This window comes from Amblyomma maculatum, chromosome 11 (assembly GCF_055883805.1).
Source record: "Amblyomma maculatum isolate TAMU_Amacu chromosome 11, ASM5588380v1, whole genome shotgun sequence".
In the NCBI taxonomy this organism is placed as follows: domain Eukaryota; kingdom Metazoa; phylum Arthropoda; class Arachnida; order Ixodida; family Ixodidae; genus Amblyomma; species Amblyomma maculatum.
In genome coordinates, this window is record NC_139354.1 from 15,296,265 (window position 1) to 15,368,353 (window position 72,089).

The window sequence follows — 72,089 nt, forward strand, 5'->3', positions numbered from 1 at the left end:
CAGACGAGAAGAAAGAACCTTCGCAAATATCTTAAACTAACTTGAAAACGCTGTTACCAAAACTAGCAAGTGTCTCAGCGAGTTTCTAGTAGTTTGTTTTAAAAGAAAATGAGAGCAGGCGCGATCCCGGCCAGGCCTTCCTCGAAAGCCAAGAAACATTCGGCTAAAGATCCCAACTTTCAAACTAGCTGTATATACGCAAACTACATCAAAATATGCTTTTCTCTGTGAGTGGGTGCATTCTCCGTTACAGCACATGCTACCTTGCAGTTCGGTGTGGGCGCTCGCATTATTCATGAAAAATCTTCTCAGTGTATACCATGTGAGGTCACATCTTCCACTTCAGCTCTGAAGCGTGCCTTTCATAATTGGTTCACAGGAATGGAAAGGCGCAGTATCTGTCACACTTGTTTATGTTGACACCTGAATTGAGCCGTAAGGGAAGGAAGGAACGCGTGAGGTAAAGTGGAGCTGGTTACGAGACAACGGTGACGGCGACCACGACGCGAAACCGAGGAATATGCGCCAGATTTGCTGTTTAAAATTTGCAGGGTCTCTTAGATGTCTAAGAAGAGAGATGAAAACAATTACGAGGGACTTTAGCGACTAAAGTAGTAAAAGGCGAAAGCCTGAGAAGTCTCATCTTGTCTATAGTGTTCCTGCAATCTCACAATTCAACGCAGGCCAAGAAACGCCACGAACAGCCGCCGCAAAAGCGGGACACACTTTGCCCACGACAGTACGAGCCATTAAAGGCTTTCGCCTCAATATTGTAGCAGGCTAGCCCCCGCCGTAAGTGGCCGTAATTGCACCCGCTACCGTTTCGATGGTGGACAACGGCTGTTGCGATGAGCGTCTCTCTCTCCCTCTTCTTTTTCGTTCTTCTCTGTTTCTCGTTTATCCACTCCCCGCCCGGGTGGTGCAGTGTTAAGACTCCCGACTACTTTCCGGAGTGCCCGGGTTCGAACCCGACCTCGGCGGCTGCGTTTCGATGGAGGCGAAACAAAGAGGTGCCCGTGTGCTGTGCGACGTTAGCGCCCGTTAAAGATCCCCAGGTGGTCGAAATTACTCCGTAGCCCTCCACTATGGCTCTTCTTTCTCTTTGCACTTTCACTCCCAAAGTCCTCCCTTCCCCTACGGCACGGGTCAGGTGTCCACAGAAACAAGTGTGACAGATACTGCGCCTTTCCCTTCCTGTGAACTGGTTGATTGGTTTGTGGGGTTTAACGCCCCAGCGCGACTAAGGCTATGAGAGACGCCGTAGTGGAGGACTCCGGAAATTTCGACCACCTGGGGCTCTTTAAATGCATTGACATCGCACAGCACACGGACGCCACTCCGTTTCGCCTCCATCGAAACGCAGCCACCGAGGTTGGGTTCGAACCCGGGTACTCCCGCACAGTAGTCGGGCGTCTTACCACTGCACCACCCCGGCGGGGTAAGTTGGGGACAGCAAGGAAATACGGCGCTCAGCGTTTTCTTCACCGCGAAAACGCATAAAGATGATGTAGCGCTGAGGACAATTGTAACAGGAAGGGGGTCATAGCAAGGCGTTCTTTCTAGATTCTTGCAAGCGAAATTAAGTCTCCTGAAAGTGAAGGACCCTTTTTTGATTTCTAACTCAAATGAGCTAGTAAATTATCTTAAGACTCACAAAGAATCTTTGCAGTTCATTTTTGCCTTTTCCATCTATATAAAAGACATTTTTTATTGAATACCACAAAGGGATAGCATGACTTCTTTGCGCGACTGCACTGAAAATGGCACTCCAGTTGCGTTGCAGAATGATATTGGGATGTCAATCGATAGCTTTTTAAACCTTGTATCGTTTTAACTTTCATCGACTCTTGCTAAGCATGGAGGTGCAAAATATGTTCAGAAGGACGACATATGCATTAGTGCCTGCATCGTCCCAGCACTTAATGATTGATATATATTTAGCCTATTGTGACCAACGTATTATTGCGCGGATAAACACTGACAAAGTAAAACGCATTTTTAGATATGTTGACGACTACCTTGTGGTAATGAATCTTGAAATGTTTGACAATAGGGAAGAGATGGTGGGAAATGTGCTTGATGTGTTCAACTCCAGTAGCCAAGGTCTTCTCAACAGAAATGCCAAGTGACGATAGGTTGCAGTTCCCTGACATATGCATAAGATTTGAAAGGGCACGTGCTTGCTGGTTGTATCAGCTGAGGACAAAAAAAAAACAAATTCTTAACTACCAGTCAGCGCATTCTAAGCTGATTAAGAGAGGTATCGCCATGAATGCCATCCGCACTGCTCTCATCAAGTCTTGTCAACATTGCATCCCTGAAAGCGTGGCTTTGCAAAACCTTCGCCTAAAAAACGCTGGGTTGCCTGAAGAAACCATTACATTTGTGGCTGAAAAGCTACTGAAAGAAGTGAGAATTGGACGGCGACAAAACAGTGAAGATCCCCATCGGCGAACTCGACTTGTGGCTATGCCCTATGTGCACAACGTGTTGGTTGGTTGGTTGGTTCATAGGAAGGGAAAGGCGCAGTATCTGTCACACTTGCTCTGTGGACACCTGAACCGCGCCGTAAGGGAAGGGATGAAGGTGGGAGTGAAAGTCGTTTAAAATAGTCGGCAAAAAAGTGTGGCGTCGATCTTGTATTGACTGCCCCAAGAAAGCTTGTGCGGCTGTGCCCTCTTGTGAACGGTGCGGCAAAACAGCCGATTTGTGCAAAAAAGCACCAAACGCAGTTCGTCCCGTGCAAAGTCTGTGTCGTGTACGAAATCCCGCTCACGTGCGGCAAAGTATATATTGGACAGTCAGGTCGATGCCTAAATGAAAGACTGAGAGAGCATCGTTTGGCTGCAGGATCTATATCAGGTGGGGGGAATCTCGCTGATCACTGCAAGCGGTGCCTCATCAAAAAACACCCCGGCGACCCAAACCCCGTACCCTGCACACCGATCCTTTTGAACACGCGCGTACTGGCAACAAATAAGGCTCAATCAGAAAGCGAGATTGTCGAAGCCCTGTGTATAAATAAGGAAGGCCGAAACTGTGTCAGCATTCCATCTGTGTATCTATCTTATAAAGAGCTATCGTACCTTAAGCGGGGCACCCTCACTACGCATGTGTGATGTTCATTTTCGAGATCGTATATATGACATGTTGCTTCAATAAACGACAGTTGAAGACTAGCATCCGTCCTGTTCTTATGTGTTCCTCCATCTAATGTCCCTTGTGTGTTGAAGAAGCGCTAGAACAGATTATTTCAAATGCTTTTCAACTCGCCCAAGTTTCCGCCTTAATAACTCTCTTGAGCTGCCCGAGCATGCGAATCTGACAGAGTTTTATCAAGTTGTAAACGAGAGCTTTGTAATCGGAGGGAATAACGATGCTAGGAATGTGCTTTGACATGATATTTGTTATAATCGCGATCACTTAACACCGTTTTCTAATTGCCGCTACGGAAAAACACTTGCTCTTTTTAATTTTCGTTTGTTTTAGCCTTATAATAATGAAGAGAATATCTAACTTTAATTTCTCTTTTATTCGAATTCCTGAGTACGCAGTGCTCTAGAACTGTTGTCGTCACGATGTGCCCTAGAGCTCGTCCACTTTTTTTATTTGCAGTTTTCGGCCTTCAGGAAACCAGATGAGGGCAGGTAAAATGGAGCAGTGATGTATCGCTTCCACGCCAAGAATATGTCATTGCAGTGATGTCATATTCTACAGATTCAAGTTTTTACAATAGGCAAAGTGTGCACAGCTCTCGAGTGCACTCGGAGCGTTTTGCGAGAAAGTGTATTTTACAAAAGGGCACATGCTTTTATTTTGTCTTGTTCAAGATTGGGAATAACTTGCGCATTTCATTTAAAAAGGTTACAATGGTTCAACGCTGCTGAACCAAATATTGAGCAAAAGCATTAGCTGCGGCTGACCGAGCGTTCTTTTTCTTCTCTTTTTGTTTTTCCTTAGCCCACATATAAAGCCCCACATATAAAGCCAATGGCACATGCACGATCGAGGCTCGTCACAAGTCGATTGCCACTATTTGCTCCTAACGACTTCAATTTGTCATATGTTTTATGTAATTCGCCCGTCGGCCTTCGCTTTGTCACTTCAGAATAGTTGCCATTGGAGAGGACTCAGATACAAACGTCACACTTATGAACGTTTGAGCTTTCATTGTGATTAATGCGTTAGCTACGCTGCAGTAGGTGTTCAAACCATCGGCGTGGCATTGTGTTACCATGGCACCGTGGAAGACGAAGAAGAAAAAGAAGAAGAGAGAGAAGAAAAGAAGAAGAAAGAGACTTAAAAGAAGAAAAAAGCAGAGGAAGAAGGAGAAGAAAAAAGAAGGAAAAATTTACAATAAGGAAAAGAAAAAAAGAAGTGAAAGACCAAGAAGAAATAAAAAAGAGGAAGAAGAAGAAGAAGACAGGTAACTTGGTAGTTGGTGAAGGCAAAGAACAGAAGCGAGTTGATAGGACAGAAGGTTCGTTCGAACGTTGTGACGGCGGTGTGCCCCGGAGTTCGACATAGAGATGATGTCATACCACTAGAAGTCTTCTACATCCGAATGAGAATGGGCAACGACGAGAGGCAAGGGGTGCTCATAGGTGAAGTGATTCCTCTATGGAATAAATAAATCTTAAACCATAGAGTAAACTACTATGCGCAAAAGTGATATCTTTACTTCGTGGGCGAACCTAATTTTAGCAATGCAGATTGCTTTCGCGTATCTCCAGGTTTAACCACAAGCTAAACCAAAGCCAATTTTGTTTTTCACGCTCATCTTGGGCTTGGTGGGTTTCCAAAGCTTCTCTTTTTCATATGCTTACACTGTTCCTCTCCTTCAAAGTTTGAGGTTGCCAGTACGAGGGCTATGCAGTGAACATAGAAGAAGAACACCTTCCTTCTTCAGAAGGCGTCTTTTATCTTTCGCCAAAGTTTCTGAAATATTTGCTTCGTACCCTTGAATAATTTGAGGGGCGATTTGGAACCTAGTCGCCTGCTCGTATTCCTGTTAGGCGCTGCTCACAAAACGCAGCTTTGGTGGAGATGTTATGTAGGGAATTGCCGGGCTCTCTTCCTTTTGCTGTGTAACCGGTACAGTGGCACAAGGTGATATCCCTTTGAGACATGTAAAGAAAACAAACTCGGGATCAGCTACTCCTTTCAATCATTCATGGCTTCGTGCAAGAAAAATATATATTCTTTGAAACTTGGGAACAAGGGGAACTAATTTACGGGTTTGCATCGTTTGGTTTAACTCGCTACAATGTAGCCATTGTGAGATTAGGTGAAACTTATGTTTTCATTTCATCAAAAAATGGCGCCATTAATCTATCCACTGCAGAAACAAATCAAAATCTGCTCACTGGAGCACATGCAACTTACTAAACAGTCTAGCTAGGCCGGAGAAATATTAGTGCCGAAGTCCAGAGAATACACGTGCGCATGTAATATTATTATTTCAGTACTGACGCGTAATAAACACACAGTTAGATGCAGTCGTTATTACGCACAGGTCTCGATCAATACTGCTGAATACGATTTCTGTAGTTTCCGATGCACGAGATGCACACAAGGACGGGGGGAAGGATAAACAAATCAGGCCCTTACCAGCTGACGCAGTTCTGTAATCCTGCAGCATCCGAAGGCAGAAAAAATATGGAGGTAAGACATTACTAACTGCACAACGGTGCACAAAACAACGAAAGCGCGATAAGAAAACGTGTGTGGCTGAATTGCTTCAGAACTGCCTCACCCGGCATTCTCCAGTGACAGTCGCTCAAACGTCGCTGTCATATCTCGTGGCAGCCAGAGACGTAAAGTCTCAACAGAAGCTTTACGGTAGAAGGCCACTTTTCAGGATAAAATTTTAATATCAAACACAAAGAAGAGATTAGGGGTCTGTATTAAAAATGGTCTTTTCGACTCTTTATCATGTTGAAATACACGAATTTGTGTTTCTTTTAGTCTAAACAATATACTAAATACGAATCCCACGCCAACAATCATAACTATTAGTTACCTCACAAAAACAAAAATTCCGTTAGCAGGTACATGCCTAAAGGTTGCCGCTGTGAAATGAACCGAAATATTTCGTGTCATAAAAAAAGCTTGCTTTAATCACACAATTGCCAAAGTTATTGAATATTATACAGGCATCATTTTAAAGCAAATGCAGCTATTATAAAAGGTACAGGACAATTTAATTCCCCGATGTTTATTGCACGGCCCAATAAATAAAGAATGCGCGTGCGACGAATATTTAAATTATCTTTTCGGGGAAAAACGCCACGAATATTCGCGAAAGCCGAAATGGCAGAAAGCTGAATTTCGAGAAAAAAAAAATAGATGAAATTCTTATATCTACATATTTAAAGTAGCGTTGAACAAGAGGGTCAAAATGTCTACTTTTATATTAAGAGCCTCCTTGTCTTCTGTTTTGTTATTTTTTCTGCGCATCTGCTCGCTTTTGTTCCTCTCGTTTCATGCGGCATCGATAGAGTGACGGTAGGATATCTTGATGCGCAGTTGGTCGCTTGTGAAGCAAGCTTTCAAAGAAACTTTCATCATTCTGATGTAGTTAAAGCGCGTAAACAACGAGATGAAGACCTAGAAGTACACGAGGCTACGAACAGGTAATCTGGTGGTTAAGTTGGTGCGGGAAAGCTCCAGTGCATACCACATACAGGGTATAAACGTCAGGCATTCCTCATTGGAATGCTTTTTGCAAACAAAAATAGATACTCGTGCATGGACACATGGAAGTGTGATTAGAAAACAAAAATTAGGAAGAGAAACGCAAGACCACTAAAGAAAAACTAATCTTTTTGATATGCAAAAACCGACACTAACAGTTTCGGTTTACCAGAATGCTCAGACGTTCACAAAATTGGCTGTACTTGAAATGGTTTTATTGAAATGTATAATGATTTGCCAATGGTTTAAAAAGGAGTATTTAAATCGATGGAATAAAATTTAAAAAAATAAGCTGAGTCCGCGGGTTCATCAGCTTGCAACCCACGTGGTCAAAAAAAAAAAAAATAGGAAGAGAAACGCAAGACCACTAAAGAAAAACTAATCTTTTTAATATGCAAAAACCGACACTAACAGTTTCGGTTTACCAGAATGCTCAGACGTTCACAAAATTGGCTGTACTTGAAATGGTTTTATTGAAATGTATAATGATTTGCCAATGGTTTAAAAAGGAGTATATAAATCGATGGAATAAAATTTAAAAAAACAAACTGAGTCCGCGGGTTCATCAGCTTGCAACCCACGTGGTCAAAAATTTATGCGTCACTTTTGTGAGAATTCTTTGTTGAATGCAAGCAAAAAAAAGGCATACATGCTAATAAACAATTGTACAATTGAAATTGGAAATATAAGGAAAATGCAAGGCTATGAAAACATCGAACGATATTTCGGGTAAGGAAACCGATATGGTTATTTTCGGTTTTGCAAAATGCACAGAAAGTTACAAAATGAGTTGTTTCTCTGGAACGAATTTATTTAGAAGCAATATTTTTGCTAATCATTCTGAAATTATTATGCAATGTAATGAAATAAATTTTGTAAAATCACAGAGTAGAACGGAGGCTATGCTAGTGTACAGTCGATCACACTTGCTTAGAAGGCTCGAGCTTTTTGCCGCTAAGCCAATTCAGATAAATGTTACCCAGCTGCCTTTTTAAAAACACAGCGTTTATGGTTCTGCGGTTAGCGCGACTATGCGGCTACGCCAGAGAGCAAGTAACACAAACGAAAACTAGTACATCGTTTGAGATTTTAATTTACAACCACCGCATATCACGAATCGAACACTCTAGAGAAGCGCAATTGAGTCTCTACATAGAGCACAGAAAACACGTAATGAGTGTTATATAGAGAGTTGCTTTCTTGCCAGGAAATACTAAGCATGAAAAGTAAGGAATATGTTTGTTTTGTATAATAAACAAAACAGCGGAAAAACATTAAGGACAATCGCATTTAAACTCTTCTTCGACATCAGGCAAGAAAATAAATGGAAACATTGATGGTGCTTGCTGCAAACCGTTTATTCAATCTTAACAGCGAACGCTCAAGACGTGTAGATTATCTACGTTGTTGTGACATAATCAAGTGTCTGTATTGTGGGCTGTAGACGCTAGGGGGCACTGGCACTCCTCGTATCGCGCAGAAATGCACTGCCGTATGGTAGGGATGTGTCCGGCAGACACAACCTGGTGGGCACCCGGTTCGCTTCCTCGATGGGTCGCACTGAAATTAAATAGACGCCCTCGTCATTCAGATTATATAAGAGCCCCATAGCAAGTGTGCGAAACCGGACGCACAGCTTTATCGACTTTGGAAAAGGGAATAAAGATGAAAGGTGCGTTTCATATGGCAATGCTAGCCAGGTATTAGGTGAGTCTTTCTTGGCTTATAGGCTGCAGAAATGTTCGCGCGAACTAAACAAAACATTCTGAAGTCACTGGAAATCGACCCACTATCCTGAATTCTCCAGCCGAACACAAACCACCTAGCCGGGGTCGTGAGAAAATGATTCTAATTCTCCTTGTCTGATGTGAGAATGATAGTAGCGCCGCCAATAACGATGCAGTCAGTGATAAATATAAGGATGATAGTAGCAATGGTAATGTGTTGCAGCTAGTGATAATGATGGTGATAGCGGTGCATTTGATGATATTAGCGATGATGATGATTGGATTGGTTGTGAGACTTACGTACCCCTTTATAACCGGTGGACAGTAGAAGACCCAGCCAAGTGCTGATGATGATAGTGCGGATGACGATGACGAAGCAGTTGGTAAAAATAGTCCTGAAAAGTGATTATCGCCCTTTCCACTACTAAACAGACTTATGCGCAGTTTGCACACGTTATGGTATAATCGGTACTCCGTTCAGACGTCTGCCGCAGGCGAGGGCAGCTCAGGAAGAATGTGGATGATGGCTGAGTGGCCGCCACTGCCTTTTGGTGATCATGGTCTGTGATAGCTTAATCTGATATATATGGGTGTGCAAACTTATTTATACATCATTACACCTCTCTTGTATTGAATTCGGTAAAATGGGGAAGTGTGATTTTCCTGCTGAACGGTGAACTGTTAGTTCACCATGGACACTGTCAACTTCAGTGGCCTCAACTACGCATTACTTTATAATTTCACCCACAACAGTAGGCAAATACGTCCGACATATATGTGTGAAAGCATTCGGTCATCGGGGGAAGTGTCTACTGAATGTATATTGGTAGTGTGCAGCCGACACCCGCCCACAATCCCTGCAAGTGTGAGAGGATGCGACGTGTTGAACAGCTATGCACGTCTGCGACGCTCAGGTCAACTGCAGCGTGTTCGCAGGTGCTTAGTAGGGTGTTTTTATCGGAAAGGCGCTGTACTGCTTTACTATCGCAGTGCCGCCTACATCGCTGCCCACGGCTAGTATAAAAAGGCCTGCCAATAAACCATTCGTGTTCTTCTTGTTCCTGTCACTATGTAGACACCTCGGTCTCTTGATAGCTTCACGTCACGATACATTACAATGTTCTTGATACATGATGTCAGAGGTGTGGCCATTTCGTGCTGAAGAAGTCATTTTGAGCGACGTACCGACACCGATAAAACTTGTAAGAGCGCCGCCACCATTGAAAATGACAGGGAGCATCTCGAAAAACTGGAGATGCTTCAAGCAGAAAGTTGACCTCTACCTGCAGGCAACCACGACGGAGGAACACCACGCAGTAAAGCTGCAAAAGCAGCTATACTGCTGAGCATAGCCGGCGATGAAGCGCTGGACTTGTTCAACACTTTCAAGATCGAGGCTGCAGGAAGCAAGGATGACTACGAAACGCTGGTTGGGAAGTTTTAATCTTACTGCGCCGAGGTGAGCAATGCAGTTCACGAACCCTACGTATTTTGCACGCGTATGCAGGTCGAGGGAGAGCGGTTCGAGAAGTTTGTTCGGGACCTAAAGAAACGGGTTCAGTAGTGCAATTTCGGTGACCAACGTGATACCTTGATCAGAGATCAGATCGTGTTCGGCAGAAATGACTCAAAACTGTGCAATAAAATGCTACAAGAGAAATCTAAGGTTGTTGAAAGCTGAAGGATTGGGCAAGGTCGCAGCACCTTTAGCACAGCACAAGGAAGTCTGGAACGCCGATCGCGGATGCGGAACGCGAATGCCTCAATGCTGTTTCAAGGCACGGGCCTGAGAGTAGAAGCAAACGTTTCGACTACAGTTGCTTTGTTTTACCATGTCTTGTCCCTAGGCCTCACAATTGACCCTTCAGGTACTACGGCATTCAATTTTATCCAAGGATAAAATTGAATGCGGAAATGCCTGAGGCTATTAAGAACTGCGCGTTTGACAAACTTGTCAGGTGCTCCGTCTTCTTCTGCGAATGTGATCGAAGCATTCGTCGAAGTTTTTTTTGTTCTCGCGCTGGTGGATACAGTTGCTGGCACGTCCGTCATTATTTATTCCTTTCGCAGTAAAATTCGCAAGGTCACGACGCCGCTTTTTTCCTTCTAGCTGCGTACAGCCAGCTCACAGTGCGTCAACCCCATGGCAGTGTGCACGGCACGAGTTTCTATACCAGAGATTGCGCATATCGTTGAGATGGTGGGGCTGTATGACTGCTCTCATGATATCATCCTCCGCTACGACTTCCTCTCCACCTACAATGCTAGATTTATTGTGCCCGTGATGAAGTTGCGCTTTCCCCGTGTGAAATGTTTCCCTCTGCGACCTGCCTGTGAGTCTTGTTAAATTCCTTGTAGCTGAAAACACCGACATCTTATAGTTTTCCTTATTCGACCTCTGCCCTCCCTAGTCCTTACAGCACGTTAGTACCTGTCCTCTGTACGCCCAGAGACACTCCACCTTCTATCACCGCCTTCTTTCTTTCGTCGTTCTCACGATTTCCGATGGCAGCAGTGCCATCTATGCCTCCAACCTGTTTCCCTGCCCGACGGCTGTGCTTAGAGGCGAGTGCCTCGGCTACATTGAGGAGCTGGACCCTGATCTCGCTTACGTGTTCTCTGAACCTCATGCTTTTCCTCACGTTGCTGCCCTGATATCTTGTGCGACTGCGATCAATAAGATTTCTCATCATCAGCTTGACTATACCCACTGCAGGGCGAAAGCCTCACCCATATTCTCCACTTAACCCGGTTCTGTGCTAGTTGCATCCACTTGACCCCTGCGAACTTCCTAATCTCATCCGCCCACCTAACTTTCTGCCGCCCCCTGCTACGCTTTCCTTCCCTTGGAATTCAGTTTGTTACCCTAAGCGACCATCGGTTATCCTCTCTTCGCACTACATGTCCTGCCCATGTCCATTTCTTCTTCTTACTTTCCACTAGAATGTCGGTAACTTGAGTTATTTCTCTGACCCACTGTGCACGCTTCCTATCTTTTAATGTTAACCCTACCAGTTTTCGTTCCATAGCCCTCTGGGTTGTCCTCAACTTAAGCAGAACTCTCTTGGTTAGCCTCAACGTTTCAGCCCCATAGGTGAGTACAGTAAGATTCAACTGTTGTATACTTTCCTCTTGAGCGATACCGGTAAGCGGCTAGTCATAATCTGCGAGTGCTTGCAAGATGCGCTCCATGCCAATCTTATTCTTCTTGTTATTTCCTTTTTATGGTCCGGTCTGCGGTTACTACCTGTCCTAAGTAGACATATTCGCTTACTACTTCCAGTACTTCGCTACCTAATGTAAACTGCTGTTCCTTCCCGAGGCTGTTGAACATTACCTTAGTCTTCTGCATATTGATTTCCAAGCCTATCTTTCTACTTTTCTTGTCTAGGTCATCAATCATTATTTGCAGTTCATCCCCCGAGTTGCTTAGCAAGGCAACTCGGCAACAAGCAGATTTTCATTTATCTGTTTGTAGCCTACGGGGGTCTCGGTTCTTGCAGTATTGAAGCCATAGGTAGCGTAAGAGGGTTCTAGCACAGCTTTCGCCCTCGCTCTTGATCACGTTCTACGTGACGCTGGCGGTAACAGAAGGACTTTCCACGTCCACCGCTATGGTTTAGAGAGGCACTGGTGAACACTCTCAAGGCTCGTATACAGACAACATTAATACCCAAGAAAGTAGCAGGTGCGACAGCAGCCGATGTAGCCCAGTTGGAAGAGCACCGGACGCGATATTCGGAGGTCGTGAGTTCGGTTCCCACCATTGGCACGTTTGTTTTTCCTTCGACTTTGTGTTTATCTTTCCCCTAAACAGATTACATTACTAGTTTATGTGATTACCGAAGTAAAAATAAAAAAAAAAGACAAAGTACAATCCCCAATGCTTTCCTTTTCCTCGCCGACTGTTGGCTTCTTTCCTTCATGTATTATATCGAGTACCCTCATTTGCCCTTCATTTATTGCTTGTAGCCTACGGGGGTCTCGGTTCTGGCAGTCTTGAAGCCATAGGTAGCGTAAGAGGGTTTTAGCACAGCTTTCGCCCTCGCTCTTGATCACGTTCTACGTGACGCTGGCTTTAACAAAGGACGTTCCACGTCCACCGCTATGGTTTAGGGCGGCGCTGGTGAGCACTCTCAACGTTCGTATACAGACAACATTAATACCCAAGAAAGTAGCAGGTGGGACAGTGGCCAATGTAGCTGAGTTGGAAGAGCGCCGGACGCGATATTCGGAGGTCGTGGGTTCGGTTCCCACCATTGTCATGTTTGTTTTTCCTTCTACTTTGTGTTTATCTTTCCCTAAACATATTACATTACTTGTTTATGTGATTACCGAAGTAAAAATAAAAAAAAGACAAAGTACAATCCCAAAAGCTTTCCTTGGCCTCACCGACTGTTGGCTTCTTTGCTTCGATTTCGAAAAGGCATACGACACAACTTCGAGGTTCGGAATATTGCGTGACGTTGCAGACTTGGGCATCCGTGGAAGGATGCTAAACATTTTGAGTGACTTCCTCTCTAACCGCTCATTTATTTGTTCGTCTAGGTACAACTATGTCAAAAACATTTATCCAAGAGAATGGCGTACCACAGGGATGTTTTTAAGCACTACATTGCTTGTTGTGTCTACCATGCCTGTCCATCATCCAGCATATCATCCTACAAGGGCAGACAGAAATGGGTTTAAATTCTCCCCTCAAAAAACAGTAGCTGTTCTTTTTTCACTTAAGAGAGGCCTACAGACGGATCCAACTTTATACTTAAATGGAGCTGGACTGCCAGTAAAACAAGGGCATAAATTTCTTGGTATAACATTTGACAGATTACGTTCCTGCCACAAAATAAACAAGCTAAAGAAAAAGGCCTCCCAAGCCCTTAACATTCTAAAGAGACTCTTAAGAAAACGCTGGGGCTCGATAGGACTTGCCTTTTGCATATATACCGCTCTGTAGTGCGCTCCTGGTTAGATTATGGATGCATTGTCTATGGCTCCCCTAGACCATCATATTTAAAACAAAGACTGGGCCCAGTATATAACTTAGGCCTTCGACTGTCAGCCGGGGCATACAGAACGTCCCCCGTAAGTAGTCTGTATGTAGAAACTGATGAACCGCCCCTTGAAGATAGAAGAAGGAAGCTTACCTGCGCGTACCTATTAAAAATAAGTTCCCTCCCGAAACACCTCTGTTACACTGTCGTTATAACAGCAGCATCCAGAACACTATTCAGCAACAAACGTCAAGCTATCAGACCACTAATCCTTCGCTTTGAAGAAATATGCAGAGATTTGAACATACTGAATACTCTTCCGTATGTTGCACACACACCTAACCTACTTCTGCCATGGTACAGCTTTCCCGATATATGCAACTTCACGCTCACACGGTTTCCTAGAAAGCAAACCCCTTGTGAACACATATTACCGGAGTTTATCGCAGTAGACTGAACATACAAGCAATATACAGCATTTTATACTGATGGTTCTAAAACAAAAAAAAGTCTTTTGGAAGTGCAGTATTTCACGACAAATGGGAACAACAGTGCGACTACCTGAATGTTCATCAATTTTCACTGCGGAATGTTATGCAGTCTGTATAGCGGTTGAAAACATTATGCAAGAAAATATAAAAACAGTGTTATTTACTCTGACTCTTTAAGTGTAACTGCAGGACTGCACCACAAAAAGGCAACAGAGCCCTTAACTGGAGATATGATCCACAATGTCGTAAAAGCCAATAAAAAAGGACAGATTATAAAAATGTGCTGGGTCCCCAGCCACGTGGGGATCAGGGGGAATGAAAAAGCGGATGAATCTGCATCACGAGCACATTACACTGAAATCAATCATGTCAACATACCCCGTAAAGACTGCACAACATTTATAATGACTAAACTAAGAGCTAAATGACAGGCTTCATGGGATAATGAAACAAATAACAAGCTACACTTAGTAAAACCTATAGTTCAAGAATGGAGGTCATCGAGTCATAAAGAGCGCTTTTTTTGAAGGGATCCTGTGTCGCCCCCGCATTGGAGATACACATCTCACACACAACTTCATACTCCTCTGACAAGAAAAACCTGCATGTGAGATATGCAATGAACAACTGACAGTAAACCACATTTTAATATCATGCACAAAATATGAGAAAATCAGGAGGAAACATTTTATGTGTTTCTATAATAAACACATTCCATTTGATCCAAGTCTTTTGCTAGGAGAGAATGTCATTGTCGAAATTTCGTCTATTTTTTATTTTTTTTTAAAGCAGTAAAGCTAATAAACAAACTCTGAGTTATTTTAACAAGTGCTTTACCTTGAGTTTGGCGCATGATGGCCTTAGTTGACTATGTGCAAAAAATCTCAACACAACCGAAAAAAGAGCTACACAGGCCCCTACCGTACCTTGCACCGAGTCACCGACGTCACATACGAAATCGAACCTCTGAACATGAAATCGTCTGCACAACGAGCTTTCGACATTGTCTATGTGGCACGACTCGAGCCATATTATTCACGCCCTGCTTCATTTACTTCGAACGCACCGGGACTATGCTTCTGCGGCGGGCGTAATGTTATCTGGTGTCCCATGCTCGCATTTAGCAAGTAAAGAACGAAGTGTCTCGGTGTGTGAACAAAAATGATGTTGAGGGTAGAGTGTAGCCATTAAGCAGTGGCCATCGATTTCGATGTCGTGTTGCCCCTGGTGCGTGGTTTCCACTCGTCAAAAAAAAAAAAAGAAATATATATATATATATATATATATATAGTGGCTGCACACCAATCATAGTTCTCCATAAAGAAAGTAACAAAATTCCAATGAAGAAAGCTGTTAGGCAAGGAGACACAATCTTCCCAGTACTACTAACAGCTTGCTTAGAGGAAGTATTCAGAGACTTGGAATGGGAGCAGTTAGGGATAAGGGTAGATGGAGAATACCTCAGTAATCTGCGATTTGCTGATGACATTGGCTTGCTAAGCAACTCGGGGGATGAACTGCAAATAATGATTGATGACCTAGACAGAAAAAGTAGAAAGGTAGGCTTGAAAATCAATATGCAGAAGACTAAGGTAATGTTCAACAGCCTCTGGAAGGAATAGCAGTTTACGTTAGGTGGCCAAGCGGTGGGAGTAGTCGGCGAATATATCTACTTAGGACAGGTAGTAACCACAGATCGGGACCATGAAATGGAAATAACAAAGAGAATATAATTAGGGATATATATCGTTTTGCTTATCTGTTTTTAATACTACCGATGAACCTCATAGAGCGCATTGATTTCTTGATACAAAACATATAATCTGAGATGGAAAACCAAGAATGCGAGTGCAAAGAATATATTTCTTCCTTACCGGCTTGAAGCGACACTGTACTAGGTGATTGTTAATGGCTGCAGGGTAAGTAACATGATGTACTCTGAAAAAGTTGAAAGCACATTATGGATCATTTAAATATTTTAGCTCTGTTCTTAATGCAGCTTTTGGACGTTATCAGCAAAACCAAGTAAGCAGATTGTATCTTATAACCAGTTTTATTTCGTCGGAGCTTGATGGGGGCCTAATAGAGCATCAATGGGAGAATAAACCGCCTTTGGTTGTACGACGGGGTATCTTCAAAACGGCAGTGTACGTCTCGCCTTACGGGTCTTCGTAAGTTTACATGAACTTCACAGCGAACGCAATGACTCATCCATTAATTTTAGCTTCTAATATTTCAATGATATTCATTGGCGTACAGTCGTCCGCTACCTAATTATTTGAAAGGCCACATGACAAATATAGAGCTACATAACTATGGCTATATATAGAGCTATATAAATATAGAGCTTATATATAAATATAGAGCTTATATATAAATAAATATACTAAAAATCAGTACAAACATACTTGTACGGTTTAAGAATACCGTGTGTAACCATCATCAACAAGTATTTAACAAGGCGGGTGAATTACCTTCCTTCACAGCAGTGAACATCACGACTACAGAATGGGCGACACATTGTCAGCAAATCAATCTGCGCATATGAGTCTATGTAACGCGGCGAAGGCGTACCAGGTAACTAGTCTGAGGTCTGCGCTCGCTGCTTCATTTGCTGGCACTTTATCGTCAATTCTCAGTCCTGTCGTTCGATGATGGGCTGCGCAGGCCTTGTCAAGACCTCAATGGCGGCGGTCTAACACCTAATCGAAGGGCAGCAGTGGGTGCCATTCATATCACCGTTACATCTGATGAGTGTGATAGCACATGCGTGCCACTGAAAAATAGCAGAACTGCAAAGTATCTGCGTGCTATCTTGGATCACAAATTTTCAGCGCCATACCAACTTTCCATGAAGTAGCGTGCTATAGCTTCGCAGCTGCATATATGAAATTTTTTACACTTCTCGAGTACAGAAAACTAACTTATCAGCCACTTAGAGAGTCATTGATACGGTACAGAATAACATTGTACGGCTTCTGTTCAAACATATTCGTAAATAACGTGCATATATATATATATATATATATATATATATATATATATATATATATATATATATATATATATATATATATATATATATATATATATATATATATATATATATATAATATATATATATATATACAGTATGTTGAAAGAGTCACATTGAAAAACTTAAAACATGTTTATTTCGACGTTTCAATCGTAGCACGGCTGAAGAGAAAGGTCGTGCTACGACCGAAACGTCGAAATAAACATGTTTTGGTTTGGTTTGGGGTTTGGTTTGTGGGGTTTAACGTCCCAAAGCGACTCAGGCTATTAGAGACGCCGTAGTGGAGGACTCCGGAAATTTCGACCACCTGGGGTTCTTTAACGTGCACTGGCATCGCACAGCACACGGACGACTCTTCGTTTCGCCTGCACCGAAACGCAGCCGCCGAGGTCGGGTACGAACCCGGGTATTCCGGACTGTGGTCGAGCGTCTTACTACTGCACCAAACATGTTTTAAGTTTTTCTATGTGACTCTTTGAACGTACTACTTTTAATCAGTTGCCTTGAAAATGTTTGATATCGCTAATATATATATATATATATATATATATATATATATATATATATATATATATATATATATATATATATATAACTTTGAGTAATGTGGGTTTTTGTATGTATGTACACAATAAATTCTCTTTTTGACTCCACAAGGTGACACAAGGAGTTGACCATTTACTATTCGTTGCAGTTATGCCAGGTCTCAGGTATAAGCTCAATTTGTGAAGCGCATTTGACATATATGTGTGCTTCCATGATTGAGCGATAGCCGGCAGAATCCACCAGGCTAACCCCACCTGCAGCCAGCAACAGCAACCTTAACTGCATCCTCTCCTGTTGCCCACAAACGGTGCCTTCATGACAAGCTGTCTTTACTCTCGCCGGTAGAAACAGACAGGCTTACTTAGCCGTCGAGGTTTTCGCTTCTTTCACCTCTCACGCAGCAAACTACACTCGGATATTCTCTCCAGGCTTCATGTCTCACACAGCGCACAGCATGGCTTTGTAGAAAGTGTACGTCTAATGGCAGTGCACAAAAAAAGGATGAAAACCTCCCGGTCAGAACATGAACACGTATAAACATATAAGCCACCTATGAAGCAGGATCCTTTAATCTACCTCATTTCAGTCACAAAAGCTTAGGGGTCACCGTGCTTACGTAAAAGTGAAATCAAGAAACTACTCCCGCTATACTATTTTCCTGTTTCCGCATTCAGCGTTGACGACCCGTTTGCTGAAATACCATAAGAGATCGTCGCACATCTGCCTACATATCGCTTATGAATTATTTTTGCGGGAATCTAATTGTCCTAAATGTCGAACCAATTTGTCAGCCTTCGTTAAGCAGATGCTGTAGTTACACAGGTATGTATACACACACTTGACATTAACTGCACATTTGAATAAAATCAGCAGTAAAGATGATAAGGGTAAGGAAGAAAATGCGGAAGGCAAGATAATTGTACGGGCAAGATAAGAAAGTTGGCTCGATTCTTACCTGGGTGGCTTCGCTTCACCAAAAGCGAAAAGAAAAATGGCAACGATAAAGCAAACTGTCTTCATATTCGAACACTCGGCTCCACAAAAATGACTCTGCTACAGTCTACACTACACATAGCTTAAATGCATTCTGATGTTGACAATTTCCATTATTCGTGACGTATGCTCCCTAATGACTATATTAATAGAAAGAAGCATTTTCAACATATGGGGGGGGGGGGGGATGAAGAATAATACGCAATTAGCGTTGCGTACAGAAGAAACGCTTTTAATGGTCATTTATTGCGCCTGGCCGGAAAGCCTATGTCCAAACCAGGAAGGCGAATTCGCCTTACATAGCCCATTTATTTCGTACTGTTTATTTCAGAAATATGATGAATATGAAACAGATTGTCTTTACAAAACCCTTATTGCAGAAACACTGTGCCTCGATCTAAACCTAAAATGCTGATGTATTGATAATAGCCAGGCTCTTCACATTCGTCGTTTTCCCCATTCTTTAGGGAAATTTGCGTCAGAGAAATCACCTGTGGTTACGGGAAATATCGAGATTGTTTTTTTTTTTATATACAGATCACATTATATTGAAACTTTAAAATATTATGTACAATGCAGCAAAAGAAGTGCCTGTGAGGAGCTTATACCTCTTCAGACTATGATGGGAGAACACCCTTTGTATTTTATCCAAGTATTTAGGGTTGATAGCTATGTGCTCTCTGTAGAGGGCGGCTGATTTTCTTTCGTTTTATGCAAGTGTCACTCTTTGCATCTAAAGCAATGGTTTTTCTCAATAACGTTGTGACATTCGATGTGGTTAGAGAAGAAAGTTTTATTTTTTACAGTTTACATAAATCTTGCAATTTGAAACTGCCTCAAGGCGCTTTTAGCGCCATGGCCCATACTTTGGCAAATAGCGAAATGTTTCAAAGAGGCTGTGAACAGCTTGGGGAATCAGCTTGACAACGGCACCTCTCTGTTACATGAAGGCCAGGACAGGCTGTTGGGTGACATTTAATATTATAAGCACCTTTAGGAGAATGTCAAATGTGCCTGCGAAGAAGGAATACCGCACCGTAATAAAGAAGATGTCACTTTCACGACAAACGTTGCTTTATTAGGCAAAGATATTTCTACAAATAAAAAAGGCAGCGCCTTGGCCTGTCATTTACGCAACGAAATGTCAATGCAGATTTTATTCAATGTAAATCCCTTAGCAGAGGCTGCACTGAATTTCACAACTCATTTGTCGAATACGGGGCCATCGTTCAAATAAAAATCTCGTTTGATGCGTGCGGGCAAAAAAACAAAACATTGTTTCAAAATTTTATTTGAGCTTCCATATTTGGATGTGCTTGTTTTCTGAAGAGGAAAACAAAAAATACAACAAATGGTCATGCATTAATTTTTATCGGCACGAAGTTCGCTATACAATCTTCCACATTTTTCCTCTCAACCTGTTCTCCCCTGAAGCTGCGTTCTTGTTTCGCCACAATTATCAACCTTATTAGGCTAACTGTATGCCAGAAGCGTTTGCAATAGCCCTTAAGAAACTCTGCGCGTCCTTTGATTCATTCTTCCACTTATGCGCGCAAATTTCATTTATTCCGGCCAAATAACATGCGTTCCCCCCCCCCCCCCCCCTCTTTGCTTCTTTTCCTGGAGATGTTCGCTATATTGCCTTTGCTTTATATGTCTTATCCATATCCATTTCTTCTTAATTTTGACGAGAATATTGTCATAGCATTGCAGATTAGTGCAAAATTAGTGCAGCCATGCGACGATCAGAAAAATGTTCGTTTATAGTGCATGAAACGTGGCAGCTGGACCTCTACTCTAGATCTACCCTGCCCGTCTTCCGGATTGCGTAGTGAATGCCGCGGCTGTTGAATACATTGGCACTACTACTGCGCACGCAGGTTTCTATGACACTCTTCCCCTCCAAGTCAACGCCATTACCTATCTTGCTGAAAAAACACCTTCCCTTCATTTCAGTTGCATGATAAGTTCCAGCCATTGCCAGAAGCCTTTCGCTCACCCATCATGATCAGCTCATCGCACTGTTTCGTTGTTTTCGTGCGTTGACTTCCCGAAAGCACTGTTCGGCCGATTAACCATTGTCGTTCAACACATCGTTACCGTTACGCATGCCCCCTTACACCAGCGCCTGTACTGCGTATCACCCGCGAACCTTGATGGAATAAATAATCATATCGCCTACATACATGAGCTCGGCGTAATTGAACCAATTCCTATTGCCCGTGTACCTCTTCAGTAGTTCTCGTCAAGAAAAAAAAATTGAATCATAAAGTTTTGCGTAGACAACCGGCTGCTTAACAAGACAGCTCAAAAAGATTTGTACCCGCTTCCGCGTATCGATGACGCATTGCACTCGGTGGGGAGCAGAGTTCTTTTCCTCGTTGGAATATCCATCACATGCGCTCTCTTTTTGGCTGCACGTTCCTGTACATGTACTACTCGCCTGAACAGCAGATGAGGATGTTTGTGATTCATTATAGGTTAAAAGCCCAAACAACCTGAAGTGAACATAGGAGAATAAAATTACACAATGTGCGCTTGTTGTGTTGTCCTCTTCTGTGTTCCCGTCAAGTTGGTTGCGCATTAGCATCCCTTGTGAGAGCACTCGTCATTACCCACATGCCACTGTCATGTACGGAGCTTATTAGTTATCACCCAAGGCAGCTGGAAATTTGGATTATCACCTCACCCTCCCACCTCAAGAGTGTCAGCCCCCCCTCCCCCCTTCTGCCACTCTAACAACCCTTGAATTTGCATTTCTTCATGACAACTTAGTCTGCCGCGTGCTTGTTCTTATCGGTACGTGTTCTTTGCTTTACTTCACACTTTATTACGAGCGTGTTTTCACGCCTAGAGTAGGATCCCTGATGCGGCATCGGGAATTGTTTGTATTTTACCCCTCCCTTGTGCTCCTAAGCTATTTTTCCCGAATAAATAATTCAGTTTCGAGTGAGCGCTTGTGTCGTGTTGTCTTCGTTTTCGTCTTTGTCCTTTCGCGTTCACCCCGCCGGAGTGGCGCAGTGGTTACGGCGCTCGACTACTGTTCCCAAGGACGCAGGATCGAATCCCGGCCTCGGCGGCCGCATTTCGGTGGAGGCGAAAAGCAAGGCGCCCGTGTGCTGTGCGATGTCAGTGCACGTTAAAGAACCCCAGGTGGTCGAAATTTCCAGAGTCCTCCACTACGGCGTCTCTCATAGCCTGAGTTGCTTTGGGACGTTAAACCCCACAAACCAACCAACCAACCTTTCGCGTTCGTTTACCATGAGTTCTTGAAGGAAGCGAGCATGGCACACCTTTTCGCGTTGTACACTGTATAGCACATAATATAAAGTTCTGTATCACCGCCCACAAAACATAGAACATAGCTGTGCTTTTAGCAGCGCTCTGTGAGATGGACACACGATAAAAGAGGAACCTAAGAAAGCACGTGGGCTCTACTGCCCGCCGTTTCGTTTTTTTTTTTTAAAGAGAGCAGATATTGTTGCAGGGGTTGCGCCATCGTGACTGGAAAAGCGTCACAGGCGACACTCCAACTTCACGCACGTGCGTCACCTCTCGCTGTGTTGCACGCTTATCGTCGTTATAACACGCTGACCGGCAGTTTGGTCTACGCTCGCGCTATATTATTAAAACTTGAGACTGCTCTATTTTCTATCTTTACTTGTTGTCAAGGTTTTATTCGAAATATATTTGTAAAACGTACAACCAAAGATACTGAAACCAAATCGCACACTTCTTCTTAGACTATGGCGATTGCTAGAATCTACAAGGAATGCGTTACGGGCCGTAGCAAATATTTTTAAGTTTGTATGCTCCTCTGTAACACAGGACAGATGCGGGAAGGCAGGCTGTTGCAAAACAATGCATAAAAAGCACACTAAAAAGTCATCCTGTCATTCAATTAAACGGTAACGTTTAGTGTTATAGCATGGAATACACAAATCAAGTTTCCGCTGCAATATGAAGGTATGCGACGCGAAAACCGAAAAAGTAAATTCCATGCTTTTACTTTACGCCCATATTCAGATTAGGTTTATGAACATGTCATGAAGTCTGGAGTGCAGAGAGTGAAAGTCAGACACTTGCGCATTCGACATGGAACATTGGTGGATGGCAAAGCATTGTCTGTGTAACCCAACTTTTGTCTGTGTGAGTTAAGCGGTTCTTTTTGTGAGATACGGTTTGTGCATAAGAGTACCGTTTTGCTAAGGCGGTGGCAGCTCTATGTAAGGCCACCAGTGTAACTTCAGTTGTCTGATTTATATAATCTGGAAATATATCTTCCCTCTTCAACATCAAGACTACCTTGATATATTTCTCGGTAGTGCCGAATCACCCTTCTGAACCTTCGCAAAACGACACTGATCATCACTGGCGCAGTACGACAGGGTTCGGCGACCAGCGACCATGCACATCACCGAGACAACCCACTTTGCAACAAGCGTCCGCTCATCCAGCCAGTGCAGCAAGGTGATCCCGGCTCCGAACCAGAGGTAGCGTTCTCTGGCGCATATGGCCATCGGGCCAAGGAATGCCCTCGCGTTTCGCATAACGTGCAGAAGGAGAAACGGGCTCGAGCTCACAAAGTAACTGTAGCCGACGTAGAGGCATGCGAAATACTAACGTCAGCAACCTCACAGGCAACACTGGGAAGCAGAGATGAAAACCCACCGTCATTCGACGAGCTACAGCAGATCGATATTGAGTGCACAGGGATACCGGCGACAGCTATAATTGATGCCGGTAGCGAGATAACCGTGGTTAGGGAAAACCTCTTGCCGAGTACATGTCGGGAGCCGTCGGGCTCGATAAAGCTTGTTTCGACTTTTGGCGAGACAATGGATGCAAACCTTATCACTCTTACGGCTAGCATTAGGCGGCTGACCACACGCATAGCCGGGCCCGACGCAGTGGACATTGTATGCGCGCTTTCTGATAAGGTAGTGGAACAAGGGGACTGTTTGTTCTCCAGGGAGGATTGAGAACTGCTTTTGGAGATAGATAGTCGTTACGAGGCACTGTTACGAGTAAGGCTGGCCCTCTGGCTGAAGCAGTTAACGCGTCCGTCTCCATGGCGGAGCAGAGTACAAAGCTACGCTCTACTTCGCACGAGGAGCAGTGGCGGGGCCTGAGGCAGACAAAATTACGGATGGTGAGCATGGGCATAGCGACGGAATGGCCGTGTGAGGTTGATCGGGAAGAAAGGGAGAAGGAAAACGAAGCCACCAACCACGATGACGTGGAGGAAGCCCAAAATACAGCGCCAGCTATTCCGATCCGTCAGACGAAACAGTAAAGGAAGCGTGGTCTGATAAAAAAGGCAGAGAAGGACGGCATGTTTGTCTTAGACGGCTTGTTGTACCACTGGGACTCGCTCTCCGGTAGTAAAGTGAAGCAGCTTGTGCTCCCCCTTAGCAGGCTCGAAGAGGTACTCTCCCTTGCTCATGAGGCCCTTTGGGGAGGCCATTTGGGTCTTAAAAAAGGCGAACACTAGGATTAAGTACAGCTTTGTTTGGCCAGGCTTAGAAGGGGATGTCGCGCAACACTGCAGGACCTGTCACGGCTATCAAGTCTATCCAGACAGGCGAATCAAAGACAGGGTTCACATCACACCTCTCACCAGATACGTCCATTCGTTTCAGGTCGTAAGTGTCAATATAATCGGGCCGCTCATTGTTCCATCAGACAGACATCGCAAGTACGCCCTCTGCCTCGTCGACTTGTGCACGCGGTGGCAGGCGGTGTTCTACTTGCAATCCCCGACCACTAGAAAAACATGTGATGCCTTGCTTACGATTTTCAGCCGCACCGGCACACCTGAGGTAGTCTGTTCAGATCAGGGAACGAACTTCACGGTGTTCGACTCCTCAGCAGCCGGAGACCAACGGGACAGCAGAAAGGTGGAACCACGTTTCGAAGAACATGTTGTTCCATGTTATTGAGAAAAATCCTCAAAACTAGAATAGCCTTATCTCTTTCGTTCTCTGGGCGCACACGGAAATCCCCCATAATACTACAGGCGTGGCGCCGTTTCGGCTCTTATTAGGTAGGAACCCTATCGAACCGCTAGCCTTTTTGCAGCGGATATGGACAGGCCAGTAACCCCTCCCGGACGGACTCGCAAAAGAACCTGCGCAGTATTTGCGACAGCTACGAGAGCAGCTAGAAGTAGCAGCAGAAGTAGCGAGTTTGACGGCGAGCGTACGTCGGTGAAGTTACGCGCAGGCGTATAACAGGCGCGCGCGGAGCAAGACGTTTGTCGTCGGAGACCAGATATTGCTCTTTGCCCCAAACCCTGACAGTAAAATGTCCCCGAAATGGCTTGGTCCATTCGTTGTAAGCGCGTGAGAGAGGCAGAACTCGTACAGATTCGACAAGGAAGAGAAGGCTACAGCAGTAGTGCACGCAAACAGGCTGCTACCCTACTACGCAAGTGTCAGTCATGTCGGAGTAATTTTCGAGGACGACGACGAGTTTGCTGAAATCTACATCCCTCGGTCTGTGCCTGAGAGATGTGGTGATTGTCTGATAAATACGGTGAAACTCGCACACCTACCTACTCAGAACCGCCTCGAAATCTTGGAGGTGATTGCCTCTTACGCTGATTTGCTCTGTGAGACATCGGGAGTCGCAGGGGCTGGTGCACATGAGATAGAGCTGCACGAATAGCACTAGCTCAAACGGATTTTACCGTATCGCGTGCCGGAATTATTTAGAACTGAGGTGAGCCGCCTGGTAAACAAGCGGCTAGACCTTAGGCTGGTGTATTCAGTGGACAGCGAGTGCGCCCATCCCGTTGTATGTGTGGGTAAAAAGGATGGACCTGTACGTACGTGTGCTGACTATTGCGCTCTAAACGCAGCGACGCGTACGGATGCCTTTTCAATGATACCCACGCAAAGCTAAACCGGAGAGGGGAAAGCTCTAGATATATCACTCTTATCGACTTGTGACGCGGATACTAGCAGGTGCCGGTGGCTCCGGAGTACCAGCATCTGACCGCTTTCGTAACCGACGAGGTACAGTATGCGTGGCGAGTCATATCATTCGGGCTAAACGACGCCACAGCCACCTTTCAGCTGATAATGCACACCCTCATATCGAAGCATTAGGCTTATGCTGCCGCATAACTATGACATCGCCATTTTCTCTTCCTCTTTGGCTGAACACCTGCCACCTAAATTATTTTTTATTTGTTACGCCACGCCAAGCTTAAAGTGAGCCCGGAAAAGTGTCAGGTTGCACAGGCGCACATTATGTACTTAGGACACATAGTGAGAGGCGGACCTTATGATCCCTATCCAGCAAAGATATATGCCATTCGCGACCTCGTGCCCCCTACAACTAAGAAATTACGAGACACTTTGGCGACTGAAGTGGTGAAAGACAAAAGCCTGAGTGTCCCATTGTACTACGCCTTTATTGCGAATGTGGCGGTGAATAATGCTTCGAGTAAATAGGGTTATTAATAATATAATTTGTTCACTGGAAGGGAAAGGCGCAGTATCTGTCAAACTTGCTCTGTGGACACCTGAACCGCGCAGTAAGGGAAGGGAGGAAGGTGGGAGTGAAAGTGGAAAGAGAGAAAGGGGAGCCGTAGTGGAGGGCTGCGGAGTAATTTCGACCACCTGGGGATTTTTAACGTGCGCTGACATCGCACAGCACACGGACGCCACTTCGTTTCGCTGCTGCTAGTGGCCAATGCGGAGATGCGCATTTTCCGCTTTCCTGAAGAAGAATGGTGCTTCTCACAATTCCCATCCTCAGATTGTCTACCTGCGCGCAAAGGAATCATGGAAAAAGCAGGTTTTACGCTTTCTTCTAAAGTTCCTCCACACCTCGGATCCAGACTCCAGATGGCAACAACAGTATTTCGCTGCTAGCTAATATTGGTGATGTTTGCACACCGTTTTACATATCTGGTAAGTGCCTGATTTGTGGGCGTCATGTGACATTTAAGCATCGCTAATGTGGAGCTCATGTCAGCAGTGCATAGTTCTTTTCGCACCTCTAGCTTGCAACCGCCTGAACCATATCCTCTTCGGTTGACCGTACGCGGTATCTTCTTTACATGATCCCTCTTCTCTAGCCAGGCGGAACAGACCGGCTCAAGCGGATTTCGCTGACATCGCAACTAAGGCTGCAAAACGACGCTCGGTTGTTTCTCGACAGGCTACATGGCCCTCACAGTATGGGTTTACAGAAAGGAACGCATGTAGTGCTAGCCTGCTGAATAAATAAGAGGAACTAGCACATAAACTGTGCCTTTCAATAATTATGCGATAGCTTATGCTACCACTCCACATAAAGAGCCCGGTTTTATCCGGGCCGTATAAACGTGTCTGGATGGCTTAAGGTTAGCGGGTCTGGATGGCTTAAGGTTAGCGGATCTGGCTAAGAATGCAAAGGTCCTGGCAGACTCATTCCGATATCACCTTCCTATATAAAGGAGAGACCCGAGTAGGTAGCGTCAGCCTCCAGCTACCACCTACGAGCTCTATGATCGTGAGTTTTCGTTCATAGCGACGAGAACGTGGATGCCACATTTTTTCATGAATGGAGCGTTTATCACTGTCTCATTAAAAAATGGAACTGTTCCGGCGATAAAAGGATTATATCTACGTCACGTATCAGGCAGGACACTCTGGTCACTCTCCCTGTGATTATAAAAGCCACAGTCGTCACCACGATGAACAACAAAAGCGAAACCATGAAGATATTTCCGTATTACTGTATTTGGCCTTCCACACTTCGCTTGGATAATCTGGTTTCTTCACTAACGTACGAGAATGTCTCTTGTGAGCCGACATATTATTTCCGAAAAAAATTTGCTACAAACTAAACGATATCTGTAAAGCTGGAAGCAAATATTGAGGCAGCTGCTACAATTACAGAAATATACAGGTTATTGGCATAACCAGTACATGTTGAAAATAGCTACACTGAAATAATAAGATTTAGTAAGAAAATGTGAAAACCATCCTAAAGAATCTGGACAATTGTGTTAGAGTACGTGATAATATATAACAACGTTGGGTTGACGTTTACGTGGGCGGCTTCGTTTCAGAAAATCCGAAAACGAAACAGATGGCGGCGATAAATCAAACTGTCTTCGTATTCGAAAATACCACTCAGCGCGTCGCAGGGACTTCTAAAATCGGCATATTTTAATTGCGTCCGGACATCGACAAGTTCCGTCATTTGTGACGTATTCTCCCATAGCAATTGTTATGGAAAGCAAGCGTTTTGAAACTTACGAATGTGCAATAAGCGTTTGTGAGCACGAGCAATCCTATTTAAACAGCTTTCGTCATTTAAAGGTCAACTCCGGTGGTTTTTCCATCATTCTGTTTTTTTGGTTGAAATACATTCCTCGGCACGTCCTGACTCGAACACAAAAAACCGTTTTTCGAAATTCCAATTAGAAGTATTTTTAAAAACAAAAAACAGCAAATTGAAACCGAAACTGCTTTCACGGCCAGAAACGACGTCCCAGGTGACGAAATGGTGACGTCACACTCAGTATTAGAGAAACACTTGTACGTGCGTTGGATGGTGAAAATAAAATATAGAAATCATGAAGCATTGCATAAAATGTCTGAGGTAGTTCAATATAAGCCTCACAATTTCATAATCATGCGGGAAGTGGACAGTAACGCCGGTATACTGTTTGTGACGTCAGAAACTCAGTGTTGCCGGCAGAAATAGTCTCAAATTAAGCCATGAAAACAGCATATTTTAAAGTCGTGTTGCGCACGAACGGATTATCGTACGGCGCCCAAATTTTGTAGAATGCGTCAGGATGGAGAGGAACATCTACAGTAAAACTTTTATTAGAATATTCGAATGTCAAAAAGCCCCCGGAGTTGCCCTTTAAGACAGAAACGCCATTTTACTTAAAATACTGGACATATTTCACATCACTGATTTGCGCCTAGAATAATAAGATAAATATGAAGGAGACTGAATTTATGAAGCTTTTATTGCAGACATAATGCTCCCCGAACTCTAACTGAAATTCTGGCATATTAATAAATAACAGGCTCCTTACCGAAGTCGTCGTTTCCTGTCTTTCGTGAATTGTGCATCAGAAACATCAGCTGCAGTTATACATACAAGAAAACAATCCAAGTTACTTCGCATATAACGAATGCAATATATGAATATTTGCGTATTAAGAATGAACAATAATGCCGCTAAAGCGCCTCCGTAGAGAGAATCACTGGTCAGATTATAATCGAACTAATACGATTGCATTTTGTCTCACACATTTTAAGCTGAGAGGTAGGACTTATATCTAGAGGGTAGAATTTTAGTCTTGTTCGCAGTAGATGTTAATATCAGCCTCTAAAGAGATGGCTTTGCCGAGGAAGGCTATGACACCCGTAATCTATAAACAAAATGTTTTTTGTTTGCATAAATCGGATGATTTGCAATCGGCGGAAGGTTGTTGGCTTTTACCGCACATGGTTCATAATTCGTCAGGCAGTGAAATCTTCAAAGAGGCAGGGTTACGGCTCTAGAATTCAGCTTGAAGATGACGATTCTGTTCTGCATCAAGACATGGCGTTCTGATGATGTTACTCCTTATACAGCTCTTTATTAAAGGGACAAATGTGCCTCGTAGATGGATTACCACGCTTTAATAAAGCAGTCATCACGTTTTGAAACACTATACTTCACTATATACAAAATATTTCTTGTACAATAAAGTACAAGAAAAATTTTGCAACTAAAACCTTATCACCTTGGCACATGATGCGACAAGAAAACTTCATTGCAGATTTTCTTGAGTGCGCATTCCCGAGCAGAGACTGCGCTGACTATCACAACCAGATTAGTAATCATGTATCCTCATTATTATAGAAAGCCAGGTTGAGATGCTTGCATGGAGCATCAATTGTTCGATACTTTAGGCTCAGGTGCCATACCTTGACGCTTGAGTTCACTAAAGGGGAAAAATTGAAGCTGTCACAAGGGGCCCTAAAATCGATTATTACTTGTGGGCTGCCCTTTTCCATCAATGCTTCTGAGCCTGTTTCTCACTGATTGGCCTTCATTAAACCCATTAGACCTAATGTTGGAGACATACGTATCCAATATCTTTTTCACTAAACGTGCCATTTGCCTCATGCTTGCCTTATAGCAACAAATTTTAGTTATTGATTCCGCCCTAGCTTCTGCTTCTTGCCCCCGACCCGCTTATGCTAGGGGATTGTGGAGACATCGGCAATCTTGTGTTCGCATTACATGTGCTACGCATGTCCATTTCGTCTTCTTGATTTCGATGAGGAAGTTTTTAATATTAACCCCTGTTTCTTTCGGGACCAAGTCCGCCTTTTCCTTTGTCTTAAAAACCTTCGGGGAAATTAAACAATATTACTCAGTTGTAGTTTCAACAGTGAAAGAAAAAGTAAATTTCAGCTTATACGGCTCCTAAATATACACGTAAACACAAGCATAAAGTCATGGTGAAATTGCGCAACAAACACGACACAAAAGTAAGAGGGACACGTAGCACGGGAACTCTTTATTGAAGGAAAAAGGGAACAAATTTATACTCTCGGCTACTCAAGCGTTCATAGCTCAATCGCTTTCCACCCCTCCGCCATCAGAATTCATGAATGACATGGCTCAGCACGTATGACTAAACACCTTAAAACAAGGTTAACTAAAAATAACTGGTAAGAGCCTTAGCAAACGCAGTCGGTCAATTGTAGCAAGGCAGAGTCAATTACTCGAAGCACGCGGTACCCTAAAGGGATGGCTGAGCACATGCTTCGCATTCATCTGAGAAAGGCCGCTCAGAACACGGAAGTTGTTTGGAGTATTGCCATTAGACATGTCATTCATGAATTCTAATGGCGGAGGGGTGGAAAGCGATTGAGCTATGAACGCTTGAGTGGCCGAGAGTATAAATTTGTTCCCTTTTTCTTTCAATAAAGAGTTGTAGTTTGCGCCCGTCCCGTGCTATGTGTCCCTCTTACTTTTGTGTCGTGTTTGTTGCGCAATTTCACCATGACTACAGTAGACATTCACCAACTAGCTCGCCAACAGCTCCTGTACAAGCATAAAGTGCTGATTTAAATTACTGAAGAGGGGGCTGATCAAAAACACTTACAAGGAAGACCACTTCACAAACGTCACTAGAAACTATAAAGGGTGTTACCAGCAGTCATATGGCACTTCTCTGAAACTGGTAATTTGACAAGCTACATAACTCTAAGTAAAATAAGATCAGTCCCCGTGGCTAATCTATCTTCCACTTAACTAGCTGAAGGGCTCTTTGAAAGGAACTTTTCAATATACATGACATCACACATGCTAAGTACTGTAATGTTCCAATATAGAATATTTGTAATTAAAATATATGCAAATAGTAATCTTGAATTTCTAGGCTTCAAAGAACACCTCCCTTTGCGTGTCCCTGTTAGGCGCCTTGTGGGCGTCGAGACAGCTGTGGTTGGCTGTTTAATTTCGATGTCCCTGGAGTGTCGTACCACTGCTTCCATGAATGCAGACATATACACGAAGCGAATTTAGCATTTTAATACCCCTTGAGAAAAGTATAACAACTTAATGAATAAAGCATAGTAATGGGATCTTTCAGTGTGATCTCTGTATATGCAACGATGCCCACAAAAAGTACAAGTAGGCTGTACTTATCACGTCACATATTGCATGGTACACTCATTCTCTTTTTCAAGAGAAGAAATGACTAACGATATGTTCTGAAGTGGCAGAAGAAAAAAAAAATGTCGCGCTTGTCTATTTTTGAAAGAACTTAATGCTCTTCACATTAATTAACATCGCGATTCTGTAGGAACAATAAATTTAGTATTCTCACTCGAAGGATTAAAACGTGTTTCATGTAACATCAGATTGTTGTTGTGGCTGTAGGAAGAAGGAAAAAAAAAATGCACGGGCCTGCTACTGGCTCTGTCGCTGAGCCACCTCCGCTGCCTCGTGCAGACATATAGTGAACTAGAATACTATTCTAGTTCACTATATGCAGACAGAAGAGAAAATAGCGAAGGAAGAAAAGGAAGAGGGAGAGAAAGACGAGAGCCGCAACAACAGCCGTCGCCCACCACCGAAGCGGTGGCGGGTGCAATGACGGCCTACGTTTACCTACCTGTCCCCGCCCCATCAAGGGACCAAGCATTCCGTGTAGCCTGGTTAGACCATTACTAACTAGTATTTTTTTCTTTAAATTTATATAATGTCTGGTCATTTGAATAACATGAATGTATACTAAACACTGTGGGAAGCAACTCATAGATAAAAAATTTGAAAGCAAGCCACTGTGAAAAAGTTGTATGCGTAACCATTCCAATAGCAAAACCCTTAACATTCGCGCGCGTTGCATTATAATGTTGACAACTTATTTAATTTTGGCGCATCACTAAAATTCTGCCTAATAAATGGGCTCATTTTGATCCGAACGCTTCTAAAATCACCGCATTAAATGAAGGTACCTGAAAAACGAATACTCAAGTTGTCCCTGCACAGAAGGATAGACTTAAAGAAAATTGATATCTAAGAAGACACTTATGAACCATTGAAAATGCACAATGCCTGTACTCATAATTGTTACAATATAAAGTTAGCAAGAGTTGTCTGTCGCAATATATTGGGGCAATGTTGGAGCATAGACTCTGGAGAAGCCTAGTGCAGTGTTTAATACCAACAATTAGATACATTGCCGCCTAACGATGAAATACTTTGTGAACACATTCGGAAAATATGTGCAAAAAGCAAACTGCTCATACCGATATACAGGAGTAGAGCAATTGAACAATGCATTCTCAAAACATTCAAATGTACAAGCATTTTCCTGGCAAAATACATACTCATCAATACACAACAATATTCGTGCACAAAGTTCAGCCATGTACGGCTAAGAATGCTTTGCATTTTATGGTACTTAGAAGAGGCTCTTGAGTTCAAATATATATCCAACTCCCAGGGGGTTTTATGTGTAAAAAAACTATAGGAACTATCCTGTCCTTTTAAATGGTGTCGACGGTGCTGCGGTATTGCATGTGGACGGTAACTACTTAGCATATATAACTTAGCAAACCTGAGATCATTTCATCGTTCTGAAGTTTATTCTATTCAAATACCTTGCTTTAAAGAGTGTTATAGCACGCCGCAGATCAGAGCCCTGGACTCTGTGAAACGATTCGGGCTTCAAGAAATGCTGGAATCTTGGTAAAAACAAAGGCTGTCCTTGGCGTATCAATATTGAAACTGCTTAGTCACGTGTCTGCATGCAAATATTTCATTCCAAAATGGTTGTCAACCTGTATGTTGGGTATACAGCTATCAAACAAGCATCCGATGGTCAGTTTCTAAAGTAAAAAAATGCTAAAGTCAAAAAAGTAAAAAAAAGAAGTTGCTTGATAAATACGCTGTGCCGCAACTGTCGGAATGTTCTGGGTGGATTAATGAAGTCCTCATGGTTTTGAAGCCACAAGGTCGTGATATTGCGACATTACTTTTACTACAGGGAAAATGCTTTCCACCCTACCAACAAAATCATTTTGACATAATGCGATATGATGCCAGTAACGAATCTATTTTTCATGTATGCTTCCTTATTATTGACGTATAAATATTTGCGAAGTACCAAAACAGAAATATGTTCATACAGTTTTTCTTGTGGCTGTTACTGACGACTGCAGAATTTCTTACTTTCCACATTAACGTTAGCAATAGCGAAAATTCTTTCTCAGAAAATTTCACTGAGCTTTGGTATACGTCTAAGGAATCATCTTCTCTCTTAGCGGTACATATCGAAGGTTGCAACTCAGTTTTTGGACTATGTGCTACTACTAATATACGGCTATCATCGCCGACATTACACAGTGTGAATGACTTCTTGTCTTTGGAGACGCTGCAGTACGTCTCCGCACTTCTAAGGAACGCAGAACTCATGAATCCTCGGATCTTGTGGGACGGCGGAGCGTTCCAGCCTCTGAAGTAGAGATTCGGGCTGCCAATCGCCTGAGTAAGCCTGTGCCAATGTACTTTCTTTCTGCAGTCTGACGCTTAAGTAACAGAACAACTCCGTTATTGTTTCCGCTCAATATTTCAACTCGATTGAATGTTTAGAAACAGCAGCTGCGTCGATGTATAAGTACCTTCAGCCCGGTATAGTGACTCATCTTTAGTACACTTCTGATGAGGACGCCATCGTGGCCAACGGCTGCCTCAATCATGGGTGCTGAAAATTACAGCGGGTGACGTCTCCCATATTGACAAGTAGGGGCAGCCAGTAGTGGCGTACCGTCACGTGAAAGAAACAAGAATGCGATTGCCAGGTAATTACAGGCAATATCTACGCGGTTTCTGGACTATTATACGAAATGGGTCAAACAGCTCCTTCCTGATGTGGTTGCGGCGACGACGACACGAAACGCAGGAACTGGCTCCAAAGAGCTGCGTTCTGAAAGGAGAATGGTACAGACGAATGCTCGGCCGCAATGAGAAGCTGGCCTGACAAACGCAGGGGAAACAGAGAGAGAGAGAGAGAGAGAGAGAGAGAGAGAGAGAGAGATACTCTTTAATGAAAAACAGAAAATTTAACCGGCGTTTAGATTTCGTTGACATGCTGCTCTGTGTAGGAAGGGGAATTGGGGAGGGAAATGTTGAAAACGAATGGTGAGGAGAATAAAATGAATGAAGGGGGAGTTAAAATGCGGACATTAAATGCGTTGTAAAAGGCATCGTGTAATAATGGTATAAAATGGAATGATGAAATACATAGTCCGATAAATGTGCTTATGGAATTCACAGCGTGAAAAATGCCTGAGGGTAACATTCAAGGTGAATTTAGAGTTTGTCTAGAAGCTCAAGTTCTTTCAAATACGTAAATAAAAAGTTCATTGCGAGTCTTTGTTGCCTAGGGCAGGCCAAGGGACCTAAAACAATGTCCATTGTTAAACGCACTGGGGAGAGCTTTTCCATGCTATGTTTGTAGTACGCACGCTCGTCAGCGTACGCAGGACATTCAAGCAATATATGTTGCAGAGTTTCAATCGAGCCACAGTTGTCAAAATGCGGACTGTTCATTTGGCCAGAACAATATCGCAAGCTATTTGCGTCGAGGTTGGATTTTACCACGAAACATTCTCCTCACGATCAGTTTGATTTAGACATCTAAGTCATTTCTTCTCTGCATCAAGAGGACGTCACTTTTTAGTTGATGATTTCCTACGACACCAGTGGCACAGTAAGGCAGCTTTACGCTCAGCAGTACCTCATATCTGAGCGGTACAGAAGAGATACTCTACATGGGTGGTAGATGCGCGTATGGACTTCCCACGTGATCGTTCTGCGACATCTCTGCCGGGAGCGATGCTGAAATGTCAAACGAGTCATCAACAGCCTTACAAAGCCCAGCCTCTGCTCTGAGTGCCGTAGGGAGCCATGTGTCCTACGTGTGCATCGGGTGCGCTCGTGCTGCTGTGCAACAGCATCTATTCTACGGTCTACTCTGAAGCCGCACTCTCCCTACGTTCTCTATAAAGTATTAAAACGAGGCTGCCTCTGACGCTTTGTTTTCAAGCATTGAAGGAACCTAACATTCGCACAGTTGGCTTTTCTTGACCCTTCCCGCCTATTAGCTTGTAATTCATAGAACCAGTAGCTTACTCTTCAAGTCTCAATTTCTGGCACACCGCTTTCATTAGGTAGGCAAATGTGGAATATTGCTGGTGACCGTTACGGGCATTTATTTATTTTTATTTATTTATTTAGGTACTGAAGGCCTCCGTCTTAGGCCACTGGTAGAAGCGGGCTGTTAATGTTAAACATGTTGATGGATATACTATAATGTTCCGATATGTAGCAGAAATTTGCTTTTAATGTTTTCTTTTCGAAGAAACTTTAAAAAAGAGTAGTTAAAGCTCCATTGCAAAATACAATTGTTTTACATTTTTGATAATAATTGTGATGAAATTGTGAAATATTGTAGGGTATCTTTAGGAACGTATTCATTTAAATAATCCAGGCTTCCGATGTCTAGCAAGATTCGGATTCTGTAGTTTCTTTCGTGCTCACTACTTATTAATAATTACGATGTTGTAAAAAGTCAGAAAAGCGCGTTTTCGAAGATTAATATGCATAAAATAGCCAACCCGGCAAAAAAAAAAAAAAAACTACAGATATATATCTGCAGATTTCCTTTTGCCAGGTTGTCTTCAGGATGGCGCTGCTTAGAATCGCAAAAATAATTAATAATATTGCTTAATGCATCCAATATTTCAAGGCTCTCAAAACTGGTTCAGTACTTTTCTGAGGAGCGCGCTTTAGTGAGAGTATCGTTTAAGCGGAGCAGAAAGCACGCCATTACTTTTTTAAACTTCCGTTTTTATGGAACTTCGTGTCACAAGAAAAAGAAATACCAGCTGATTGCGCACAACCGCGCACAAAAAATTAGGACGGCCATGCACTTCATTTTGACACCGTGTAAACAAATCGACTAAAGGACTGACAGTGGTTTCAAGCTAGCCTTTTATTCAATGTTACCTGAAATAACAAATCTACAGTGCTGAATGCACAGTGTTGTGGTCACAAAACCAGGTGGAAGAAGTCACTGATGAGCAGGCTCTGGGGCATTGGTACTCCGCTTATCGCACAGAAGTGCGTATTGATCAAGTATGGATGGGTCCGACAGGTGCAATTGAGCGGGCACACAGACCGCCTGCGCAGGGAGCACTGCAAAATAAATAAAAGCTCTCCTCATTCGGATGATAAAGGAGGTCCGAAAGCGAGTATGCCAGGCAGTAGAAAATCATCTTCCCAAAGCCAGAGCAGGCATCAAATACCGAAAGTATATTTCGGTATATTTCAAAAATTATAAAGCTCCCCTCCATTATTCTGAAATTATGAAACAACCAGTGATTCATAGAGCGCGCAGACTGGCTGGAGCGATAAGCGAAATGTACCGATGGGCGCCTAATTGTCGCCCGTGCGGTTTTCCCGCGGTTGCTTGTTTTAACTTGAAAATATTAATATGCACAATGTACGCAGAGTAAAAAATGTATATTTTTAAACGCCTCTTCAAGAACGCAGTGTTATAAAAGAGAATCCTTTCTTGTGCTGAACAGGGCAAAAGAAAAACAAGGGGACAAATATCTTTGCGTTCGATATAATGAATGCAAGATATGGCTGAAAAATGGCCTGGCATTAAAATATTAATTAAAATAATCACCAAGATTAACACTGTGTAAACAGCAGTACAGCGATGAAGCAAGCACAAAAGGTGAGATATGAAAAACTCAAAACAAAAAAGCACCTTAGGCGTGAAGCAAATTGGCGAGGTGACCTACCACACGCCCTAGCTAACTAGCTGTGCCTCGAAGCATGAGATGTGGATTTCGATGCCCGATATCTCGATGCACCATCAAGTTTACATTTTAGGCGAAATATTTTATCTGGTCAGTGGTTTACGTTCCTTCCCAGAGGAAATGCGATGGATAACATGCCTTTGACACATATCGGTTCAGGTTACAGATAATTAAGCCTGCCCCATTAGAGGGTGAGGCCTTCACGTAGAACGTTCGGAAACCAAATAATGCACAGCCCAGCATATGAACATACTGCACCCTCAAAGCTTATAGCACACTAATTAATTAATAAGGGCAACTGCTAGACACTGAGATGGTACAAAAATATTAAAGTGGCCGAGAGCGGCATTTAATTGCTCTAACACTTTCAGGGCTAAAAAACGTTACCATAAAATCTGCCTTTGGCACAACGACATTTGCTTGAAAAACAACGACAGTCATATAATCTTGACAACAGCGCCACTGTATACGTTAACAGTGATTAGATTCACAGCCATTTCCACTACAATATAGTGCGAATTCCGTCACCAGGGTAGAATTTATAAGCGGATTAAAATTGGAGAACTCAAAGTGCGCCTACTGGTGAAATAAAGGTGTGTTAAATGTATTTTTTTTTCTCCATTCTAAACAGTTCGCTTTCTGATTCCTGATACAGAGCGGAAAAAAGTTGTTACTCCATGCTGCTAATTAGGCTTACTTCTCCCACACAAAAAAGTAAGGGCATTGCTTTTCTTAAAGTGCCATCCATACAACTGCCTCTTTAACAAAGCAGACGTTTTGTTTATTCCGTTTATTAGAGCGCGTAGCAAAATCGAGCACGTTTATCGACACAGCCTATATTAGAATAAACATTAACGAAATGGAATCTGTGGGCCAATGAATTGTTCTTTTTTGGAAACCAAATATTTGGTCTTTCGCTTACAGAGCCAAGGCCTCTGAACATATTTAACAGGAGCAATATTTTTTACTTTTTTTCTGATAGTACTTGAAGGATCCGTACGCTCTTAACATGGCTAGTAGTAATCTTTAACCTTTACGTGTCAGTAAATATGAGGGAAGATAAGTTCAGTATTGTTTATGGATGCATGGTTCGAATAAAGATTTATGCATGACACACAGATGTACTGACGCATACATATACTCAAGGTTCTACCGTGCAACCGCTGTGAGGCAGCGATTGCGTAGAAGCGGTTTCTGAGGAACCCATCGTTCCTTTAATGCAATTACGCAGGCATGAATTTTGAAGATTTGCAGAATAAAGCGCTATACCGTTCGCTTTAAATTTTCGATGCATCTTTGCCCTTATCTGCAGGTGCTCTATGAAATCAAAAGCATCTGCTTAAGCAAAGCTCGAAACATATACCTTCTCGCCTTTTTAAATATTAGGTGACGACCTTATCGACGTCAACAGAGCCACGGACGCAGATTTTTTATGTTGGGACTTACAACGACGATGCTGTGAAGCCATGTACATACAGCATCAAAAAGTGGTTTGTTTAATTGAAACTTCTGGAGGAAGCCGGAGCTCCGCCTTCAGAAATATGACGCGATAGCATAGGCTACCAGCCCATATATAAAGCACCGGTCTAACCAAGACGTGCCTGCGTGGGGTAACGTGAACGGAGGTATCCTGGCAGGCTGATTCCGCTATCCCCCTCCCGTAAGAAAACAGACTCGAGTCGGCTTCTCCTGCCAAAAACAATGTCAGGCAGCCCTATGGCCATTTTGTGATCAGCCATAATCGTGATATTTCGGTTAGAACGCCAACGCCGCACGCGGACGTCGGATTGTGGGTGAACGGGGAATTTAACGCTATCGCTGTAAATATTATGTGGTATTCTGGCAGAGCGCCCAGCCCATGTGCACGAACAGCGAGCTGTAGTCGCCCGGCAAGAATAGCCTGGGGTGATGGTAGATGGACCAACATGTTTGCGAGCTTGGCGTATGCCAGCTGCGTCAAGGCGTATGCCTTCTGCGTCAAATTAGAGTACGTGCACTAGCTGTGCGCTGAAATGCAGCCACATACGCTTCGCTGAAAGTCTTCATAATACCTACACCAACGCTGGAGTCCTCTTTTTTCTTTCACTACCTGACGCATAACTTGCCTTACGTCAGTCCTTCCAGTTGTACATACACATTATATCACTCTCTCGGCACGCCTTCTGGACCTGTAGGCCGGACTGTCAGCGCGTGATACGCTTGGATAAGCATAGGCTCGCTGCATATTGTCACAGACGGCGAAGAAGCGGGCAGTGGCGCGGGCAGGCGCGCTCGCGCTAGGCCCGCCAACATCTCATTGTCATCTCACGGTCACCGAACCTCATCTCTTTGCCCTCTCTTCTTTTGTGCTCATAGGCTTCCCGCTCCGTAACATTTTGGCTTGAGGCGCTGGGTACATCATCATTCCTCATCATCCTGGCTCGGAGCTTCGGCGCCCTGGGGCAGCGGGTTCCATGGAGCGCATCACCTGGCTTTTCCTCAGCCTGTCGGACCCGACGCAACATTGTCGTTGCTCTGCCCCGTCCCCCCTCCCCGACCACAAGAGAGAACGAAGGAGACTGACCCGAGACGCCACCTACACGGCCACGAGGCATAGTGCAACAGCCGACGACCATGTGACCCAACTGAACCAATTTGCCGACCTGAGACCCCAACGACCCAAGAGCCGCCTTATATGAACTCACGACCCCTGCCCAAGCCATGCGGTGCGTGCCTGGGCCTCGGCCATCGGTTCTTGAAGGCCAGTGGTCCGAAAGCATTCTGGGCCAGGCTTCATCCGAGAATTACCGTGGCGGCAAGCAATTGTCTTCTTCCTTCTTTCTCTTCATCTGAAGCCATCCAGTCACGCACATCATTATGCCATGTACTCATCAACATTGAGAAAGTTTCTACTCAACAACTAGGACGATCGCTCCGTGGCCCCTGGTATCTTACGGACGAGGAAGAAGTGGGCAGTGGTGCAGGAAGGAGCGCTCGCGCTAGGCCCGCCAACATTTCATTAACCGTCATCTCACAATCATTGAACATCATCTCTCTATCCCCTGTTTTTTGCGTTGATCGTCTTGCCACCCCGTAACATCTTCACCACAACAGGCCACCTAGTAGCCCCGCGACTCAGGTTCGTCCGCCGCTCGAGATGGAATAACCATATAAATTCACCTATCAAAACATCTATGCACCTACTATATATTTAGAACCTAATAGCACCGATGAACACTCACATGTTTCTGCAGAAGTGTATTCTATCGTAGCACACATTACGCAGAAGCATTTTTGATCTTTTGCGAAAATATTCCAGGATGATACTAATAAGCTCTACTTTCTTTCGCGTCCACTTGTGATGAAGGGAATTTTTTCTTCTAGTTTCGGAACTGAAAACATGTCAGCAAGTAGTTCAATTACGGGCAGGCACTCAAGCGTATAGAGGTGATCAATCATGTAATGTATATCCTGACCTCCAAATAATCCACCGTGGGTCCAGTTTAAAAGTATTGTTGCATACGTTCTCTAAATTCAGATGACACAGCTCCATTTAGTTGCACAGCTTTCTCGGCAAAGAACAAAAACACGCATGCTTAAATTTTGCTTTATTCTTGCATACCTTTATGAGGCCGCACCGCTTAATGTGGATTTGAATGTCTTCAGGGTAATGCGAGAGAGGCATGCTGAGGAAGATTAAAAATAGCAGTGTTCAGTACACGATTCTTTCTAGATATTGTGAGAACAAACCAAAATGAGCGCCATGAAACAGAGGTCAAGCACATGAACAACATGAACAAGAAGACTAACACTAAGTAAATTGTGATGTCATCATAGAAGTACTGGTCATAAGTCTTTGTCTTAACACTATTCGAAGATTTCATATCGCAGTCGTACACTTTATGATGTGTTTAGTTTCAACCTTAATAGTGTTAAGGATGCGGTGTCGCAAAAACTCCGGTGTCAGCGCTGATTATTGTGATCGAAAAATTCCGGTAAAATTAAAGAATATGGAGTTCATGAACGTCTCAAAGACGCTTCCTATTCCCATCAAATTGTTTCATGGAGGTTTCTCTAATCAAGGCTAAGCATTGAAGCTGAAATTAAAATGAAGTTGAGAAAATTGGTCTGGGATATGAACCCTAGACTTCCCGATTTATAGATGAATGCGCTAGCTATAGGCCATGATAGATTTTTCTTTTATCTTCTACACAATTCTGGGAGCCGAAATAACATTTACAATGATCCCCTTACATGAGGGTATGTTAGCAAACAGTTAAAGCAGGTTTCGTCTTATCAAATTCCGTCAAGGACAACAGAATCTCACCGTCAAGAGCCATTCAGGAAGTTAATCATCTCTTTTCTGTATTTCCACTAACCACTACATACTTTCGTGGAAATAGATTCTGGCTGCCCTTGCATCTGGTTCACAATGGTATCAAACTGTTCTTGGACGCCACGTACTCTCCCTGCCTGACGAAGGCTCTGTCACTGATACAAAGGACGACACGCACAAGTGATAGATTAAATAGGTATACAAGTGCTAATAAAAAGATACAACACATTTACACAAGTTTTCTCACATGTATACATTCTGCACGTACGTATACATAGACTGCAACTCTGGCAAAAGGAGATAACTACATCCCTTTCGACTTGTTACTTTGGCGCGGGTATCTTCGAGCTGCCTCTTCCAATACGGTTGACTGTCGCGATAACAATTTCACGGAGGTTGACACTCAGGGCAGGTTTGCAAAGTTAACCGGAGTCTCTGCCTTCCTCAAAGCCAAACACGCCAATGGATTTTGTCCAGTTTATTTGACTTACTGTCGATTCACTAAATAGTCTAGCACAATCAATAGCCTTTCTTATGCCCTCACAGTCAACAGTAAACACAGCCACGTCGTCCGCATAATTCAGCCACTTAACTTCTGCCGCTTGTAACTTAAATCCTTGAATACAGTTATTTTGTAGTATATTTGAATACAGTGTTTCAATCTATACAAAACAAAAGGTGGCTTAAAGGGTCACTCCTAGCGTACCGAAAGCTTGACGTCTGTCTTTTTTATAAGCAGTCTCGTTTTGCAGTTCCAATATTGCGTTGCACCATCTCCAATCGCTCCCTGATTACTAAACCAATATTCACATGATACAGAATAAAAAAAGCGAGAGGTCATGTGAAACACAATCAAAAGCTCTTTCCATGTGTAGCTCAAGGGTGGCAACCGACATCACAGCATTGAAGTACAAACTTTTCTTTATAAATTTTAGGCGTAACAAAACGATGCTTTTGGTGCCACAAGTTTGATGGCCACCTAGTATTTCATTCATTACCATTTGCAACTTGAATGCTAGTACATTCACATATATTTTGTAGTCCACATTGGTTAGTTGGTGTAGGTCTTTATGCTGTCACCGGTCTTTACTTTCCTGTGTCTTCCGTTTTCGAAATAAGCCCAGTGTGGGATACACCAAAACAAGGAGTTAGTGCTTTCAAATCATATGCATCGTAAAACAATGGTCTTAGCAGAAGGGAAATGTCTCCCATAAATCCTTTATAGAATTCCGCAGTTAACCCGTCTGGTCCAGGAGACTATAGAATTTAAATTGTCTATGGCTCGTTGAATTTGTGATTCAGAAATCGGTCCCTCTGATCTCTGTTTCTGTTCGTTATATATTTCTAGCATTGCTCCAAGAAATGTATCCCTAAATGCGTCCGTTCTGACACCGTTTAACTCGAAAAGCGCCCAATCGTATTAAAAAAGTCACCTGTTCTATGTGTTCTTCGTCATCTGCTATAATTCATCTCCTTTTCATATTTTTAATAAGATTTCGCCCAGCCCGGGGTTTTTTTTGCCAATACTAACGCTCGTTTTGACGGTGTTTTATCGAAAACTACCTCTTCAGCTCTCACGCGCACCAGCGCCCCTCGATAATTTCTATAATTTTGAACTTTTGCTTCATTTTTATTATGTCATCTATGGACTGACCAGGTGCTTTTCTCTCCTGGTTCATTAGATTTAAGCAACATTTGTCTTCGCGGGGATAGGTCACGATAAATTTCTTCTGCGTTGCCCATTTCAAATGAAAACTATTTACTTTAAGTTGAATATCTAATGAATACATTGTAGTGTGTGATTAGAACGATTGTCTTAGAAAGGCGTCATTAAACATTTATCAGTAATTACTACTGTTGAAAGAAGGAATTATGTCAATATGCGAAAAAACAAATATCGATATCGATCGCTGCGCGAGGGACGCTCTGATTTTTTACAAGATTGCTTTGAAGACCAGCAGAGGGCGATTGAAATATAAGGAACATATTCTTTGATTGGATAAAAGCAGCAGTAACAGTTCTACTACTCAGGGAATACTTCGAACGCCTGTGCCCGTCATTAAGATGCCTCCGGAAAATTTTGGCGCAGTTGGGAGGCCGCAAGGGGAACGAGAAAGAAAAAGAAAGGGGAGCGGGTCATCGAGTACAGTGAAGATATCGCTGAATTGTATTGTGAGCGAAACAAAAACTTTTGAACATGTGTATACGATGAAAAAAAAAGCGGTTTTGCGAGTGTCGCGTCATGATGCGTATGGACCTGGTAATCGCTATAACCGCTGTAGCGTCAGCCAAGTTTTATTGCGTTGTTTTCTTACTCTTGTTTCCCTAATTTGGGGCAGGAAACAATTCGAATGTGCTCTCAACTGGACCTCATCTGCGGACGTGTTATTCCTAGAAAAACTAGCCACAGGTCTCTTCAAAGCAAGATATGAAACCTGCACCCTCCCACCCGAACTACCCCGAGCACCAATTTTCCTTTTCTGTTTTTTGAAACTCTGTATTCGATCTTTTCTTACTATCTAAACCCTTTTCCCTATGTGGTTAAAATTCGCAAACGAGAGCAGTTGCCTGTTTTAAACTGATAATAAAGCCATGAATTTCGCCTTGCTGCCTTGACACAAATATGCTCCCAGGCATGACCGCTATCGAATGCAAATTTCAGTGAATTAAATGCCGACATGGAGCTATCATCCTTTGCACATAGCCTTTTCATGAGTGCACTCCTTTACCTAGGTTCTGAAAGGCTTTCTTCTTTCCGGTAATTGTGCGTAAAATTGTTGAACAAATAAATGAAACATTGTTGAGTACAAAATAAATATTTCACCGCAGCAGGTGAAGGACGTCAGTGTCCTTAATATGGCAAGGCACTGTAGGTCAGAGGGATCTCCATGGCACCGGATGAAAAAGCAATTACGAAATAAGTTCTGTGTCTTTCGGCCTTCCGCCGGTGCAGTTAGCTGTCGCGATTTTCGAGCTACATTACCGTTCAAATATTTCGAGGGCCTGCCTTCATCTTCTGCAGGAAAGGATCTTGTCTGAATGTCTCCAACAAATTCCAAATGACCCAATCAAATTCTGAGCTTTCGCTAAGGGCATACAAATATTATATTAGTATCAAAACATATGAAAATCCTCATATATGCGTATACAGCACACAACTTATTCCAAGAGTTAAAAAATAGTGGTGTGAGACTAATTTCAAAGCGTGCATAAACGAAATGTATCAATGCTTAGGCACTGCTTACATGAGCGGTCCCGCTTCGATGAAGGTGAGAAGGGAACAGAGAAAAAAAATCAACCAAATTCCCTTCATATTATGAAATATGACACCGTGGTCAGAGCAAGCTCCAGGAACAATAGTCAGGCTTAATACGTATAGCCTCTATTCTGCATAGGTTAAATACATGCTCGACGTGATATCTTTCATCATTCGCGATGTGTTTCCCATCGCAGATGGCTTTCAAAGCAGATTTCTGATGCATGTATTACAGCTGAATATGAGCAAGATGCCTTTGCGAGAACGAGTAATGGTATGTTATTTAAGTGGCAGTCTGTACATGGCCAGTAGGGATCTGCATTAGGCATAGAAGTCTCTTCTTCGTTTATCTTAAAGACGCACTTCATATTGGGTGATTATGTCCCAAATAACATACACTATATATCTAATAATAAAGGTCGGTATAGATTTCGTATTCGCGAAACAGTTGTACCCTAAATTCAGGCATAGTAAAATAAAAATAATAGGCTCCGGAATGTGTGTTTATTGCCGTCATTGCGGAAAGCTTTCACCCGAAAGAGCTGATTCGGAGATGAGATAAAAGACAAGATTTCTTTTTTTTTTCATTAATATAACGCATATTGATGCGCATTTCTTGTATTTGATTATGAATTCTGCACAATAAAAGTGCGTAATGAGACAAGCACAATCCAGATCCTTTCCATAATGTCCACTTTGCAATTGCCACGAAAATAGGATGACGAAGTGCGTGCGCATTATCGAGTCGGTGGCCTTTTCTTTCAGAAGTGAATGTGGGCATTTTCCTCAAAACCAACTTTTATCCCTATGAAAATGTGGCACTTGCAGTGACTTATCTTCTACTAAAATTTGGTGTTTAGTTGCACGTTCTCTATAGATCTATCTGTTTCGAGCGACACAGTGTTCCCCACTTTCCGCCCCGCTAATCGTGTTGCGTTCGGGAGAAATCTTGCAAAGGCAACATTTTACGGCTCTTGCATTCAGCTTGGCAAGGGCACGTTCGTTTTATATCAGTATCGAGAACTATCGTTTGGACAACCTTTGACACAGAGGGACGCAAGAGAAACCCATGTTGACCAGTGTCGATGGATTGCCCCGCTTGGCTAAAGCCGCCATTTTCGCATTATTTGCAACGTCTATAAGCTAATACAGGTGTTTCAAATAAAAACACAAATCCTGCGATGTTTGCAGCTTTTCACGGGCTGAAAACGCGTAAGCATGTCAACATTTTGGACCTGCCTAAATTTGGAAGTCACCCTGAGTCAGGCAGGTCCCTTGCTTTGCCCCTCTGGCATTCCCCGACGAAGCTCGACCACACTTGGCATATCTTGACTATTAGGAATTTATTTACATATTGCGCGCGTATGATACGTATCACTCGGAGTGCGGCCTCTCCGCACGACACTCCGGTTCAGTCCCTTCTGTCGTCCTCTCTCGTCGTTGCGTCCACCGTGCTCCCTCCGATCCTTCTCTCCCTCCGAGAGTCCTCCTCGCCAGGTCCACGGCTGTCTTTGTTTTCCAAGCTCCCAACACCTCGGAGGTTCGAACGCTTCTCAGAAGCCGGCGACCGTTGCAGGCTCCCGCTCCCAGCCGCGGGCAGCGGCCAGCTCGGATGACACGGGCAGTGCGCCTTGCGGGAGCCCATAACCTCCTTGCCGTCCTCTCGGCGCCGATTCTCCGGTCCCCACCGCCGCGTCGCTGCTCTGCTTTCGGGAATGCGTTTAGTCCGCCAACGCTCCGCGGGGCGTACGGCATACACAAACACACCAAAGCCGATCGTTCGTTCTCCCGGTGCCTGGAGGAACACACAGCGTACATGACATCCCCATCGCCACTGTGATGCATGACTTCTAGGAATGCAGCACACTTCAGCACCGGTCGCGCGGCACTCAAACAGGGTAGATGTCTCGTGACTCCATATTCAGCGCACCATGGCACCCCAACCAAGGCGGACACACAAAACACAAATAACAGAAAAAGGCGACCAAAGGGCATTCGTTCTCCCTTTCGCCTCCTACCCTCAGCAATGGCCCTGTCGTCACCAGCCTTGGTGCTGACCGTCACATTCCCAGCTGCGTCTACGCTCTCCTCTCTATTGTCGCCCTCCCGGCTTAGTGCGGTCACTCTTACTGACGCTACACTCGCACCTTCTAACCGTTCCGGATGTATATCATCATCAGAGATCGCATCAACCTTGGATGCCTGCTTACCTGTCACTGCACAGATACTTGCCGCAGTATCTAACATGTCTGAATCAGTTTTCTTCAATTCATCCTTTTCTACCGCGCCGTGGCCAACCTCTCCGACCTGCTTCCGTACGTCTCTCAACATAGAGTCGTCCATGCCAGCTCTGCGGAAAACCTCAAGTTCAGTAGCACCGCGTGGCTTACTGGTCGTAGTAATAACGCCGGTCGCCGCCACGACTCCGCACAATTCATCACCGCTGCTGCCCGCTGGCGCGGTCTGATGCGCTGTCACTGCGGTCTTTCCCAACAACTGCGCGTGCGTGCTCGGGCTGATAAGTGCGTCTATCCCTGGGGCTAACCTGTCTGTCAAAGCACAGAGAAATTCTGTGCCAATCGTGGCTGCTCCGACGTCTTTAGGAGTAGCCAACAGTTTCAAATGGACGTATACCAATTTTGCCAGCACTTGCTCTCCAAACGCCCCAGTTAATTTTATGCTTGGACTGGTAAGTGACACATGGTCTCCCAGAATTGATCGTCTAATGACACTGACCTCCGCTCCTGAATCCAAGTGCCCCACGAATTTGGCCTTTTCACAACAGAGTGCGATCGTTTTGAGTGCGCGGAACGGGCGTTTTCCACCATTTACGTTTGCATTCCTGAAGTTAGTTCCCGCAACACGCGCCACCAAGCCTCCGTCATCTGTTGTCGTTTGCACGAGGTTCGACTGTGCTGACCGCCGTTTCGGACAATCACGGGCAAGATGATCAGGAAGGCCACACTCGTAGCACAGCCTACGCGCCCTGGCATAAGGAGCCGATCGTCCGGCATCGTCATAACGCGCCCTAGTCGAGTCAATTGTTTTTCCTTCTCTCCTTCCCGACTTTCCTGCGCTCCTTTTGACATCTTTAGCAATTTGACTTTCGTCAAATCGTTCCGCAAGGTTGGCCACTTCATCCAGGTGCATTGCTTTTCCGCTAGTCCCATTTTGGACGACAAAAGCACGGGCATCTGGACTTAACACTTCTTTTAGTTTATCTGCTACTACAAGCCCCCGAAGCTGTTCAAGGGAAGTTATGTTGTAGCTGTTGCAATAAAAGGTAAAATAATTTTGCAGTCGCGTTGCGAACTGGTCCCATGATTCATTTGATCCCTTTTTTGAGTAGTTAAAAAGTCGCCTGTATTCAGCTGACGACAGCCTGAGCCCTTTGAGAATCGCTTCTTTGAGCGCAGCGTAATCCCTGCGCTTCTCCGCCGAGAGCCGACCGAGTAGTCCCCTAGCCTTTTCGTTCAGTCTGGGCAATAATAAGCCCGCTCTCCATTCATTTGGGACGCTGTAGGCATCCAGCGTTGCTTCAATATCATCAAACCAGCCTGGGACAAGCACCTCTTCCGCTGGCATATCTAACAGCACTCCCTTCAGCATGTTTGTGTATTTTAGCCTCCTATCTTCCTCCGCTCTCAGAGGCGCCATCAGCGCAGCACCGGCACTGCCGTTGTTAGACAGTCTTGCGTGCTCTAATTCCCTTTCCGCTCTGCCCAATTCGGTTTCCGCAATTTTTAATTTCATTTGTAACAATGCCATCTGGTCAGTGACGGGAACTACTGACCCTTCGCTGACGCTTCGCACCTCGGCAGTCGACCCCAGCTCCATCTGCCTCTCCCCCTCTTCGCTTCGGGCCCCTACTTCGGCCTCGCGACTCCGCAAGTTATATCCCGTGGTTGCCATAGTGCCCTCAAAACAGGAGCCAACAAGACACCCACCTGTCCAGACTTGCGCTGCAGGGGAAGGCTGCAAATTCATCGACGCCCCCGGTGCACGCTCAGCTGTGGGCACACATCCTCCGTCCAGTTCCCGGTCGGTTCCGCTTGACGTCGGAGATCCTGTCGGCTGCGCCAGTCAGGCAGGTCCCTTGCTCTGCCCCTCTGGCATTCCCCGACGAAGCTCGACCACACTTGGCATATCTTGATTATTAGGAATTTATTTACATATTGCGCGCGTATGATACGTATCACTCGGAGTGCGGCCTCTCCGCACGACACTCCGGTTCAGTCCCTTCTGTCGTCCTCTCTCGTCGTTGCGTCCACCGTGCTCCCTCCGATCCTTCTCTCCCTCCGAGAGTCCTCCTCGCCAGGTCCACGGCTGTCTTCGTGTTCCAAGCTCCCAACACCTCGGAGGTTCGAACGCTTCTCAGAAGCCGGCGACCGTTGCAGGCTCCCGCTCCTAGCCGCGGGCAGCGGCCAACTCGGATGACACGGGCAGTGCGCCTTGCGGGAGCCCATAATCTCCTTGCCGTCCTCTCGGCGCCGATTCTCCGGTCCCCACTGCCGCGTCGCTGCTCTGCTTTCGGGAATGCGTTTAGTCCGCCAACGCTTCGCGGGGCGTACGGCATACACAAACACACCAAAGCCGATCGTTCGTTCTCCCGGTGCCTGGAGGAACACACAGCGTACATGACACCCTGAGTTGGCTATTATCAATATAGGTCGGATACCAATGCTGGTCAAACTCGGACGAAATAAAATTTTCGGGATCCAAAAAGCTCAATTTTTGGGAAATGGTTCACCTAAATTTTGAATACATAACAAAGTTGCCCATCTATTTTGACACCAATTTTGGGGTCCCCTTAGGACCAAATTTTTTTTGTGGGGAGGGGGGGGGACTCATAAATTTGTAATGCAACAGAGAGTTAGCCTTAGCAAGTTTCCCAGTCATTATATCAGTACATTTAGTGGTTTACTTATTGGCCTGCGGACTCAGTCTGAGGACACACACTCAGTTTCACCCCGCCTTCGTATTAATGACCTGCAGGCTTTTAACGACAAAGGTTATGTCATCCCTACCCATTTGTACAAGGCAACTGCACTGAAAAATTAATCATGCAAGTATTTTCAGTGAGGATCTCTTAGTCGAAGCAGCCCTGACCTTCATAACCAAAACGGCCATCGCGGGATTCTTCTCAAGCTTCACAATAACTTTGACCTTTGCAGCTGGCTAACATATTATTACAAATTAAAATATCGATTCCAAATTTAGACAGCCAGTTTTAAAGCTAATGAAAATAAAACTAATGCTAAAGTGCTTGAATCGATATTTACTCAAAATAAATATTAATTAGAGTGAAACCGCTTTTACTTTCATCATCTTTGATGATCATCACCACCATCACCCTGTGTACGTCAACTGAAAAACAAAGCACTCTCCCTTGTTTCTCTAATCAACCCTGTCATGTTCCGGATCCGATGACCGTTACTTCCCGTTACTTCCAAATTACCAAATCTCTCCTACTTGAGCAATTTACTTCAGCCTCTCGCTACGCAGAGCATATCCTGTCCATACAATTTTTTTCTTTTTAATTTCTTCCTGCACACCATTAACTCGTCTTTTCCATGACCGATGCTGTTTTGTATATTTTATTTACGTTGAACTTTTCCCTTACCTTTCTGTAGTTCTCTGCGGAGTCGTCAATGGGGACATAACATTTTTCTTCAGCGTACGTCGTACGTTCTAACGGGTGTCTGCGCCGTTTTCCTTGGAAAATAATTCTACACCGCCATCATGCCCTGCGAGTACCGGCGAAGTGTGCTCCAGCCCATCCGTTCTCTTTTATTCTCGTTTGGTGGCCCATATAAGCATTAGTTACTGATCCAAAGTAAAATGTATACTCGGCCAATTCCAATGCCTCACTACGTATCGTCGACTGCATTTCGGTTCCATTTGAACATTACTTTAATCTTCAAACCTTCAAACCTTCTCTGCTCAATAATTTGGGGACCACTGTTCTGCTTTTCCTGTCTAAATTGTTGACCACTCTTTGCATTTCCTCCCCTTAGATTTCAGCTGGGCGCTTATAATATGGCTCTTCGCCGAGATCTTCTAATTGGCTTTGCAATTCCGACGCGATCGTGCAAGCGTTCTCGTTAACATTAAATGGGCAGCGCACCTTGTAACAGCTTTTCATTGTAATATGAGTATGGTGCGTAAATAAGAAGTCCTTGCTTTACAGCATGGAAAAGAAAGCATGGAAAACTCATTGGGCGGCATTTTCAAACTTGGATGTATTAGGTCTCTATAGCAAACGTTATGTCGTCATTACGTCAACCGCATATGTCACGATGCACGCATGAATTCTAAAAAGGTTCATCTACCGACGACATTCTTGCGGCTGCTTAAAACAAAACTTTATTGCCCCTGCTCTACATCAACATTCGATAACAAGAAGGTAGCCATGTCTTTTTTTGTCACAGCACCCCGGAATTTTAATCGTATAAAAGATCAAGCATTTAATAAAGTTTACTCACTCACTCACTCACTCACTCACTCACTCACTCACTCACTCACTCACTCACTCACTCACTCACTCACTCACTCACTCACTCACTCACTCACTCACTCACTCACTCACTCACTCACTCACTCACTCACTCACTCACTCACTCACTCACTCACTCACTCACTCACTCACTCACTCACCCGTGGATAGGAACTGCGTGGTTGACGTAGCCAGAAAGGACTATAGTAGAATGACGCCTACCATTGGGAGGTGACGGATATCACCGAAAGGCTATTGAGCTCAGAGATATCATAAATCTTTACGGAGGCGAACTTAGATATGCACAGAACTCGCATTACAACTTCCGTAAATATTAAAGTTCACCGCTGTAAAGCATTGCGAGTTCCGTGCCTAGTTCCGTTATGAGCTTGTTCTGTTCGTTGATCTTCCGGCGTGGACAAAATCACTTTAATAGCGAAAGCTACATTGGCCACGAACAAGAAGTTTCGCGTCGCGGAAAACACAGAGCCGTTGCCTTCCAACCACTGCCGCTGGCGGACGCCACGTGAGCGCCGCCCCATCTGGCAATCAAAAAGCAACTAGAAGAAGGAGATGCCTCGTCTCTAATGCAAGAAAATAGCTAGACATAGTGAGTGGTCACATAAAGGAAAGGTGAATAGCGCAAAGCCATACTCACAAATAGGCACAAATAGACATACAGGACAGGCGCTGACTCCAAGTTCTTTCTCGGAACACCACATATCAACTTCTTCTTCAACATCCAAATGCTCCCGCAAAGTCAGCAACGAAGTCCTCATAGCATTTTTGGCCAACCCTACCTACCAACATTTAACAGTCGACCTTCATTACTATACAGTGAGAGAGATGGTTCACTAACACATTTTGAACCAAGTCTTTTTATAAACGAGGCTTCTAGCAGCTCACGGGCAAGATTATCCCTGCTCCAAATTGGACAAATCCTGTACAAATTGACCAAATTAAATTGGACAGGATTTGTTGGGTTGAGAGAGAGAGAGAACCTTTAATGAAGGACAGAGATTTGGATTGCATTTCACTAGAATGAACTGTACTTGATTGGGCTGGATACCATGGACTGGATTTGATTAGACTGTATTCGTTTGGATTGGATTAGATTAGACTGAATTGGATTACATTGGATTGGATTACACTGGATAGGTTGGAATTATATTGGATTGGATTGGATCCAAAGATGCTATGATTACTTTGTTGCTGACTTTGCGGGAGCATTTGGATGTTGTAGAAGAAGTTTGTATTTGATGTTCCGAGAAAGAAGTCGGAGTCAGCGCCGGTTCTGCGTGTCTATTTGTACCTATTCGGGAGTGTCTTTTGCGCTATTAACCTTTCCTTTATGTGACTATGCACCAACTAGCCCAGCAATCAGTTTTAATAGTGAGTGGCGCATCTTAATTCCCCTTCTCTAGCGTGAGGATGGTAGTAGTGATGATGATAGGCGATTCAGCGGCGCATTTCGGGGAAGCGTGTACTCAGCATTGGACAGGATTGGATTGAACTCGATTGGACTGTTTGGATTGGGCTGGTTTGGATTGAATTGGACAGGATTTGGATTACATTTCACTGGAATGAACTGTACATGATTGGGCTGGATACCATGGACAGGATTTGATTATACTGTATTCGTTTGGATTGGATTAAATTAGACTGGATTGGATTCCATTGGATTCGATTACACTGGATTGGCTGGGATTCGATTGGATTGGAGAGGGTTAGGCAGCGCAGCGCCAGGCACACATGCTTTCGTTGCATATTTCCTGGCCTAGCTGAGCTATGCACGGCCAATTTTTACTTTACTTACTTCCTTTCTTGATTTTACAGACTTTTTTATTTTTATTCTTTCTTTTTATTTTTAATTTTGTTTATTTATTTCACCCACGTTTTAAAGAAGAAGAAAGCTCAGTCACTCGCAGCTAATGTTTTCGCTTCATATCCGGTTCAGCAGCGTTAAACCCTTCTCATGCTTTTTTTTTTTTTTTTTTTCACTTTGGTAATTTTACATATGTGTACTGAGCTGCTGCGCCAGCGATCTGTGTTGAATTCCTCTGTGGTTATGTTGCATGGCTAATCTTCGTCTTGTTCACCTCGATTTTTAAAATCTCATTCGCGATGAAGATTGGCACTACGCGCTTGCAGCCGCTAATTTGCTCAATTTGGGCTGCATTTGTTTCTGTAATGAGCGATTTTAGTAGTATTCATAGCGACTAATTGGGAATACAACTTGTGAGTTCAGCATTGCCGATCGATATATGGACTCGTGATTTAGACTATCTAAGGACATTTATAGCAGATATATACGTACTGGAAGGCCCACTGTCGAATTCTGAGTATTGAGACGGTGGCAGGGACTGAACGGGTCGCCCCAACTACGGAACCACCGCTACAGCTGCAGCTTGTAATTGTATTGGAAGCTAAACACTTGAATGCCCGTGATGAAATTTCGGACGTTAACGCCGACAGCCGTCCACCAGCAAAGCAGATACAAACAAAAAGACGCAGCATGGTGATTTCAACGAATAGTGAGGGGATTATCAAATCTGCGCGATGCCAAGGCGCAATGCCCATGCTACTGTTGCCATGCTTACCTTAAACCATTCGAAGCTAATGATGGGCTTCGTGCTTACCAGCAACGCTCATTTGCCGCTCGGTGTGAAGAATTATCCGAGAATGTAATGATGTTTCCTGTGGATTACTCCGTACGTGGTTTGCGCGTGATGTTTACTAGGTAGAAAAATGACTGTTTACCTCCTCGTCTGAAAGTAGTTGTAAGCATCCGAAACTTTGACATTCTTGATGCGTTCCGCGGTTAATTTGCTCGGCTAAAACGACAAATAATTGACAACGTTGTTCATTTCCCCTGCCGGGCAGCAAAGCTTAGCTTGTGCGTCTTGGACACTCTCCGTGTTCATGGTACGACGTGCGGGATCGGACGCTGCACGCCGTGTATGGGGGGGTTTTCCATATATCGTATTTGTTCCTACCGCTGTGGCTCACGCTGGTGTACATGAACTTAAGAGAATGCGGGTCGAGTCGGTTATTTGAGAGAAAAACTAGTTTTGTGTGGGAAACGCGTGTCTGGTGTCTTGCTCTCTTCGACTTTGCTTCGCCTTTTCCCCCTAAAAGGGGAACTGGCTCGACTCTTGCCGCGTTCATGCAAATCTCCGAGCACATCCTTATTCCGGCTGTCAAAAAGGCGCCTTCACATCACAATAACACACTCGTGACAAACTTGGCACTAGTGCCGCTTCCGTGCTTTTTGCCTACCGTGGGATCGCAGACGACTGCAGCGCCACCTAATCGCTTTGTTTGTTTGTAAACATGAAGAAGATTTATATGCTTGGTTATATGCAGATGACAAACAAGACTTGCTGTCCGTGCCTTCTCATTTTTCGCATACAACACCACTCAACGGCAACGTACACAGATGGCACTGTTTATCCTAGTCCACAGGGTAAAGGCTACGACCAAGCTTGGCAGAATCTTTGCGAACCTCATTGACAAAAATAACGTCAGCGTGATAATGTTTCATCACTCCAAAAAGAAAAGCCGAGAACGACAGTGAATGCAGCCAATGTGGCACATATCGCGTTAAAATTAGTTTTTCAGGGCAGGTCGCTTCCGCGGCCTTAAAGCTGCTACAGTGGATCGATCACCTAGTACAGTTCTCTATCACCGTGTGACGCACTGTCCACCTCACTCCCCTGATTCAATCCATCAACCACATTGTGAAACGCCGTTACCCCGTCGAACAACAATGAATGAAGACTACGCGTTCCTTGAATCCGCTGGCAACCATTCCCATGCAATTTGGGGCGTATATTTTCGCAGATATTCAATTTTTATGCTCGGGTTAGAACTGCATTGTTGCTATGTTAGTGGACGTTATCTCTGATTAAAAAATTACGGCCCTCCGGAAATTTCCTCCACAGTCATCAAAAAATAGTATGCCGAAGTTCTTTATGTTAGTAGGCTCACAAAGTTCTCTTCGTTGCAGTGCATTTATTCTTGCTCGTGTTCTATATACAGCGCACTCGAGAAAATAAACATTAAATGCAGGCATACATACATACATTTTCCTACATACATTCCTACACATAATTACTACATTATATAATAGAAAGCCATAACAATAACTTTGGTTACATACCGTATGCTGAATAAGATATGTACATAAGAAAACTTCATTTTTTACCGCATAATATTCCATGCGATAACATTTGCTGCTTAACTTGTCTTCAAGAACTGTTTCTTATGTACATGTGCATAGATTATTTGAAGTCTTCGTTTAATTCTTCTGCCTCGCAGTATTTATGCGGAAGGCGAAATAATTAGGCTGACGATGGGAAGGTTGACAGAGCATAAAAAATATGTAGCGAAAACTGAGATTATCAACCATATTGTTAATTAGCTTTTTTGCTCCCTGTCACCTCGTCATCGTCTGCTTAAGGTGGGTTCAGACGGGAGGACGGGAGTGCGGATGGTTCGCGCGCGTCATTGCTACCTGCGCCCCACGTGACGCCGACGTCACTGCTCTGAGCGGCAACGGCGGGCGCGCGGCGTGGCCGTCCGGGCGGAGCGGACTGAATATGCCAAGCGCATTTTTCAGTCCGCGCGGACCAGGCGTCCGCCGCGGAACGAGATTGTTTTTGCTCTTTTTGCTTTATCGCTGCTGCCACCGCGTTGCTACGCCCGCGCTTTTCGTCTCGTATTCAGTTCGAGCGTTGTGCATGCGCTGCGTCGTTCGCTCTGTGTTCCCTGCAGTGCATTGTTTTTTTGTGTTCGTGCTTGTGGGTGTGCCAGAGTTGTAGCTTTACTCGGTTTCTAGTGCTTATTATGGTTGGAGTAGCGAAAAAAGCGCTCAGTGATGAAGCGACAGTCGCGTTTTTAGCGCTCGTTGAGAGCTTCCCACTGATATAGAATATTGAAGATGCTTGCAATAAAGAACGCTTCCAATAAATGAACGCTTTTTCGCTTCCTCGTCGTCCTCGCACACTTCACGTAGAACACCCAGAGCAGCGAGACGACGGTTTCGCTCGGCGTCCATGCTGAAACTATCGGTAGAAAGGTTTTCGGCAGCGCGCCGCCCCCGATGGGGAGGAGGGTACACGCGGATGGTCCGCTGGCTTCGTGCGAATGCTCTACGGCCGGATCGACGCGCGACCGCGTAGTCACGTGGCACCAGATCCGTGCTGACGCGCGCGGACCATCCGCGCTCCGGTCCTTTCGTCTGAACCCACCTTTATAGTCCGAGACATGCATTATCGCAATAAACAGAAAACCCAATCTTCCGTTCTTGTTATTTCATGATTTGCACTGTTTCCACCGTATGAAACCCACGACATTCGCAATGCACTAAGGCCAAAAAGGCCTTAATTTACTTGTTTCCGGAGACAACAACAAAAAGCTAGTATTCTAATTTTGCACCGTTTTTGTTCATGGTTACTCCCACTAAAAATCCCCCATCGCATCCGACCGGTTATAACTGGATCATACATCTATGAAGTTCAAACAGCTTTACACCGAAAGGGTATAACGCTCAAACTGGACAGAACAGCCGGAATGTAGAACGTACCGGACAGACTATATCCGGTCTGCGGGACAAACCGAACATATCATGTCCGGTATAGATCGCAGACCGGACAAATCGGCCCGGTATGGCGCTTATACCGGATAGACAATGTTCCTGCTCAGAACTCATGCCGGACTAAACCCTACAACATGGGGTTCATACCGGACGTAATATCTCCATTTTGCAACTCAAGCTTGGCCGACCGATGAAACTTACGGAATGAGCATGCCGGGGCTCGCGAGCACGCTGATAAGCAGGAAAGCATGCAGAGTACACAACTTTTCTGTGTGTGTTTGGGGTACGCGCATCTTGTCACAAATACCTGGAAGCGTACCCTATCTATACCAAATGAGCTCATCACATCGCTTGCTGCGTATCCTTTCCCGTGAGTGTATGCTTTAGTTACAAGCAGCTATCGCTACAGCTCGCCCAATCTTGCCATGCATCTTCATATCTGGGAAGAAAGAAGAGCCTGCAACGCGAAATTGCAGAGAAGAACATATCCTTTCGCCAGAAACCTGAAACAAACCATCGAAGAATCAGTTCCCGGTCATGCTCCATCCTCGCGATTTTTCGCTTAACGACAACACCGACGCCGGTTTTTCTAAGTAGCGAGACGTTTAACTCAACTGTGTTAATAAGCCTGTGCATAACTGAAACGCATCACCGATCAACGATATACGCAATAAATTATGCATATCAGGCAACGCTTCCTTGAACGTTTCCACGCACAAAAAGCTTAGACTTTAGTGAATTATTAGCGTCGCGACACAGCTGGCCGCATGCGAAGCTAGATGTCATATGGCACGCATCATTGTGCCAGATATCTCTGTACTTAGTAACAATTACATGTTTTCTAAATAGACAGAACAGCTAACCCCGGTAAAGTAAGATACTCTGAGATGCGCCTGCCGAGAGCCGAAGCGTCACAAAGATGCCGGCAATTATATACCCCCCACACGACAGCCAGGAAAAGTATTACAGCGGACTACGACCATAATTTGTACATTACAAAGGTACAAAATGTGAAACAGGAAAGTCACCCTTGACCAGAAGATTTATGAGCATATTTCTCCTGAGCCGCTTCCTTTTGGAGTCGAATAGTCATGTGGGCCCCGAAGATATCTGTACGGATTTAAGTCAAGTACACATTGCTAGGGAGAGCGGCTTCCGATCGATGACCGCTATACTCCTACTTTTGCCCCCATCTACGATCAATCTTTGGTTTGACCCAGGCCTGCAATATGTGTTTGGGAACCGATATTCAGTATGTGCTCCACGTCCTCAACTGCGCGAGACAAATATCCAGCGCTGGCACCAATATTTTTTTTTTTTTTCAAATAAACTCTCAATCAAATTTTGAGCCGATCGGGCGTGATAGCCACTAAGGCCTGTACGTTTGGGCAGAGGAATTAGACTTAGTGCACCTTTATGTAAGACAATTGGCGGCCCATTTCTTCTTCGTTTGGTATTTTAGGAAAGTTTTGTAAAAGCCTAGATACCTCTTGGTGTAAATTTAATCAAAAGGAGGCGCAGATTCACCTGCAAAACTATCAAATGTTTGTCATTTTCATTGTCAGAAAAAACTAGCTGAGGACAACAGCTCAGGAAGCAAACCACTCGTGATTCTTTATAGTCATCACGGTCATGTGTCGATGTTTAATGCGGCTTAAGGTGTCATTTCACTGTTTGCGCGCAAAAAAAAAAAAGAAGCTATGATACCCGGACTCACCCTTTGCGCTCTCCATTACTGTCAAGGAGCTCTAGCACTGTTGAAATGAATAAAAAAAAACCCGGAAACTTATAGTTGTAATCATTAAGCAAATGCTCGCTAGAAATGGTTTTCAAATGCTTACATTTTACTGAGAGATTTCTTCTATTTATGATCTAACTCAGTCTCAGTTCTTTAAGGCATCTTATTTATGTCAACAACGTATCTTATTTAAGTAAAGAAAACCTTTGCTCCGGTGCAAACAATATCGTTTAGGGATTTTGCGCACGAATTTGCTTTATAGAGGGGAGAACAATATGCCAAAAATATGTGCTGCAGGAAGAATATCGATGCATTATCCCCACGCCAACGTAAGTACTTGTGCGGCGAGAGAGGACTAATCAAGAGAAACGATATAACATTAAAGACCTAGCACCTGGAGAATGTCGCAAATTAGAACACGCAAATTTCTGTTACTTAAATGCGGAGATATACCGACCGACACACAAGAGAAAATTTCATCGGAGAGCGTAAATCCCATTACGCGCAATAAAGTGAAAACCTTTTGGTCGCATTGTTGCGGTCCTTGAAACGCTCTTGATTCCTCGAGAGAAAGAGAAGGAGGAAGAGAATTTCTCTCTCTCGAGACAGAGAGAGGCTCTCTCGCTCTCTCTCTCTCTCACCCTACTCTCTTTTTCTGTCGCCTTCTATCTACTCTCTCTAGAAAGATGACAGTGAGGGAGGGGCAGATGGAGAGAGGCGATAGAAAGGAAAAAGCAGAGAGACTCTCTCTCTCTCTTTCTTTGAGAGATTACTTTCTCATCACTGACTATAATTGTATATCGGTAACTACAAATATTGGTTTCTATATATGAGCCTCACTTTGGATTAGGTTGATTGATTGAGAGGGGGAGTAGACAATTTTTGCGCACAATTTCTTGGTGCACTTACTGCGGATGGCACTCATGGGCTGCTTAGAGCGTTCGCTATAATACTTGAAAGTCACACGCTGAAAGCAGCAGCAGAGAGCTGAGTGGCACGCCCTTGAAAATGCAGCCTAATGGCCACATCGAAGGCTCAGCAAGCTTATTGTATGATTCCCCATCAACTCAGAGGTGGAAGGCCGAGTATAAATCATACCTAGTTTTCAACTGCCGGCATGTGGTGAGTGACTTAGGATGACTAGTCAGATCGACCGACGTTGTTTTGGGACACAGCCTGCAGACAAAACGTATCTTCCAGTGCTGCTCTTGTTTCACGACATTGAGTGTGGGTGAACTTGATTTACCATAGTTCGCTGGGCTTAAATATTTCTTCGTCGCCCTGGGTGGGTCAAACAAAATAAAAGAAACAGAATCATCCCTCGGTGAAGAGCAGCAAAGTGTTCCGCTGGAGTTTGCTCTACACGAGTCGGACTGCCAAAGGACAGAGGCTCCTTCTTCGACAAAACAAGAAGCCGCGCAAGCGCCTGCCGTTGGCTGCGAACGTCTGATGAAGGGCGGCAACGACCTCGGTTTGGTGTGCGAGGGCCCGCTAGTAGTCCCCATGTAGGCGCTCGTTCTCTTTCCCCAGCTGAGCGATTTCATTGCTCAGACGAGATATCCTCGTGCAGGAGGAGCGTTCGCAGAGAGCTCACCGCCTTGTTGGCTGGTTGGGGTTGAATAAGGAGAACCGACTGAGTGGCTGGACAGCAGAGGGGCAAGGGCAGAAAGGAATACATTTGCAGGCGTACCCCCGTTACTAAACATAGCACCGCTGGAAGATGATAAACACGAATTGTAGACTAATGGTCGGGAGCCGGAGTTAAGTTGTTGTAGTCGTTAGCCGTAGTGCTACACTTCGCGCGTACACATCGCTCACAGCCAGCGTCTCGAAAAATTGCTGCTTGCCAGTGAAAGGTCGGGACCACAGCGGACGTGCGTCTTTACTGTGTGGCATCTACAAGTAACAATAATAAATAATAATAATAATAATAATGGTTTATGGGCAGAATGCGATGTGAATGTCAATAAGATCGCCTGTATATTACCTTTATAGCTGAAAAAGTATGAGCCTGAAGCCGTCTTTTTTCACAAGATGTGGCGCCTTCTCTGAATTGGCAAAATTCCTCCACTACTGGCTGAAAACAAACGCACACGGGAGAAGCAACCGTGATCCCTTTCCACGTTCGGCTAGCTGCGCCTGCAAAGTGGCAGTATGTATACTTTAAAGCTGCAGCCGTCTGCCACATGTGCCTGTCACTAACGGGAACTGCGCATGCGCAATGAGCGCTGAAAGTTTCATTTCAAACCAGTAGAGAGGCGGGCATGCGCAGAGCACCTTGTGAAATAGGTGCATTATAAATTAAATGCAGGCATAGCCCAAAATATTATGAGAGCGTTTAGCTAAGCCTTACGTGTAGACGTGACAGTGCATTTAAAGCCACACTATCAAGGGAAGCTATCAAGAGATTTCCTTTGTGCGACATGTAATCTTAAAGGTCGATAAGTAGAAACAAAAATAAGTTATTATCGAGGTACTGCTGCACTCTACCTACGTAGTGGACACTTTTACAAAAGCCATCTTTTGAAACAGTCTTACCATAAATATTTTTTAGGGCAGCTTTAATTCGAAACCAGTAGTTTGTTGTCATCTAGGGACTATTTTTTGCAGGCTTTGCAAGTAATCCATCAGTTGAGCTTTGATAGCGCGATATATTGTATGATAGTTGAGTGCACGTAGTAGCTGCCGACATTTTCTGATCAGCTTATGTCCCCTCTGAACTTGGATTTTCGAATTAAGCGTGGTGCTTCATAACCGACCTCTTGGCACCGCATGTTAATGGTTTTTTAAATAAACGCCATAACTAGGAGACATAACTTCACATTTAAAAAATGGCGTCTATCAAAACCTGAATTGATCTGGGACGTTAAACCGTTAAACTAAACCGCATTCCCTGTAATTTCATGTGCCAAGTAGAGATTTTCGTACCTTCCGCCTATTAGGCCAACGCTCCAACCCGATGGCGAATCCATAAACGAGGTTTTTTGAAGCTCACGTAATCCATAGCAAAATTGCCTAATGTACCCACCGAAGCAACCGGTCTCAATAGCGTGTGTTCAACCAAGCGTACATTGTGTTGTTTAACATAACACCATCGATGTTGAGTTACCGTAACTCGCTTACGCTAAAATTGAGAGTGATTGATAGGTCTGATTCAGCACCTAGTGCCTCATGAATACATTAGACCCAGTGCTTTACTCTGTCTGAGAACGCGCACTTTGCGTCTCTCATAATCCATTATGGGCAGCTAGTCGCCCATACTAAGCAGCTCAGAGGATCGCGATCACCCGCTTACGCTAAAATTGAGAGTGCTTGATAGGTCTGATCCAGCACCTAGTGCCTCATGAATACATTACACCCAGTGCTTGACTCTGTCTGAGAACGCGCACATTGCGTCTCTAATAATCCATTATGTGCAGCTAGTCGCCCATACTAAGCAGCTCAGAGGATCGCGATCACCCGCTTACGCTAAAATTGAGAGTGCTTGATAGGTCTGATCCAGCACCTAGTGCCTCATGAATACATTACACCCAGTGCTTGACTCTGTCTGAGAACGCGCACATTGCGTCTCTAATAATCCATTATGTGCAGCTAGTCGCCCATACTAAGCAGCTCAGAGGATCGCGATCACCCGCTTACGCTAAAATTGAGAGTGCTTGATAGGTCTGATCTAGCACCTAGTGCCTCATGAATACATTACACCCAGTGCTTGACTCTGTCTGAGAACGCGCACATTGCGTCTCTAATAATCCATTATGTGCAGCTAGTCGCCCATACTAAGCAGCTCAGAGGATCGCGATCACCCGCTTACGCTAAAATTGAGAGTGCTTGATAGGTCTGATCCAGCACCTAGTGCCTCATGAATACATTAAACCCAGTGCTTGACTCTGTCTGAGAACGCGCACATTGCGTCTCTAATAATCCATTATGTGCAGCTAGTCGCCCATACTAAGCAGCTCAGAGGATCGCGATCACCCGCTTACGCTAAAATTGAGAGTGCTTGATAGGTCTGATCCAGCACCTAGTGCCTCATGAATACATTACACCCAGTGCTTGACTCTGCCTGAGAACGCGCACATTGCGTCTCTAATAATCCATTATGTGCAGCTAGTCGCCCATACTAAGCAGCTCAGAGGATCGCGATCACCCGCTTACGCTAAAATTGAGAGTGCTTGATAGGTCTGATCCAGCACCTAGTGCCTCATGAATACATTAAACCCAGTGCTTGACTCTGTCTGAGAACGCGCACATTGCGTCTCTAATAATCCATTATGTGCAGCTAGTCGCCCATACTAAGCAGCTCAGAGGATCGCGATCACCCGCTTACGCTAAAATTGAGAGTGCTTGATAGGTCTGATCCAGCACCTAGTGCCTCATGAATACATTACACCCAGTGCTTGACTCTGTCTGAGAACGCGCACATTGCGTCTCTAATAATCCATTATGTGCAGCTAGTCGCCCATACTAAGCAGCTCAGAGGATCGCGATCACCCGCTTACGCTAAAATTGAGAGTGCTTGATAGGTCTGATCCAGCACCTAGTGCCTCATGAATACATTAAACCCAGTGCTTGACTCTGTCTGAGAACGCGCACTTTGCGTCTCTCATAATCCATTATGTGCAGCTAGTCGCCCATACTAAGCAGCTCAGAGGATCGCGATCACCCGCTTACGCTAAAATTGAGAGTGCTTGATAGGTCTGATCCAGCACCTAGTGCCTCATGAATACATTAAACCCAGTGCTTGACTCTGTCTGAGAACGCGCACTTTGCGTCTCTCATAATCCATTATGTGCAGCTAGTCGCCCATACTAAGCAGCTCAGAGGATCGCGATAACCCGCTTACGCTAAAATTGAGAGTGCTTGATAGGTCTGATCCAGCACCTAGTGCCTCATGAATACATTACACCCAGTGCTTGACTCTGTCTGAGAACGCGCCCTTTGCGTCTCTCATAATCCATTATGTGCAGCTAGTCGCCCATACTAAGCAGCTCAGAGGATCGCGATAACCCGCTTACGCTAAAATTGAGAGTGCTTCATAGGTCTGATCCAGCACCTAGTGCCTCATGAATACATTACACCCAGTGCTTGACTCTGTCTGAGAACGCGCACATTGCGTCTCTAATAATCCATTATGTGCAGCTAGTCGCCCATACTAAGCAGCTCAGAGGATCGCGATCACACGCTTACGCTAAAATTGAGAGTGCTTGATAGGTCTGATCTAGCACCTAGTGCCTCATGAATACATTACACCCAGAGCTTGACTCTGTCTGAGAACGCGCACATTGCGTCTCTAATAATCCATTATGTGCAGCTAGTCGCCCATACTAAGCAGCTCAGAGGATCGCGATCACCCGCTTACGCTAAAATTGAGAGTGCTTGATAGGTCTGATCCAGCACCTAGTGCCTCATGAATACATTAAACCCAGTGCTTGACTCTGTCTGAGAACGCGCACATTGCGTCTCTAATAATCCATTATGTGCAGCTAGTCGCCCATACTAAGCAGCTCAGAGGATCGCGATCACCCGCTTACGCTAAAATTGAGAGTGCTTGATAGGTCTGATCCAGCACCTAGTGCCTCATGAATACATTACACCCAGTGCTTGACTCTGTCTGAGAACGCGCACATTGCGTCTCTAATAATCCATTATGTGCAGCTAGTCGCCCATACTAAGCAGCTCAGAGGATCGCGATCACCCGCTTACGCTAAAATTGAGAGTGCTTGATAGGTCTGACCCAGCACCTAGTGCCTCATGAATACATTAAACCCAGTGCTTGACTCTGTCTGAGAACGCGCACTTTGCGTCTCTCATAATCCATTATGTGCAGCTAGTCGCCCATACTAAGCAGCTCAGAGGATCGCGATAACCCGCTTACGCTAAAATTGAGAGTGCTTGATAGGTCTGATCCAGCACCTAGTGCCTCATGAATACATTACACCCAGTGCTTGACTCTGTCTGAGAACGCGCCCTTTGCGTCTCTCATAATCCATTATGTGCAGCTAGTCGCCCATACTAAGCAGCTCAGAGGATCGCGATAACCTGCTTACGCTAAAATTGAGAGTGCTTCATAGGTCTGATCCAGCACCTAGTGCCTCATGAATACATTACACCCAGTGCTTGACTCTGTCTGAGAACGCGCACATTGCGTCTCTAATAATCCATTATGTGCAGCTAGTCGCCCATACTAAGCAGCTCAGAGGATCGCGATCACCCGCTTACGCTAAAATTGAGAGTGCTTGATAGGTCTGATCCAGCACCTAGTGCCTCATGAATACATTACACCCAGTGCTTTACTCTGAGAACGCGCACATTGCGTCTCTAATAATCCATTATGTGCAGCTAGTCGCCCATACTAAGCAGCTCAGAGGATCGCGATAACCCGCTTACGCTAAAATTGAGAGTGCTTAATAGGTCTGATCCAGCACCTAGTGCCTCATAAATACATTAAACCCAGTGCTTGACAATGTCTGAGAACGCGCACATTGCGTCTCTCATAATCCATTATGTGCAGCTAGTCGCCCATACTAAGCAGCTCAGAGGATCGCGATAACCCGCTTACGCTAAAATTGAGAGTGCTTGATAGGTCTGATCCAGCACCTAGTGCCTCATGAATACATTACACCCAGTGCTTGACTCTGTCTGAGAACGCGCACTTTGCGTCTCTCATAATCCATTATGTGCAGCTAGTCGCCCATACTAAGCAGCTCAGAGGATCGCGATAACCCGCTTACGCTAAAATTGAGAGTGCTTGATAGGTCTGATCCAGCACCTAGTGCCTCATGAATACATTACACCCAGTGCTTGACTCTGTCTGAGAACGCGCACATTGCGTCTCTAATAATCCATTATGTGCAGCTAGTCGCCCATACTAAGCAGCTCAGAGGATCGCGATCACCCGCTTACGCTAAAATTGAGAGTGCTTAATAGGTCTGATCCAGCACCTAGTGCCTCATGAATACATTACACCCAGTGCTTGACAATGTCTGAGAACGCGCACATTGCGTCTCTAATAATCCATTATGTGCAGCTAGTCGCCCATACTAAGCAGCTCAGAGGATCGCGATAACCCGCTTACGCTAAAATTGAGAGTGCTTAATAGGTCTGATCCAGCACCTAGTGCCTCATAAATACATTAAACCCAGTGCTTGACAATGTCTGAGAACGCGCACATTGCGTCTCTAATAATCCATTATGTGCAGCTAGTCGCCCATACTAAGCAGCTCAGAGGATCGCGATAACCCGCTTACGCTAAAATTGAGAGTGCTTCATAGGTCTGATCCAGCACCTAGTGCCTCATAAATACATTAAACCCAGTGCTTGACAATGTCTGAGAACGCGCACATTGCGTCTCTAATAATCCATTATGTGCAGCTAGTCGCCCATACTAAGCAGCTCAGAGGATCGCGATAACCCGCTTACGCTAAAATTGAGAGTGCTTAATAGGTCTGATCCAGCACCTAGTGCCTCATAAATACATTAAACCCAGTGCTTGACAATGTCTGAGAACGCGCACATTGCGTCTCTAATAATCCATTATGTGCAGCTAGTCGCCCATACTAAGCAGCTCAGAGGATCGCGATAACCCGCTTACGCTAAAATTGAGAGTGCTTCATAGGTCTGATCCAGCACCTAGTGCCTCATAAATACATTAAACCCAGTGCTTGACAATGTCTGAGAACGCGCACATTGCGTCTCTCATAATCCATTATGTGCAGCTAGTCGCCCATACTAAGCAGCTCAGAGGATCGCGATAACCCGCTTACGCTAAAATTGAGAGTGCTTAATAGGTCTGATTCAGCACCTAGTGCCTCATAAATACATTAAACCCAGTGCTTGACAATGTCTGAGAACGCGCACATTGCGTCTCTCATAATCCATTATGTGCAGCTAGTCGCCCATACTAAGCAGCTCAGAGGATCGCGATAACCCGCTTACGCTAAAATTGAGAGTGCTTGATAGGTCTGATCCAGCACCTAGTGCCTCATGAATACATTACACCCAGTGCTTGACTCTGTCTGAGAACGCGCACTTTGCGTCTCTCATAATCCATTATGTGCAGCTAGTCGCCCATACTAAGCAGCTCAGAGGATCGCGATCACCCGCTTACGCTAAAATTGAGAGTGCTTCATAGGTCTGATCCAGCACCTAGTGCCTCATAAATACATTAAACCCAGTGCTTGACAATGTCTGAGAACGCGCACATTGCGTCTCTAATAATCCATTATGTGCAGCTAGTCGCCCATACTAAGCAGCTCAGAGGATCGCGATAACCCGCTTACGCTAAAATTGAGAGTGCTTAATAGGTCTGATTCAGCACCTAGTGCCTCATAAATACATTAAACCCAGTGCTTGACAATGTCTGAGAACGCGCACATTGCGTCTCTAATAATCCATTATGTGCAGCTAGTCGCCCATACTAAGCAGCTCAGAGGATCGCGATAACCCGCTTACGCTAAAATTGAGAGTGCTTGATAGGTCTGATCCAGCACCTAGTGCCTCATGAATACATTAAACCCAGTGCTTTACTCTGTCTGAGAACGCGCACATTGCGTCTCTAATAATCCATTATGTGCAGCTAGTCGCCCATACTAAGCAGCTCAGAGGATCGCGATAACCCGCTTACGCTAAAATTGAGAGTGCTTAATAGGTCTGATTCAGCACCTAGTGCCTCATGAATACATTACACCCAGTGCTTTACTCTGTCTGAGAACGCGCACATTGCGTCTCTAATAATCCATTATGTGCAGCTAGTCGCCCATACTAAGCAGCTCAGAGGATCGCGATAACCCGCTTACGCTAAAATTGAGAGTGCTTAATAGGTCTGATTCAGCACCTAGTGCCTCATAAATACATTAAACCCAGTGCTTTACTCTGTCTGAGAACGCGCACATTGCGTCTCTAATAATCCATTATGTGCAGCTAGTCGCCCATACTAAGCAGCTCAGAGGATCGCGATAACCCGCTTACGCTAAAATTGAGAGTGCTTAATAGGTCTGATTCAGCACCTAGTGCCTCATAAATACATTAAACCCAGTGCTTGACAATGTCTGAGAACGCGCACATTGCGTCTCTCATAATCCATTATGTGCAGCTAGTCGCCCATACTAAGCAGCTCAGAGGATCGCGATAACCCGCTTACGCTAAAATTGAGAGTGCTTGATAGGTCTGATCCAGCACCTAGTGCCTCATGAATACATTAAACCCAGTGCTTTACTCTGTCTGAGAACGCGCACATTGCGTCTCTAATAATCCATTATGTGCAGCTAGTCGCCCATACTAAGCAGCTCAGAGGATCGCGATAACCCGCTTACGCTAAAATTGAGAGTGCTTGATAGGTCTGATCCAGCACCTAGTGCCTCATGAATACATTACACCCAGTGCTTGACTCTGTCTGAGAACGCGCACATTGCGTCTCTAATAATCCATTATGTGCAGCTAGTCGCCCATACTAAGCAGCTCAGAGGATCGCGATCACCCGCTTACGCTAAAATTGAGAGTGCTTAATAGGTCTGATCCAGCACCTAGTGCCTCATGAATACATTACACCCAGTGCTTGACAATGTCTGAGAACGCGCACATTGCGTCTCTAATAATCCATTATGTGCAGCTAGTCGCCCATACTAAGCAGCTCAGAGGATCGCGATAACCCGCTTACGCTAAAATTGAGAGTGCTTAATAGGTCTGATCCAGCACCTAGTGCCTCATAAATACATTAAACCCAGTGCTTGACAATGTCTGAGAACGCGCACATTGCGTCTCTAATAATCCATTATGTGCAGCTAGTCGCCCATACTAAGCAGCTCAGAGGATCGCGATAACCCGCTTACGCTAAAATTGAGAGTGCTTAATAGGTCTGATTCAGCACCTAGTGCCTCATAAATACATTAAACCCAGTGCTTGACAATGTCTGAGAACGCGCACATTGCGTCTCTAATAATCCATTATGTGCAGCTAGTCGCCCATACTAAGCAGCTCAGAGGATCGCGATAACCCGCTTACGCTAAAATTGAGAGTGCTTGATAGGTCTGATCCAGCACCTAGTGCCTCATGAATACATTAAACCCAGTGCTTTACTCTGTCTGAGAACGCGCACATTGCGTCTCTAATAATCCATTATGTGCAGCTAGTCGCCCATACTAAGCAGCTCAGAGGATCGCGATAACCCGCTTACGCTAAAATTGAGAGTGCTTAATAGGTCTGATTCAGCACCTAGTGCCTCATGAATACATTACACCCAGTGCTTTACTCTGTCTGAGAACGCGCACATTGCGTCTCTAATAATCCATTATGTGCAGCTAGTCGCCCATACTAAGCAGCTCAGAGGATCGCGATAACCCGCTTACGCTAAAATTGAGAGTGCTTAATAGGTCTGATTCAGCACCTAGTGCCTCATAAATACATTAAACCCAGTGCTTTACTCTGTCTGAGAACGCGCACATTGCGTCTCTAATAATCCATTATGTGCAGCTAGTCGCCCATACTAAGCAGCTCAGAGGATCGCGATAACCCGCTTACGCTAAAATTGAGAGTGCTTAATAGGTCTGATTCAGCACCTAGTGCCTCATAAATACATTAAACCCAGTGCTTGACAATGTCTGAGAACGCGCACATTGCGTCTCTCATAATCCATTATGTGCAGCTAGTCGCCCATACTAAGCAGCTCAGAGGATCGCGATAACCCGCTTACGCTAAAATTGAGAGTGCTTGATAGGTCTGATCCAGCACCTAGTGCCTCATGAATACATTAAACCCAGTGCTTTACTCTGTCTGAGAACGCGCACATTGCGTCTCTAATAATCCATTATGTGCAGCTAGTCGCCCATACTAAGCAGCTCAGAGGATCGCGATAACCCGCTTACGCTAAAATTGAGAGTGCTTGATAGGTCTGATCCAGCACCTAGTGCCTCATGAATACATTACACCCAGTGCTTGACTCTGTCTGAGAACGCGCACATTGCGTCTCTAATAATCCATTATGTGCAGCTAGTCGCCCATACTAAGCAGCTCAGAGGATCGCGATCACCCGCTTACGCTAAAATTGAGAGTGCTTAATAGGTCTGATCCAGCACCTAGTGCCTCATGAATACATTACACCCAGTGCTTGACAATGTCTGAGAACGCGCACATTGCGTCTCTAATAATCCATTATGTGCAGCTAGTCGCCCATACTAAGCAGCTCAGAGGATCGCGATAACCCGCTTACGCTAAAATTGAGAGTGCTTAATAGGTCTGATCCAGCACCTAGTGCCTCATAAATACATTAAACCCAGTGCTTGACAATGTCTGAGAACGCGCACATTGCGTCTCTAATAATCCATTATGTGCAGCTAGTCGCCCATACTAAGCAGCTCAGAGGATCGCGATAACCCGCTTACGCTAAAATTGAGAGTGCTTCATAGGTCTGATCCAGCACCTAGTGCCTCATAAATACATTAAACCCAGTGCTTGACAATGTCTGAGAACGCGCACATTGCGTCTCTAATAATCCATTATGTGCAGCTAGTCGCCCATACTAAGCAGCTCAGAGGATCGCGATAACCCGCTTACGCTAAAATTGAGAGTGCTTAATAGGTCTGATCCAGCACCTAGTGCCTCATAAATACATTAAACCCAGTGCTTGACAATGTCTGAGAACGCGCACATTGCGTCTCTAATAATCCATTATGTGCAGCTAGTCGCCCATACTAAGCAGCTCAGAGGATCGCGATAACCCGCTTACGCTAAAATTGAGAGTGCTTAATAGGTCTGATTCAGCACCTAGTGCCTCATAAATACATTAAACCCAGTGCTTTACTCTGTCTGAGAACGCGCACATTGCGTCTCTAATAATCCATTATGTGCAGCTAGTCGCCCATACTAAGCAGCTCAGAGGATCGCGATAACCCGCTTACGCTAAAATTGAGAGTGCTTAATAGGTCTGATTCAGCACCTAGTGCCTCATAAATACATTAAACCCAGTGCTTGACAATGTCTGAGAATGCGCACATTCCGTCTCTAATAATCCATTATGTGCAGCTAGTCGCCCATACTAAGCAGCTCAGAGGATCGCGATAACCCGCTTACGCTAAAATTGAGAGTGCTTAATAGGTCTGATCCAGCACCTAGTGCCTCATAAATACATTAAACCCAGTGCTTGACAATGTCTGAGAACGCGCACATTGCGTCTCTAATAATCCATTATGTGCAGCTAGTCGCCCATACTAAGCAGCTCAGAGGATCGCGATAACCCGCTTACGCTAAAATTGAGAGTGCTTCATAGGTCTGATCCAGCACCTAGTGCCTCATAAATACATTAAACCCAGTGCTTGACAATGTCTGAGAACGCGCACATTGCGTCTCTAATAATCCATTATGTGCAGCTAGTCGCCCATACTAAGCAGCTCAGAGGATCGCGATAACCCGCTTACGCTAAAATTGAGAGTGCTTAATAGGTCTGATTCAGCACCTAGTGCCTCATAAATACATTAAACCCAGTGCTTGACAATGTCTGAGAACGCGCACATTGCGTCTCTAATAATCCATTATGTGCAGCTAGTCGCCCATACTAAGCAGCTCAGAGGATCGCGATAACCCGCTTACGCTAAAATTGAGAGTGCTTCATAGGTCTGATCCAGCACCTAGTGCCTCATAAATACATTAAACCCAGTGCTTGACAATGTCTGAGAACGCGCACATTGCGTCTCTAATAATCCATTATGTGCAGCTAGTCGCCCATACTAAGCAGCTCAGAGGATCGCGATAACCCGCTTACGCTAAAATTGAGAGTGCTTAATAGGTCTGATTCAGCACCTAGTGCCTCATAAATACATTAAACCCAGTGCTTGACAATGTCTGAGAACGCGCACATTGCGTCTCTCATAATCCATTATGTGCAGCTAGTCGCCCATACTAAGCAGCTCAGAGGATCGCGATAACCTGCTTACGCTAAAATTGAGAGTGCTTCATAGGTCTGATCCAGCACCTAGTGCCTCATGAATACATTACACCCAGTGCTTGACTCTGTCTGAGAACGCGCACATTGCGTCTCTAATAATCCATTATGTGCAGCTAGTCGCCCATACTAAGCAGCTCAGAGGATCGCGATCACCCGCTTACGCTAAAATTGAGAGTGCTTGATAGGTCTGATCCAGCACCTAGTGCCTCATGAATACATTACACCCAGTGCTTTACTCTGAGAACGCGCACATTGCGTCTCTAATAATCCATTATGTGCAGCTAGTCGCCCATACTAAGCAGCTCAGAGGATCGCGATAACCCGCTTACGCTAAAATTGAGAGTGCTTAATAGGTCTGATCCAGCACCTAGTGCCTCATAAATACATTAAACCCAGTGCTTGACAATGTCTGAGAACGCGCACATTGCGTCTCTCATAATCCATTATGTGCAGCTAGTCGCCCATACTAAGCAGCTCAGAGGATCGCGATAACCCGCTTACGCTAAAATTGAGAGTGCTTGATAGGTCTGATCCAGCACCTAGTGCCTCATGAATACATTACACCCAGTGCTTGACTCTGTCTGAGAACGCGCACTTTGCGTCTCTCATAATCCATTATGTGCAGCTAGTCGCCCATACTAAGCAGCTCAGAGGATCGCGATAACCCGCTTACGCTAAAATTGAGAGTGCTTGATAGGTCTGATCCAGCACCTAGTGCCTCATGAATACATTACACCCAGTGCTTGACTCTGTCTGAGAACGCGCACATTGCGTCTCTAATAATCCATTATGTGCAGCTAGTCGCCCATACTAAGCAGCTCAGAGGATCGCGATCACCCGCTTACGCTAAAATTGAGAGTGCTTAATAGGTCTGATCCAGCACCTAGTGCCTCATGAATACATTACACCCAGTG

The 72,089-nt window shown here is 44.5% G+C and overlaps 1 protein-coding gene and 1 long non-coding RNA gene across 6 annotated transcripts; both read right to left on the bottom strand.

The window, feature by feature from the left end:
- Window positions 1–8,040: 8,040 nt before the first annotated feature.
- LOC146172918 (uncharacterized) lies at window positions 8,041–30,752 on the bottom strand. 3 transcript variants are annotated; one of them, XR_014701747.1, is made up of 4 exons: window positions 30,603–30,752; window positions 28,533–28,581; window positions 15,780–15,843; window positions 8,041–8,256 (listed from the first exon to the last, which is right to left on the bottom strand). It is a non-coding gene; the product is annotated as an uncharacterized LOC146172918 (long non-coding RNA). The 3 variants fall into 3 exon arrangements; XR_014701745.1 differs by having other exon boundaries at window positions 30,651–30,742; XR_014701746.1 differs by lacking the exons at window positions 8,041–8,256; window positions 15,780–15,843 and adding an exon at window positions 19,261–19,495.
- Window positions 30,753–35,983: 5,231 nt separating this feature from the next.
- Window positions 35,984–44,597, bottom strand: LOC146172919 (uncharacterized). 3 transcript variants are annotated; one of them, XR_014701839.1, is made up of 5 exons: window positions 44,398–44,597; window positions 40,439–40,502; window positions 40,293–40,344; window positions 40,059–40,208; window positions 35,984–36,205 (listed from the first exon to the last, which is right to left on the bottom strand). XR_014701839.1 is itself a non-coding variant. In XM_084583593.1 (4 exons), exons 1-4 carry the CDS (start codon window positions 44,463–44,465, stop codon window positions 36,081–36,083), a joined length of 309 nt encoding a protein of 102 aa, XP_084439719.1. In that variant the 5' UTR covers window positions 44,466–44,575; the 3' UTR covers window positions 35,984–36,080. The 3 variants fall into 3 exon arrangements, 2 of the variants coding, with proteins under 2 accessions (XP_084439719.1, XP_084439720.1); XM_084583593.1 differs by lacking the exon at window positions 40,059–40,208 and having other exon boundaries at window positions 44,398–44,575; XM_084583594.1 differs by lacking the exons at window positions 40,059–40,208; window positions 40,293–40,344 and having other exon boundaries at window positions 44,398–44,557.
- Window positions 44,598–72,089: the final 27,492 nt, after the last annotated feature.

Bases quoted from the DNA above. Each gene is read 5' to 3' on its own strand.
- LOC146172919 (XM_084583593.1), bottom strand. From the start codon at position 44,465: ATGAAGGGAATTTGGTTGATTTTTTTTCTCTGTTCCCTTCTCACCTTC. The intron at 40,345-40,438 runs GTATGCAAGAAT...ATCTGAATTTAG, and splicing joins AGCGGTGCGGCCTCATAAAG to AGAACGTATGCAACAATACT. The intron at 36,206-40,292 runs GTCAGGATATAC...TTTATTTTGCAG, and splicing joins CCACGGTGGATTATTTGGAG to TGCTCCCTGCGCAGGCGGTC.